Consider the following 61,304-nt stretch of genomic DNA (forward strand, 5'->3'; position numbering starts at 1 on the left):
CCGTCAGGAATGGCTCCTGTGATCCCAATCCCATCAGGAATGGTTCTGTGATCCCAATCCCATGGGAATGGTTCCTGTGATCCAATCCCACTGGGAATGGCTCCTGTGATCCCAATCCATCAGGAATGGCTCCTGTGATCCCAATCCCATCAGGAATGGCTCCTGTGATCCCAATCCCATCAGGAATGGTTCCTGTGATCCCAATCCCACTGGAATGGCTCCTGTGATCCCAATCCCATCAGGAATGGTTCCTGTGATCCCAATCCCATCAGGAAGGTTCCTGTGATCCCAATCCCATCAGGAATGGCTCCTGTGATCCCAATCCCATGGGAATGGCTCCTGTGATCCCAATCCCATCAGGAATGGTTCCTGTGATCCCATCCCATCAGGAATGGTTCCTGTGATCCCAATCCCGTCAGGAATGGCTCCTGTGATCCAATCCCACTGGGAATGGCTCCTGTGATCCCAATCCCATCAGGAATGGCTCCTGTGATCCCAATCCCATCAGGAATGGTTCCTGTGATCCCAATCCCATCAGGAATGGTTCCTGTGATCCCAATCCCATCAGGAATGGCTCCTGTGATCCCAATCCCATCAGGAATGGTTCCTGTGATCCCAATCCCGTCAGGAATGGCTCCTGTGATCCCAATCCCACTGGGAATGGCTCCTGTGATCCCAATCCTATCAGGAATGGCTCCTGTGATCCCAATCCCACTGGGAATGGTTCCTGTGATCCCAATCCCATCAGGAATGGTTCCTGTGATCCCAATCCCATCAGGAATGGCTCCTGTGATCCCAATCCCACTGGGAATGGCTCCTGTGATCCCAATCCTATCAGGAATGGCTCCTGTGATCCCAATCCCACTGGGAATGGTTCCTGTGATCCCAATCCCATCAGGAATGGCTCCTGTGATCCCAATCCCATCAGGAATGGCTCCTGTGATCCCAATCCCGTCAGGAATGGCTCCTGTGATCCCAATCCCATCAGGAATGGTTCCTGTGATCCCAATCCAATCAGGAATGGTTCCTGTGATCCCAATCCCATCAGGAATGGCTCCTGTGATCCCAATCCCATCGGGAATGGCTCCTGTGATCCCAATCCCGTCAGGAATGGTTCCTGTGATCCCAATCCCATCAGGAATGGCTCCTGTGATCCCAATCCCATCAGGAATGGTTCCTGTGATCCCAATCCCATCAGGAATGGCTCCTGTGATCCCAATCCCACTGGGAATGGCTTCCTGTGATCCCAATCCCATCAGGAATGGCTCCTGTGATCCCAATCCCACTGGGAATGGCTCCTGTGATCCCAATCCCACTGGGAATGGCTCCTGTGATCCCAATCCCATCAGGAATGGCTCCTGTGATCCCAATCCCATCAGGAATGGCTCCTGTGATCCCAATCCCACTGGGAATGGTTCCTGTGATCCCAATCCCACTGGGAATGGCTCCTGTGATCCCAATCCCATCAGGAATGGCTCCTGTGATCCCAATCCCGTCAGGAATGGCTCCTGTGATCCCAATCCCATCAGGAATGGCTTCCTGTGATCCCAATCCCATCAGGAATGGTTCCTGTGATCCCAATCCCATCAGGAATGGCTCCTGTGATCCCAATCCCATCAGGAATGGCTCCTGTGATCCCAATCCCGTCAGGAATGGCTCCTGTGATCCCAATCCCATCAGGAATGGTTCCTGTGATCCCAATCCCATCAGGAATGGCTCCTGTGATCCCAATCCCATCAGGAATGGCTCCTGTGATCCCAATCCCATCAGGAATGGTTCCTGTGATCCCAATCCTATCAGGAATGGCTCCTGTGATCCCAATCCCATCAGGAATGGTTCCTGTGATCCCAATCCCATCAGGAATGGCTCCTGTGATCCCAATCCCGTCAGGAATGGCTCCTGTGATCCCAATCCCATCAGGAATGGCTCCTGTGATCCCAATCCCGTCAGGAATGGCTCCTGTGATCCCAATCCCATCAGGAATGGCTCCTGTGATCCCAATCCCACTGGGAATGGCTCCTGTGATCCCAATCCCACTGGGAATGGCTCCTGTGATCCCAATCCCATCAGGAATGGTTCCTGTGATCCCAATCCCATCAGGAATGGTTCCTGTGATCCCAATCCCATCAGGAATGGCTCCTGTGATCCCAATCCCACTGGGAATGGCTCCTGTGATCCCAATCCCATCAGGAATGGTTCCTGTGATCCCAATCCCACCGGGAATGGTTCCTGTGATCCCAATCCCATCAGGAATGGTTCCTATGATCCCAATCCCATCAGGAATGGCTCCTGTGATCCCAATCCCATCAGGAATGGTTCCTGTGATCCCAATCCCATCAGGAATGGCTCCTGTGATCCCAATCCCATCAGGAATGGTTCCTGTGATCCCAATCCCATCAGGAATGGCTCCTGTGATCCCAATCCCACTGGGAATGGTTCCTGTGATCCCAATCCCGTCAGGAATGGCTCCTGTGATCCCAATCCCACTGGGAATGGTTCCTGTGATCCCAATCCCATCAGGAATGGTTCCTGTGATCCCAATCCCGTCAGGAATGGCTCCTGTGATCCCAATCCCGTCAGGAATGGCTCCTGTGATCCCAATCCCACTGGGAATGGTTCCTGTGATCCCAATCCCACTGGGAATGGCTCCTGTGATCCCAATCCCATCAGGAATGGTTCCTGTGATCCCAATCCCATCAGGAATGGCTCCTGTGATCCCAATCCCATCAGAAATGGTTCCTGTGATCCCAATCCCATCAGGAATGGTTCCTGTGATCCCAATCCCATCAGGAATGGTTCCTGTGATCCCAATCCCATCAGGAATGGCTCCTGTGATCCCAATCCCGTCAGGAATGGCTCCTGTGATCCCAATCCCACTGGGAATGGTTCCTGTGATCCCAATCCTGTCAGGAATGGTTCCTGTGATCCCAATCCCACTGGGAATGGTTCCTGTGATCCCAATCCCACTGGGAATGGTTCCTGTGATCCCAATCCCGTCAGGAATGGTTCCTGTGATCCCAATCCCATCAGGAATGGCTCCTGTGATCCCAATCCCACTGGGAATGGTTCCTGTGATCCCAATCCCGTCAGGAATGGTTCCTGTGATCCCAATCCCATCAGGAATGGCTCCTGTGATCCCAATCCCATCAGGAATGGTTCCTGTGATCCCAATCCCGTCAGGAATGGCTCCTGTGATCCCAATCCCACTGGGAATGGCTCCTGTGATCCCAATCCCATCAGGAATGGCTCCTGTGATCCCAATCCCGTCAGGAATGGCTCCTGTGATCCCAATCCCACTGGGAATGGCTCCTGTGATCCCAATCCCATCAGGAATGGTTCCTGTGATCCCAATCCCATCAGGAATGGCTCCTGTGATCCCAATCCCATCAGGAATGGTTCCTGTGATCCCAATCCCACTGGGAATGGCTCCTGTGATCCCAATCCCGTCAGGAATGGCTCCTGTGATCCCAATCCCATCAGGAATGGTTCCTGTGATCCCAATCCCACTGGGAATGGTTCCTGTGATCCCAATCCCATCAGGAATGGCTCCTGTGATCCCAATCCCATCAGGAATGGCTCCTGTGATCCCAATTCCGTCAGGAATGGCTCCTGTGATCCCAATCCCACTGGGAATGGTTCCTGTGATCCCAATCCCACTGGGAATGGCTCCTGTGATCCCAATCCCATCAGGAATGGCTCCTGTGATCCCAATCCCACTGGGAATGGCTCCTGTGATCCCAATCCCATCAGGAATGGTTCCTGTGATCCCAATCCCATCAGGAATGGCTCCTGTGATCCCAATCCCATCAGGAATGGTTCCTGTGATCCCAATCCCATCAGGAATGGCTCCTGTGATCCCAATCCCACTGGGAATGGCTCCTGTGATCCCAATCCCGTCAGGAATGGCTCCTGTGATCCCAATCCCATCAGGAATGGTTCCTGTGATCCCAATCCCACTGGGAATGGCTCCTGTGATCCCAATCCCATCAGGAATGGCTCCTGTGATCCCAATCCCACTGGGAATGGTTCCTGTGATCCCAATCCCACTGGGAATGGTTCCTGTGATCCCAATCCCATCAGGAATGGCTCCTGTGATCCCAATCCCACTGGGAATGGCTCCTGTGATCCCAATCCCACTGGGAATGGCTCCTGTGATCCCAATCCCATCAGGAATGGTTCCTGTGATCCCAATCCCACTGGGAATGGTTCCTGTGATCCCAATCCCGTCAGGAATGGCTCCTGTGATCCCAATCCCATCAGGAATGGTTCCTGTGATCCCAATCCCACTGGGAATGGCTCCTGTGATCCCAATCCCATCAGGAATGGTTCCTGTGATCCCAATCCCGTCAGGAATGGTTCCTGTGATCCCAATCCCACTGGGAATGGCTCCTGTGATCCCAATCCCATCAGGAATGGCTCCTGTGATCCCAATCCCACTGGGAATGGCTCCTGTGATCCCAATCCCATCAGGAATGGTTCCTGTGATCCCAATCCCATCAGGAATGGTTCCTGTGATCCCAATCCCGTCAGGAATGGTTCCTGTGATCCCAATCCCACTGGGAATGGCTCCTGTGATCCCAATCCCACTGGGAATGGCTCCTGTGATCCCAATCCTGTCAGGAATGGTTCCTGTGATCCCAATCCCATCAGGAATGGCTCCTGTGATCCCAATCCCATCAGGAATGGCTCCTGTGATCCCAATCCCATCAGGAATGGCTCCTGTGATCCCAATCCCACTGGGAATGGCTCCTGTGATCCCAATCCCACTGGGAATGGTTCCTGTGATCCCAATCCCATCAGGAATGGTTCCTGTGATCCCAATCCCACTGGGAATGGTTCCTGTGATCCCAATCCCGTCAGGAATGGTTCCTGTGATCCCAATCCCATCAGGAATGGCTCCTGTGATCCCAATCCCATCAGGAATGGTTCCTGTGATCCCAATCCCACTGGGAATGGTTCCTGTGATCCCAATCCCATCAGGAATGGTTCCTGTGATCCCAATCCCGTCAGGAATGGCTCCTGTGATCCCAATCCCATCAGGAATGGTTCCTGTGATCCCAATCCCACTGGGAATGGCTCCTGTGATCCCAATCCCACTGGGAATGGCTCCTGTGATCCCAATCCCATCAGGAATGGCTCCTGTGATCCCAATCCCGTCAGGAATGGCTCCTGTGATCCCAATCCCATCAGGAATGGTTCCTGTGATCCCAATCCCACTGGGAATGGCTCCTGTGATTCCAATCCCATCAGGAATGGTTCCTGTGATCCCAATCCCATCAGGAATGGTTCCTGTGATCCCAATCCCGTCAGGAATGGCTCCTGTGATCCCAATCCCACTGGGAATGGCTCCTGTGATCCCAATCCCATCAGGAATGGTTCCTGTGATCCCAATCCCATCAGGAATGGTTCCTGTGATCCCAATCCCGTCAGGAATGGCTCCTGTGATCCCAATCCCACTGGGAATGGCTCCTGTGATCCCAATCCCATCAGGAATGGCTCCTGTGATCCCAATCCCATCAGGAATGGTTCCTGTGATCCCAATCCCATCAGGAATGGTTCCTGTGATCCCAATCCCATCAGGAATGGCTCCTGTGATCCCAATCCCATCAGGAATGGTTCCTGTGATCCCAATCCTGTCAGGAATGGCTCCTGTGATCCCAATCCCACTGGGAATGGCTCCTGTGATCCCAATCCTATCAGGAATGGCTCCTGTGATCCCAATCCCACTGGGAATGGTTCCTGTGATCCCAATCCCATCAGGAATGGTTCCTGTGATCCCAATCCCATCAGGAATGGCTCCTGTGATCCCAATCCCACTGGGAATGGCTCCTGTGATCCCAATCCTATCAGGAATGGCTCCTGTGATCCCAATCCCACTGGGAATGGTTCCTGTGATCCCAATCCCATCAGGAATGGCTCCTGTGATCCCAATCCCATCAGGAATGGCTCCTGTGATCCCAATCCCGTCAGGAATGGCTCCTGTGATCCCAATCCCATCAGGAATGGTTCCTGTGATCCCAATCCAATCAGGAATGGTTCCTGTGATCCCAATCCCATCAGGAATGGCTCCTGTGATCCCAATCCCATCGGGAATGGCTCCTGTGATCCCAATCCCGTCAGGAATGGTTCCTGTGATCCCAATCCCATCAGGAATGGCTCCTGTGATCCCAATCCCATCAGGAATGGTTCCTGTGATCCCAATCCCATCAGGAATGGTTCCTGTGATCCCAATCCCACTGGGAATGGCTCCTGTGATCCCAATCCCATCAGGAATGGCTCCTGTGATCCCAATCCCACTGGGAATGGCTCCTGTGATCCCAATCCCACTGGGAATGGCTCCTGTGATCCCAATCCCATCAGGAATGGCTCCTGTGATCCCAATCCCATCAGGAATGGCTCCTGTGATCCCAATCCCACTGGGAATGGTTCCTGTGATCCCAATCCCACTGGGAATGGCTCCTGTGATCCCAATCCCATCAGGAATGGCTCCTGTGATCCCAATCCCGTCAGGAATGGCTCCTGTGATCCCAATCCCATCAGGAATGGCTCCTGTGATCCCAATCCCATCAGGAATGGTTCCTGTGATCCCAATCCCATCAGGAATGGCTCCTGTGATCCCAATCCCATCAGGAATGGCTCCTGTGATCCCAATCCCGTCAGAAATGGTTCCTGTGATCCCAATCCCATCAGGAATGGCTCCTGTGATCCCAATCCCATCAGGAATGGTTCCTGTGATCCCAATCCCATCAGGAATGGCTCCTGTGATCCCAATCCCATCAGGAATGGTTCCTGTGATCCCAATCCCATCAGGAATGGCTCCTGTGATCCCAATCCCGTCAGGAATGGCTCCTGTGATCCCAATCCCATCAGGAATGGCTCCTGTGATCCCAATCCCGTCAGGAATGGCTCCTGTGATCCCAATCCCATCAGGAATGGCTCCTGTGATCCCAATCCCACTGGGAATGGCTCCTGTGATCCCAATCCCACTGGGAATGGCTCCTGTGATCCCAATCCCATCAGGAATGGTTCCTGTGATCCCAATCCCATCAGGAATGGTTCCTGTGATCCCAATCCCATCAGGAATGGCTCCTGTGATCCCAATCCCACTGGGAATGGCTCCTGTGATCCCAATCCCATCAGGAATGGTTCCTGTGATCCCAATCCCACCGGGAATGGTTCCTGTGATCCCAATCCCATCAGGAATGGTTCCTATGATCCCAATCCCATCAGGAATGGCTCCTGTGATCCCAATCCCATCAGGAATGGTTCCTGTGATCCCAATCCCATCAGGAATGGCTCCTGTGATCCCAATCCCATCAGGAATGGTTCCTGTGATCCCAATCCCATCAGGAATGGCTCCTGTGATCCCAATCCCACTGGGAATGGTTCCTGTGATCCCAATCCCGTCAGGAATGGCTCCTGTGATCCCAATCCCACTGGGAATGGTTCCTGTGATCCCAATCCCATCAGGAATGGTTCCTGTGATCCCAATCCCGTCAGGAATGGCTCCTGTGATCCCAATCCCGTCAGGAATGGCTCCTGTGATCCCAATCCCACTGGGAATGGTTCCTGTGATCCCAATCCCACTGGGAATGGCTCCTGTGATCCCAATCCCATCAGGAATGGTTCCTGTGATCCCAATCCCATCAGGAATGGCTCCTGTGATCCCAATCCCATCAGAAATGGTTTCTGTGATCCCAATCCCATCAGGAATGGTTCCTGTGATCCCAATCCCATCAGGAATGGCTCCTGTGATCCCAATCCCGTCAGGAATGGCTCCTGTGATCCCAATCCCACTGGGAATGGTTCCTGTGATCCCAATCCTGTCAGGAATGGTTCCTGTGATCCCAATCCCACTGGGAATGGTTCCTGTGATCCCAATCCCACTGGGAATGGTTCCTGTGATCCCAATCCCGTCAGGAATGGTTCCTGTGATCCCAATCCCATCAGGAATGGCTCCTGTGATCCCAATCCCACTGGGAATGGTTCCTGTGATCCCAATCCCGTCAGGAATGGTTCCTGTGATCCCAATCCCATCAGGAATGGCTCCTGTGATCCCAATCCCATCAGGAATGGTTCCTGTGATCCCAATCCCACTGGGAATGGTTCCTGTGATCCCAATCCCATCAGGAATGGTTCCTGTGATCCCAATCCCGTCAGGAATGGCTCCTGTGATCCCAATCCCGTCAGGAATGGTTCCTGTGATCCCAATCCCATCAGGAATGGCTCCTGTGATCCCAATCCCATCAGGAATGGCTCCTGTGATCCCAATCCCATCAGGAATGGTTCCTGTGATCCCAATCCCATCAGGAATGGTTCCTGTGATCCCAATCCCGTCAGGAATGGCTCCTGTGATCCCAATCCCATCAGGAATGGTTCCTGTGATCCCAATCCCATCAGGAATGGTTCCTGTGATCCCAATCCCATCAGGAATGGTTCCTGTGATCCCAATCCCACTGGGAATGGTTCCTGTGATCCCAATCCCATCAGGAATGGCTCCTGTGATCCCAATCCCATCAGGAATGGTTCCTGTGATCCCAATCCCACTGGGAATGGCTCCTGTGATCCCAATCCCACTGGGAATGGCTCCTGTGATCCCAATCCCATCAGGAATGGTTCCTGTGATCCCAATCCCACCGGGAATGGTTCCTGTGATCCCAATCCCATCAGGAATGGTTCCTGTGATCCCAATCCCATCAGGAATGGCTCCTGTGATCCCAATCCCATCAGGAATGGTTCCTGTGATCCCAATCCCATCAGGAATGGCTCCTGTGATCCCAATCCCATCAGGAATGGTTCCTGTGATCCCAATCCCGTCAGGAATGGCTCCTGTGATCCCAATCCCACTGGGAATGGTTCCTGTGATCCCAATCCCGTCAGGAATGGCTCCTGTGATCCCAATCCCACTGGGAATGGTTCCTGTGATCCCAATCCCATCAGGAATGGTTCCTGTGATCCCAATCCCGTCAGGAATGGCTCCTGTGATCCCAATCCCATCAGGAATGGTTCCTGTGATCCCAATCCCATCAGGAATGGTTCCTGTGATCCCAATCCCATCAGGAATGGTTCCTGTGATCCCAATCCCACTGGGAATGGTTCCTGTGATCCCAATCCCGTCAGGAATGGTTCCTGTGATCCCAATCCCATCAGGAATGGCTCCTGTGATCCCAATCCCACTGGGAATGGTTCCTGTGATCCCAATCCCATCAGGAATGGTTCCTGTGATCCCAATCCCGTCAGGAATGGCTCCTGTGATCCCAATCCCACTGGGAATGGTTCCTGTGATCCCAATCCCGTCAGGAATGGCTCCTGTGATCCCAATCCCACTGGGAATGGTTCCTGTGATCCCAATCCCATCAGGAATGGCTCCTGTGATCCCAATCCCATCAGGAATGGCTCCTGTGATCCCAATCCCACTGGGAATGGTTCCTGTGATCCCAATCCCGTCAGGAATGGCTCCTGTGATCCCAATCCCACCGGGAATGGTTCCTGTGATCCCAATCCCACTGGGAATGGCTCCTGTGATCCCAATCCCATCAGGAATGGTTCCTGTGATCCCAATCCCATCAGGAATGGCTCCTGTGATCCCAATCCCATCAGGAATGGCTCCTGTGATCCCAATCCCTTCAGGAATGGTTCCTGTGATCCCAATCCCACTGGGAATGGTTCCTGTGATCCCAATCCCGTCAGGAATGGTTCCTGTGATCCCAATCCCATCAGGAATGGCTCATGTGATCCCAATCCCACTGGGAATGGTTCCTGTGATCCCAATCCCGTCAGGAATGGTTCCTGTGATCCCAATCCCATCAGGAATGGCTCCTGTGATCCCAATCCCACTGGGAATGGCTCCTGTGATCCCAATCCCATCAGGAATGGTTCCTGTGATCCCAATCCCGTCAGGAATGGCTCCTGTGATCCCAATCCCATCAGGAATGGTTCCTGTGATCCCAATCCCATCAGGAATGGCTCCTGTGATCCCAATCCCACTGGGAATGGCTCCTGTGATCCCAATCCCATCAGGAATGGTTCCTGTGATCCCAATCCCATCAGGAATGGTTCCTGTGATCCCAATCCCATCAGGAATGGCTCCTGTGATCCCAATCCCACTGGGAATGGCTCCTGTGATCCTGTTATCCCGGTTATCCCATGATTGATTGATTTATCCTATGATTTATTGATTTATGGTTTATAATCCTGTGTTTTATCCCATGATTGATTGATCCTTGATTTTTTTTTTCCCCTGATTGATTTATCCATTGATTGACTGATCCGATGATTGATTTTTCCCATGATTGATTAATCCCATGATTGATTTATCCCATGTTTATTTACCGCATTATTGATTGATTGGTCTCATGATTTTTTGATTCCATGATTGATTGATTTATGATTAATTTTTCCCATTAATTATTCACCTCATGACTGATTAATCCCCTGATTTATTTATCCATCCCATGATTTATCCATCCTATGATTGATTAATCCCATGGTTTATTTATCCTGTGATTGATTTATCCCATGATTTATTTAACCCATGATTTATTTATCCCAATATTTATTAACCCCGTGATTTATTTATCCCATGATTTATCCATCACATGATTGATTAATCCTGTGATTGATTTATCCCGTGATTTATCCATCCCATGATTTATTTACGCCGTGATTGATTAATCCCATGATTGATTAAGCCTTTTGATTGATCAATCTGGTGATTAATTTATCCCATTATTTATTTACTCCATGATTGATTTATCCCATAGTTTGTCTACCCCATGATTGATTATTCCCGTGATTGATTGATTGATTCCATGGTTGATTGATCCCATGATTGGTTTATCTTGTGATTGATTTATCCCATGATTTATTTACCCCATGATTGATTGATCCCATGGTTTATTTATCACATGACTGATTTATTCAATGATTGATTAATCCCATGATTGATTAATCCCCTAATTTATCTATCCCATGATTGATTTACCCCATGATCAATGTATCCCGTGATTTATCCATCCCTTGATTGATTAATTTACCCCATGATCGATTTATCCCCTGATTTATCCATCCCGTGATTTATTTATCCTGTGATTGATTAATCCCGTGATTGATTTATCCATCCCATGATTAATTTACCCCATGGTTGATTTATCCCCCGATTTATCCATCCCGTGATTTATTAATTCCATGATTGATTAACCCTGTGATTGATTGATTGATTGATTGATCCATTATTTATCCACCCCGTGATTGATTTACCCCGTGATTTATTAATTCCTTGATTGATTAACCCTGTGACTGATTGATTGATCCATTATTTATCCACCCCGTGATTTCTCCATCCCGTGATTTATTAATTCCATGATTGATTAACCCTTTGATTGATTGATTGATCCATTATTTATCCACCCCATGATTGATTTACCCCGTGATTTATTAATTCCATTATTAATTAACCCTGTGACTGATTGATTGATTGATTGATCCATTATTTATCCACCCCGTGATTGATTTACCCCGTGATTTATTAATTCCATGATTGATTAACCCTGTGACTGATTGATTGATTGATTGATCCATTATTTATCCACCCCGTGATTTCTCCATCCCGTGATTTATTAATTCCATGATTGATTAACCCTGTGATTGATTGATTGATCCATTATTTATCCACCCCGTGATTGATTTACCCCGTGATTTATTAATTCCATGATTGATTAACCCTTGATTGATTGATTGATTGATTGATGCATTATTTATCCACCCCGTGATTTATCCACCCCGTGATTTATTAATTCCATGATTGATTAACCCTGTGATTGATTGATTGATTGATTGATCCATTATTTATCCACCCATGATTGATTTACCCCGTGATTGATTTACCCCGTGATTTATTAATTCCATGATTGATTAACCCTTTGATTGATTGATTGATCCATTATTTATCCACCCCGTGATTGATTTACCCCGTGATTTATTAATTCCATGATTGATTAACCCTGTGACTGATTGATTGATTGATTGATCCATTATTTATCCACCCCGTGATTTATCCACCCCGTGATTTATTAATTCCTTGATTGATTAACCCTGTGACTGATTGATTGATTGATTGATTGATCCATTATTTATCCACTCCGTGATTGATTTATCCCGTTTTCCCCTCCCCCCTCTCCCTCCGGAGCTTTTTCCCGTTTTTTTTATTTTTCCACCATAATTTAACGAGCGGCGGCTCTGGGGGAGGGGCGGGAATTCCGCGGGTTCCTCCGGAAACTGCGCCCAGAATTCCCAAATCCCGGATCCCTCCCGCCCAAAATGCCCCGGGAATGGGCGGGGAGAGGGAATCCAATCCTGGAATTCCCAGTTTTGGAGTTTTTTGGGAGAGATCTGGACAGGGATTTGAGATGGCTTCCAATGGAATATTGGGATTTCAGGCTGGAATTCCCAAAGAATTTCCAAAAAATCCCCAGAGAATTCCTAAAAAATCCGCGCTCCTCCCGTGCCTGGTGGGAATGAGCGGGGAGAGAGAATTCCAGCAAATCCTGGAATTCCCAGTTTTTGGGGTTTGTTATTTTGGGAGATCTGGATTTGAGATGGCAAACAGAGAATGCATTCCAATGGAATATTGGGATTTCAGGCTGGAATTCCCAAAGAATTCCCAAAAAATCCCCAGAGAATTCCTAAAAAATCCGCGCTTCTCTTGTTCTGGTGGGAATGAGTGGGGAGGGAGGATTCCAGCAGATCCTGGAATTTCCAGTTTTTGGGATTTTTGGGATTTTTTGGGGAGATCTGGACAGGGATTTGAGATGCCTTCCAATGGAATATTGGAATTTCGGGCTGGAATTCCCAAAGAATTCCCAAAAAATCCCCAAAAAATCTGCACTTCTCCCGTGCCTGGTGGGAATGAGTGGGGAGGGAGGATTCCAGCAAACCCTGGAATTTCCAGTTTTTGGGATTTTTGGGATTTTTTGGGGAGATCTGGACAGGGATTTGAGATGGCTTCCAATGGAATATTGGGATTTCGGGCTGGAATTCCCAAAAAAATTCCCAAAAATTCCGTGCTTCTCCTGTTCTGGTGGGAATGAGCGGGGAGAGGCAATCCTGGAATTCCCAGTTTTTTGGGGTTTTTTTGGGGAGATCTGGACAGGGATTTGAGATGCCTTCCAATGGAATATTGGGATTTCAGGCTGGAATTCCCAAAAAATTCCCCAAAAATTCCCAAAGAATTCCCAAAAAATCCGCGCTTCTCCCGTGCCTGGTGGGAATGAGCGAAGAAAAAGGATTCCAGCAAATCCTGGAATTCCCAGTTTCTGATTTTTTTTTTTATTTTTTGGGGGGAGATCTGGACAGGGATTTAAATGGAAAATTAGGATTTCAGGCTGGAATTCCCAAAGAACTCCCAAAAAATTCCCCAAAATATTCCCGAAAAATCCGCGCTCCTCCCGTGCCTGGCATTTTTTTAGGGGGATTTTGGGAAGCAGCTGCAGGTTCCTGCTCAGGCAGAATTCCAAGGGGAAAAAAAAAAAAAAAATTAAAAAAAATAAAAAGAAAATGTGAAAGGAGGGAATGGAAAAGTCTCAGCGAGAGGAGAAGGATTTGCCAAAATCGCCGCCGGAATCTTGGACGGGAACAGGGAAAACTTTTTTTTATTATTTTATTTTATTTTATTTTTATTTTTTTTCCACGGGCAGGAAAAAGCAGCACGGAAAGATGTGGGGAGGGAAGGTTGGAAATAAAAATATCCGAATTTATCCCGGGATATTCCCTGAGAGGGGAGGGGGAGGGGCCGGGCTGGGCTCGGAGCCAGACGGGGGGGGCGGGGCTGAGGGCCTGGGGGAGCTCCAGGGGATTTTTGGGAATTTTAAAGGGATTTTTGGGAATTTTAAAGGGATTTTTGGGAATTTTAAAGGGGATTTTTTAGGGAGTTTTAAAGGGATTTTTAGGGAATTTTAAAGGGGATTTTTTAGGAATTTTAAAGGGGATTTTTATGGAATTCTAAAGGGGTTTTTAGGGAATTTTTAGGTGTTTTTAGGGAATTTTAAAGGGGTTTTAGGGAATTTTAAAGGGTTTTTTGGGAATTTTAAAGGTTTTTTTGGGAATTTTAAAGGGGATTTTTTAGGGAGTTTTAAAGGGTTTTTTGGGAATTTTAAAGGGTTTTTTGGGAATTTTAAAGGGGATTTTTTTGGGAATTTTAAAGGGTTTTTTGGGAATTTTGAGGTGTTTTTAGGGAATTTCAAAGGGTTTTTTAGGGAATTTTAAAGGGTTTTTAGGAGACTTTGAGGGGTTTTTTTAGGGGATTTTGAGTTATTTTTTGGGAATTTTGGGGGGGTTTTTTTGGGAATTTTGAGGGGTGTTTATGGGAATTTTGAGGGATTTTTTAGGGAATTTGGAGGGATTTTATAAGAGAATTTCAGGTGTTTTTAGGGGATTTTGAGGATTTTTAAAAGGGAAGTTCGAGGGGTTTTTTAGGGGGGATTTGTGGTGGGTTTTTAGGGGACTTTGAGGGTTTTTAGGGAATTTTGGGGTTTTTTTAGGGGGGATTTGCATTTTTTAGGGGATTTTGAGAGGTTTCTTAGGGAATTTTATGGTGTTTTTTATGGGGATCTTGAAGGGTTTTTTTGGGGATTTTGTGGTTTTTTAGGGGACTTTGAGGATTGTTTTGGGATTTCGAGGGTTTTTTGGGAATTTGAGGGGATTTTTTGGGAAATTCGAGGGGACTTTTTGGGAATTTTAAGAGGTTTTAAGGGGATTTAGAGGTTTTTTTTTTATTTTTGGGGGGCTTTTTTAGGGAATTTTGAGGAGGTTTTTTTTTTTAATTTTGAGGAGTTTTTTAGAAGGGATTGATGGTGTTTTTTAGGAGACTTTGAGGGTTTTTTGGGAAATTTTGTGGGTTTTTTAGGGAATTTTGAGTTTGTTTTTTTTTTTTAATTTTGAGGGGATTTTAGGGAATTTAGAGGAGTTTTTTAGAGGGGATTTGTGGTGTTTTTTTAGGGGATTTTGAAGGGTTTTTTGGGAATTTTGTGGTGTTTTTTTAGGGGATTTTGAGGATTTTTTTGGGAATTTTGAGGGGCTTTTAGGGAGGATTTGTGGTGGGTTTTTTGGGAATTTTGAGGGGGTTTTATGGCAATTTTGAAGGGTTTTTAGGGAATTTTGTCTGGTTTTTTTAGGGGGGATTTGTGATTTTTTTTTAGGGGACTTTGATGTATTTTTAAAGGAATTTTGAGGAGTTTTATAAGATAATTTTAAGGTCTTTTAAGGACATTTTGAGGGGTTTTTTTGGAAGTTTTGAGGGAGTTTTTAAATGGAAATTTGACGTCTTCATTTAGGAGATTTTGAGGGGTTTTGTAGGGGAATTTAAAGGGGTTTTTTAGGGTGATTTTGAGATTTTTTTGGGAATTTTGAGGGGTTTTTAAAAGGGAATTTTGAGGGGTTTTGTAAGATAATTTTGAGGATTTTTCAGAGACTTCTGAGGTGGTTTTGGGAATTTTTGAGGAGATTTTTAAAGGGAAGTTTGAGATCTTTATTGAGGAAATTTTGAGGGGGTTTTTTTTTTGGAATTTTGAGGTTTTTTAGGAAATTTCGAGGCCTTTTTTTGGAAGTTTTGAGGGTTTTTTAAAGAGAATTTCGAGGTGTTTTTAAAGGGAACTTTAAGGTCTTTTTAAGGGAATTTTGAAGTATTTATTTAGGGGATTTTGGGGTCATTTTTGGGGAATTTTGAGGTAGTTTTTTCGGGAATTTGAGCGGTTGTTTAAAGGAATTTTGAGGGTTTTTATTTTTTTTTTGGAATGAAGGATGAACATCCAGCCTGTCCCAAATCCCAGAATTCAGGGGTGGGGGAAAATCTTGGAATTTTCCAAGGGATGAAAACTCCATCCCAAACCTCCTGGGAAAAAGGGATATTCCCAGAAAAAAATGAGTATTCCCAGAAAAAAAAACTAGTATTTCCAGGAAAAAATGGATATTTCCAGGAAAAAAAGTATTCCTAGAAAAAATGGAATATTTGGGGGGAAAAATGGGAATATTTTTTCCCAGGAAAAACTGATACTCCTAGAAAAAGTGAATATTCCCAGGAGAAAGGGATATTCCCAGAAAAAAAAAATTTGTATTACCAAAAAAAAGTGGATATTCTCAGGAAAAAATGGATATTCCCAGAAAAAAAAAAATAGATATTCCTAAGAAAGATGAGTATTCCCGGGAGAAATGAAAAATTAATATTCCCAGAAAAAAAAATGGAATATTTATGGGGGAAAAAATGGGAGTATATTTCCCCAGGAAATGTTATATTCCCAGAAAAAAATGGATATTCCCAGAAAAAAAAAAGTGGCTCTTCCTAGGAAAAATAGATCCTGGAGTGTTTGAGATCCAAGAAATCCTGGAATGTTTGGGATCCAGAATCTGGATCCTGGAATATTTGGAATTCAGGGGATCCTGGAATATTTGGGATCCAAGGGCTGGAGGAGAATTTGGGATGCAGGACCCAGGAATGGCTTCCAATGGAATTTTGGGATTTTGGGGATGGAATTCCCAAAGAATCCGCGGCTGCTCCATCCTTGGAACATTATGGGATAGCAGGAGCTGCCCTGTGGGATTGGGATCATCCCAAAGATCCCAAACCAGTCTGGGATCATCCCAAAGATCCCAAAGATCCCAAACCAGTCTGGGATCACCCCAAAGATCCCAAACCAGTCTGGGATCATCCCAAAGATCCCATCCCAAACCAGTCTGGGATCATCCCAAAGATCCCAAACCAGCCTGGGATCATCCCAAAGATCCCATCCCATCCCAAACCAGCCTGGGATCATCCCAAAGATCCCACCCCATCCCAAACCAGTCTGGGATTCCCTGGAATCCCTGGAAGTGTCCCAGGCTGGGATAACGGGAATTTTCCCAGTTTCCCAGTTCCCATATCCCAGTTCCTGTATCCCATATCCCAGTTCCCCGTTTCCCGTATCCCAGTTCCCATTTCCCCATTTTCCAGTTCCCCACACCCCATTTCCCAGTCCCCACATCCCAGTTCATCCTTTCCCATTTCCCAGTCCCCATTTTCCAATCCCCAGTTCCCAGTTCCCCACATCCCATTTCCCAGTCCCCATTTTCCACATCCCATATCCCAGTTCCCCATCCCATTCCCATCCTCCCCATTCCCCCTTTTCCCGATTTCTCTGGGGTGCTCAGGGAAACACGGGACCGATCCCAAACCCCTGATCCCAAACCCCAGAACCGATCCCAAACCCAGGAATGATCCCAACCCCAGAACCGATCCCAAACCCAGGAATGATCCCAAACCGCTGATCCCAATCCCAAAGCCCTGATCCCAATCCCAGGAATGATCCCAAACCCAGAACCGATCCCAAACCCCTGATCCCAAACCCAGAACCGATCCCAAACCCCAGGAATGATCCCAAACCGCTGATCCCAATCCCAAAGCCATGATCCCAATCCCAGACCCGATCCCAATCCCAGAACCGATCCCACTCTCATACCCGATCCCAATCCCAGACCCGATCCCAAGCCCCTGATCCCGGTCCCAGACTCGATCCCATCCCCGTCTCTCTCGACCCCGAGCCCGACCGGACCCGCACCGTTCCCCGCTCCCGTTCCCCGTTCCTGCTCCCCATTCCCGGTTCCCCTCTCCCCATTCCCCGTTCCCCATTCCCAGTTCCCCGCTCCCCGTTCCCGGTTCCCCGCTCCCCATTCCCGGTTCCCCTCTCCCCGTTCCCGATTCCCCTCTCCCATTCCCGGTTCCCCTCTCCCCGTTCCCATTCCCCTTTCCCCATTCCCGCTCCCCGCTCCCATTCCCGGTTCCCCTCTCCCATTCCCGGTTCCCCTCTCCCATTCCCCTTTCCCCATTCCCCTCCCCATTCCCCGCTCCCATTCCCGGTTCCCCATTCCCGGTTCCCCATTCCCCGCTCCCCGTTCCCGTTCCCCGCTCCCCGCTGTAACCCGAGCCGCTGCCGGCGGCGCGGGGATCCTGACCCCGCGTCCCGCGGGAGCCGCCAACGAGGAGCGAGTGAAGAATTCCAGAGGCGGATTTGGCTTCCTGCTGCCGCCGCAGACGGACACGGGGGAGGCGGCGCCGCTTCCAGCGCTCCCGGCCTTCCCTCCGCACCTGGAGCGGGGAGCGGGGAGCGGGAAAACCGGGAAACGCGGCGGGGAGAGCGGCGGGGGGGCGGTGCCGCCGCGGGGGATTCGCTTTAATTTTTTGGGACGTGCTCCCTGGATTTTGGGATGCCGTGGGGGGCCGCTCCCAGCTGGCAGCCATTTCCCGGGAAGGGGGGAGAGGCTGGCAGGGAATAAATCAGGGATCACAGGAGGGGTCACATGTGGTTCCCGGCAGGAATTGCAGGTGCGGGGCCGGGAGCAGCTGCTGATGGATCAGGTGGGAGGCTGGCAGCTCGTTCCAGAGGCTGGGAATGGGGGCTGGGATTCGCTGGGAATGGGGGCTGGGATTCACCGGGAATGGGGGCTGGGATTGGGAATGGGGGCTGGGATTCACTGGGAATGGGGGCTGGGATTCATTGGGAATGGGGGCTGGGATTGGGAATGGGGGCTGGGATTCATTGGGAATGGGGGCTGGGGCTCACTGGGAATGGGGGCTGGGATTGGGAATGGGGGCTGGGATTCACTGGGAATGGGGGCTGGGATTCACTGGGAATGGGGGCTGGGATTCACCGGGAATGGGGGCTGGGATTGGGAATGGGGGCTGGGATTCACCGGGAATGGGGGCTGGGATTCGGAATGGGGGCTGGGATTCACTGGGAATGGGGGCTGGGATTGGGAATGGGGGCTGGGATTCGCTGGGAATGGGGGCTGGGATTCACTGGGAATGGGGGCTGGGATTGGGAATGGGGGCTGGGATTCACCGGGAATGGGGGCTGGGATTGGGAATGGGGGCTGGGATTCGGAATGGGGGCTGGGATTCACTGGGAATGGGGGCTGGGATTGGGAATGGGGGCTGGGATTCACCGGGAATGGGGGCTGGGATTGGGAATGGGGGCTGGGGTTCATTGGGAATGGCCAGGAATGGGAATGGGGGCTGGGATTGGGAATGGGGGCTGGGATTCACTGGGAATGGGGGCTGGGATTCATTGGGAATGGCCAGGAATGGGAATGGGGGCTGGGATTGGGAATGGGGGCTGGGATTCACTGGGAATGGGGGCTGGGATTCATTGGGAATGGCCAGGAATGGGAATGGGGGCTGGGGTTCACTGGGAATGGGGGCTGGGATTCATTGGGAATGGGGGCTGGGATTCACTGGGAATGGGGGCTGGGATTCATTGGGAATGGGGGCTGGGATTCATTGGGAATGGGGGCTGGGATTCATTGGGAATAGCCAGAATTTGGGAATGTGGGCTGGGGTTAATTTGGAATAGCCAGGAATTGGGAATGGGGATTTGGATTCCCTGGGACTGGCCAGGAATTGGGAATGGGGACTGGAATTCATTAGGAATTGGGACTGGGATTCAGAATCCTTGGGAATGGGGGCTGGGAACACTCCAGGGACTCCTGGAATGGTTTGGGACAGACAGGATTTTAGGATTTTTGGGAATTGTCCCATTCCATGGGCAGGGACGGCTCCGCTCTCCTGGGAATTCCAGGGCTGGATCAGCCCTGGGTTCTCTGGGAATTCCATCCCAAAATCCCAATATTCCATTGGAAGCCATTCCTGAGTCCTGTCCAGCCTGTATCCTGAATTTCTGTCCAGCTCTCCTGGAGCAAGGAAGGGATTTTTGGGAATTCTGGCTTCCCAAATTCCCCTCTCTGAGCATGGAAGGGATTTTTGGGAATTCTGGCTTCCCAAATCCCTCTCCTGGAGCAAGGAAGGGATTTTTGGGAATTCTGGCATCCCAAATTCCTCTCCTGGAGCAAGGAAGGGATTTTTGGGAATTTTGGCATCCCAAATTCCTCTCCTGGAATATAGAAGGGATTTATGGGAATTCTGGCATCCCAAATCCCCCTCCTGGAGTATTTTTAGGAATTCTGGCTCCAGGGGTTTTTTTTCCAACCCCGGGAATTCCCATATTCCCTGGATCTCTCTCCATGGGGCCATTCCAGAGGCAGGATCTGAGTTGGGAATCTCCTCCCAAAAAAAATCTCCAAAATTTGGGTCTCCCGGGCCCGCAGGGAAATCGGGAGCAGCTCGCATCCCGAAATTCCTCCCCCTCCGCGGGCCCGGATTCCTGCGCTGCTGAATTCCAGGAGCCGCCGGGGCTGGCAGCGCCTCGGGATCGGGATCGGGGCCAGGAGCGCGGGAGCCAAGGGACGTGCGGAGCCGGGAGCGCGCGGAGCGCTGAGTTCATGGAGCAAAAATGTCCCGGGGAGAAAAAAACAACAGATCCCTCCCGGGCCGGGAATGAGCCGGGAATGAGCCGGGAATGAGCCGGGATAAAGGGAAATGGAGCAAAAATGTCCCGGGGAGAAAAAACAACAGATCCCTCCCGGGCCGGGAATGAGCCGGGAATGAGCCGGGAATGAGCCGGGAATGAGCCGGGATAAAGGGGATGAGAGCCGGGAATGAGCCGGGATAAAGGGAAATGGAGCAAAAATGTCCCGGGGAGAGAAAACAACAGATCCCTCCCGGGCCGGGAATGAGCCGGGAATGAGCCGGGAATGAGCCGGGAATGAGCCGGGATAAAGGGAAATGGAGCCGGGAATGAGCCGGGATAAAGGGAAATGGAGCCGGGAATGAGCCGGGAATGAGCCAGGAAAAGGGAACAGGAGCTGGGAATGAGCCGGGATAAAGGGACAGGAGCCGGGAATGAGCCGGGATAAGGGACAGGAGCCGGGATAAAGGACCAGGAGCTGGGAAAAGGGGACATGGAGCAAAAATGTCCCGGAGAGAAAAAAACAACAGATCCCTCCCGGGCCAGGATCCGGCGGGGGCCGGGAATGAGCCGGGAAAAGGGACAGGAGCTTGGAATGAGCCGGAAATGAGCCGGGATAAAGGGGATGAGAGCTGGGAATGAGCCGGGAAAAGGGGACATGGAGCAAAAATGTCCCGGAAAAAAAAATCCCTCCCGGGCCAGGAGCCAGCGGGGGCCGAGAATGAACCGGGATAAAGGGACAAGAGCTGGGAATGAGCCGGGATAAAGGGCCGGGAGCCGGGAAAAGGCAGATGGAGCAAAAATGTCCTGGAAAAAACCAAATCCTTCCCGGGCCAGGATCCGGCGGGGGCCGGGATGGAGCCGGGAATGAGCCGGGATAAAGGGAAATGGAGCCGGGAATGAGCCGGGAAAAGGGGACATGGAGCAAAAATGTCCCGGAAAAAAAAATCCCTCCCGGGCCAGGATCCGGCGGGGGCCGGGAATGAGCCGGGATAAAGGGACAGGAGCTGGGAATGAGCCGGGAATGAGCCGGGAAAAGGGAACAGGATCCCCTCGGGCTATGTGGGATCAGGGAATGCTGCACCTCCCATGGAATTCCCTGGGAATATTCCGGGATGGGTGTGGAGAATTTTCCCTTTTTCCTGCTGTGCTGGGAAGGGGCTGAGCCAGTGGGGAGCAGCTGGAAAATGCTGGAAAATATTGGGAAAGGTTGGAAATGGATGGGAAAGGTTGGGAAAGGGTGGGAAAGGTTGGAAATGGATGGGAAAGGCTGGGAAAGGTTGGAAAAGGGTGGGAAACGATGGGAAAGGCTGGGAGCAGAGACAGGAGTAGAGGGGACTGCCTCAGGTTAGAATTTTTGGGAATATTCGCCTGGAAAGGGTTGGAATTCTGGGCTGGAATCCCCATTCCCAGCTGGAATTCCCATCCCTATGGATATGGGATGGGCTGGAATCCCCATTCCCAGGAATTCTGGCTGGATTTGAGGGGCTCCAGGGTTTTTCCAGCCTCAGCAATTCCCTGATTCCCTTCCCATGGACCCGATGTCTTTTTCCTGGGAATTCTCTTCCCTTTCCAGCTCTCCCCACATTCCCAGCCCCGCCTCGGTGCCGGCGCCTTCGGACAATCCGTGGGAATCTCTCGGGATCTTCAGGGAATCCCATGGGAATCACTCGGGGAAAAGGGAAAGGAAAAGGGAAAAGGGAGAAGGGAAAGAGAAAAGAAGGGAAAAGGGAAAAGGGGAAAAGGAAAATTTGAAGGGTCAGTGGGAAAAGGGAAAAGGAGAATGAAAAGGGAGAATGAGAAGAAAAAGGGAAAAGAAAAAAGGAAAATGAAAAGAGAAAATGAGAAGGAAAGGGGAAAAGAAGGGAAAAGGAAAGGGAAAGAAGAGAAAAGGGGAAGGGGAAAGGAGAAGGGAAAAGGAAAAGGGGGAAGAGGGAAGGGAAAGTGAAAAGGGACAAGGAAAATTTAAAAGGGAAAAGAAAAGAGAAAGCTGAAAGGGAAAGGAAAAGGAAAAAAGGAAAAGGAGAATGAAAAGGGGAAATGGAAAATGAGAAGGAAAGGGGAAAGGGAAACAGGAAAAGGGAAAAGGAGAAGGGAAAGGGAAAAGGAAAGGGAAAGAAGAGAAAGGGAAAAGCAGAAGGAAAGGGAAAAGAAAAAAGGAGAAGGAAAAGGGAAAATGAGAAAGGAAGTGGAAAAGGAAAGGGGAAAAGGAGAAAGGAATGGGAAAGGGAAATGAAGGAATTCCCTCAAGGGTCATGACCCACATTCCCAATTAATGACACAAATTCCCGATTTAATTAATTCCCACATCAACAACATGAAATTCCAGCATGTGATTGATTATTCCCAAAAAATGCAGCCCACCCCCCACCCCACCCCGCGCTCCGGGAAATCTGTTCAGAGAAATCAGTTCTGGGATCAGTTCTGGGATCAGTTCTGGGAAATCAGCTCTATTATCAGTTCCGGGATTGGGTTTGGGATCAATTCCAAAATCAGTTCTGGGATCAAGCGATTCCAAGCAGGAAGTGGATCCTGGAAATGGCTCTGGGAGAGCCAAAAGTTCCATGAGCATCCACGGATCCCAGGGCAGGAATTCCCAGGGATTTTTGGAGTGGATCCAGGAGATCCAAGTTTTCCATGAGCAGAAATCCTGGGACAGGGATTCCCAGGAATTCCCAAGTGTTCCATGAGGGGCAGGAATCCTGGGACAGGGATTCCCAAGGATTCCCAAGTAGATCTGGGAGATCCGAGTGTTCCATCATCCAGAATCCTGGGACAAAAAATTCCCGAGGATTCCCAGAAAGATCCGAGTCCATGAGGGGCAGGAATTCCCAAGAATTCCCAGAGGAGATCTGAGAGATCCAAGAGTTCCATGATCCAGAATCCTGGGGCAGGAATTCCTGAGAAATCCTGGGTGGATCCAAGAGTTCCGTGAGGAGCAGGAATTCCCAGAAATTCCCGGAGCGGATCGCAGAGATCCAAGTGTTCCACAGGCAGGAATTCCCAGAGGAGATCCAAGTGTTCAGTGGTCTGGAATCCCAGGGCAGGAAATCCCAGGGATTTCTGGAGTGGATCCAAGAGATCCAGGTGTTCCATGAAGGGCAGGAATTCCCGAGGATTCCCAGAGCAGATCTAAGAGTTCCACAGGCAGGGATTCTGGGACAGGAATTCCCGGAGCAGATCCAAGAGATCCAATTGTTCCGTGATCAGGAATTCCCAGAGTGGCTCCTCTGTCCCTGGATATCCCGGAATTCCTGGGATCCTCTGGAATGTCTGTGCTGCTCCTCCCAATGGGATCGGGTAGGAAAAGGTCCCTGGATCCGGGAATCCGCCGGTGGCGCTTTCCCCTGGAATTCCCGGCTGGAATTCCCGTTCTAGCTCCGGAGCTGTCCCGTCTTCCTGTCCCGGTCTTTGCTCTGTGCCAGGGAAAAGAGATTGGATTGGACCTGGAATTCCCAGGGAATTCTGCTGGAATTCCATTCCCAGTGCCACCAGTACAACCAGTGCCACTCCGAATTCCCATCCCCGTTTTCTGGGATCCAATCCCACCCCATCCCCATCCCAAACCTCTCCTAATTCCCATCCCTGTTTTTTGGGACCCAATTCCACCCCCATTCCCATTTTTTGGGATCCAGTTCCATTTCCATCCCTGTTTTATGGATCCAGTCCCACCCCCGTCCCCATTCCAGACCTCTCTCCAGTTTTCCTTCCCCGTTTTTTGGGATCCATCCCATCCCAGACTTCTCCCAATTCCCATTCCCATTTTTGGGATCCAATTCCTACTCTAACCCTGATTTTTGGGATCCAATTCCTGCTCCATCCCTGTTTTTTGGGATCCATTCCCATCCCAAACCTTTCCCATTTTTCATCCCATTTTTCATCCCGTTTTTCAGGATTCAGCTCCATTCCCATCCTCGTTTTTTGGGATCCAATCCCACCTCAGCCCCATCCCAAACCTTTCCCATTTTCCATCCCCATTTTTTGGGATCCAATTCCTGCTCCATCCCTGGTTTTTTGGATCAAATTCCCACCCCCATCCCCGTTTTTTGGGATCCAATCCCACCCCTCTCCCCAGCCCCTCTCCTGTTTCCCATCCTGATTTTTTGGGATCTAATTCCTGCTCCATCCCTGTTTTTTGGGACTCAATTCCTGCTCCATTCCAATTTTTTGGGATCCGATTCCCACCCCAATCCCAGTTTTCTGGGATCTGATTCCCACCCCAATCCCAGTTTTTTGGGATCCCGCCCCACCCCCGCCCCAGCCCCTCTGCCGTTTCCCATCCTGGTTTTTTGGCATCTAATTCCTGCTCCATCCCTGTTTTTTGGGATTCAATTCCCGCTCCATTCCAATTTTCTGGGATCCGATTCCCACCCCAATCCCAGTTTTTTGGGATGCGATTCCCGCTCCATCCCCGTTTTTTGGGATCCAATCCCAGCCCCTCCCCGGCCCCTCTCCCATTTCCCATCCTGGTTTTTGGGATCTAATTCCTGCTCCATCCCTGTTTTTTGGGATTCAATTCCTGCTCCATTCCAATTTTTTGGGATCCGATTCCCACCCCAATCCCAGTTTTCTGGGATCCGATTCCCACCCCCATCCCAGTTTTTGGGACTCAATTCCAGCCCCATCCCAGTTTTTTGGGATCCGATTCCCAGCCCCATCCCAGTTTTCTGGGATCCGATTCCCGTCCCCATCCCAGTTTTTCGGGATCCGATTCCCGCCCCAATCCCAGTTTTTCGGGATCCGATTCCCAGCCCAATCCCCGGTTTTTGGGACTCAATTCCTGCTCCATTCCAATTTTCTGGGATCCGATTCCCGCTCCATCCCCATTTTTCGGGATCCGATTCCCACCCCAATCCCAGTTTTTTGGGATCCGATTCCCAGCCCCATCCCAGTTTTTGGGACTCAATTCCCGCTCCATTCCAATTTTTTGGGATCCGATTCCCAGCCCCAATCCCAGTTTTCTGGGATCCGATTCCCACCCCATCCCAGTTTTCCGGGATCCCGCCCCGGCCCCTCTCCCGTTTCCCACCCCGCGCGGCTCCGCTCTCCCTCCCTTTGTTCCCGGGGGTGGGAGGGAGGGAAAAGGGGGAATTCTGCTCCGATTTCCCAGATGTTCAACCCCCGGGAGCTCGGGGCCGTCTGGAGCGGAAACGGGGATTGGGAAAATCCCGCCGAGCTTTTCCCGCTCACCTGGCAGCTGGAATTCGGGATCGGGGCGGGGGAGGGGGAAAGGGCTCGGGGAGACTCCGGGATTTGGGAATCTCGGGGGATTCCTGCTCCCCTGCGCCTGGATTTGGGGTTTTTCCATGAAAAACCTGGATGTGGGAAGGGGAAAAGTGGGGATGGTGCAGGGAATTATTTGGGAATTTCAGGGAATTCCTGTTCTCTGTGCCTGAATTTGGGGTTTTTCCATTAAAAACCTGGATGTGGGAAGGGGGAAAAGTGGGAACGGTGCAGGGAATTATTTGGGAATTTCAGGGAATTCCTGCTCCCCTGCGCCTGGATTTGGGATTTTTCCATTAAAAATCTGGATGTGGGAAGGGGGAAAAGTGGGAATGGCTCAAAGAAATTCGTGGATTTGGGAATTTCAGGGAATTCCTGTTCCTCTGAGCCTAAATCCGGGATTTTTCCATGAAAAACCTGGATCTGGGAAGGGGGAAAAGTGGGAATGGCTCAAGGAAATTCGTGGATTTAGGAATTCCAGGGAATTCCTGGTCCCTGTGCTTAAATCCGGGATTTTTCCATGAAAATCCTGGACTGGGGGTGATCCTGCCCTGGGAAAAACAGGAAAAGTGGGAATGGCTGAGGGAAATTCCTGGAGTTGGGAATCTCATGGAATTCCTGCTCCCCTGTGCCTGAATTTGGGACTTTTCCGTTAAAAACTTGGATGTGGGAAGGGGGAAAAGTGGGAATGGCTCAAAGAAATTCGTGGATTTGGGAATTTCAGGGAATTCCTGTTCCTCTGAGCCTAAATCCGGGATTTTTCCATGAAAAACCTGGATGTGGGAAGGGGGAAAGCAGGAATGGTTGAGGGAATTATTTGGGAATTTCATGGAATTCCTGCACCTAAATCTGGGATTTTTCCATGGAAAACTTGGATTGGGTCTGATCCCTGAAAGGGGAAAAGCAGGAATGGCTCAGGGAAACTCCTGGAGTTGGGAATTTCATGGAATTCCTGCTCCCCTGCGCCTGGATCTGGGACTTTTCCATGAAAAACCTGGATGTGGGAAGGGGGAAAAGTGGGGATGGCTGAAGGAAATTCGTGGATTTGGGAATCTCGGGGAATTCCTGTTCCTCTGAGCTTAAATCTGAGATTTTTCCATGAAAAACCTGGATGTGGGAAGGGGGAAAAGCTGGAATGGCTGGGGGAATTATTTGGGAATTTCAGGGAATTCCTGTTCCTCTGAGCTTAAATCTGGGATTTTTCCATTAAAAACCTGGATGTGGGAAGGGGGAAAAGTGGGGATGGCTCAAGGGAATTCGTGGATTTGGGAATTCCAGGGAATTCCTGGTCCCTGTGCTTAAATCCGGGATTTTTCCATGAAAATCCTGGACTGGGGGTGATCCTGCCCTGGGAAAAACAGGAAAAGTGGGAATGGCTGAAAGAAATTCCTGGATTTGGGAATCTCATGGAATTCCTGCTCCCCTGTGCCTGAATTTGGGACTTTTCCGTTAAAAACTTGGATGTGGGAAGGGGGAAAAGAAGGAATTGCTGTGGGAATTATTTGGGAATCTCAGGGAATTCCTGCTCCCCTGTGCTTGAATTTGGGATTTTTCCATGGAAAACCTGGATGTGGGGAGGGGAAAAGTGGGAATGGCTCAAGGAAATTCCTGCATTTGGGAATCTCAGGGAATTCCTGCTTCCTGCACTTAAATCCAGGATTTTTCCATGGAAAACCTGGATGGGGGCTGATCCCTGGAGGGGGGAAATTGGGAATGGCTTCGGGAAATTCCTGGATTTGGGAATTTCAGGGAATTCCTGCTCCCTGTGCCTGAATCTGGGATTTTTTCCATGGAAAACCTGGATGTCAGAAGCAGAAAAGTGGGAATGGCTGAGGGAATTAATTATTTGGGAATCTCGTGGAATTCCTGCTCCCTGCACCTAAATCCAGGATTTTTCCCCTCTCCTTTCCTGATTCCCTGGATTTTGAGATTCCCTCTCCTCTCCCGTTTCCCTTTATCCCAAATTCACTCCTGATCCCAATTCCCGTGGGGAATTCCTTTATCCCAAATCCAGGATGATTCCAAATTATCCCAAATGATCCCAAATGATTTTTCAGGATCATTGGGATGGGAAGAGGATTTGAGGGAGGATTTGAGGGATTTTTGGGGCAGGATAAGGATTTTAGGGAGAGTTTTTCCGTCCCTAATTCCAGTTCTAATTCCAGCCCCAATTCTGTTTCTAATTCCAGTTTTAGTTCCAGTTCTAATCCCAGCTTCAATTCCAGCTCTAATTCCAGTTTTAATTCCAGCTCTGATTCCAGCCCCAACTCCAACCTTAATTCCAGTTTTAATTCCAGTCCCAATTCCAGTTCTAATTCCTAATTCCAGCCCCAGTTCCAGCTGTGGTTGGATTTTATAGGATTTGATTCCATATTAAGGATGGGAATTGATTTGGATTGATGGAAAATTAACACTGGGAATTTATAGGAAGGATGAGGATTTATTGGGATTGACCCAAAATTGGTAATGGGATTTTTTTTATAGGGATTGATCCAGAAGCCGGGATGGGAATTATTGGGATGGATGGGAAATTAAGGATGAGGATTTATAGGAATTGATGTGAAACTGGTGATGGGAATTTATTGATGGAAAAATAAGGATGGGATTTTATAGGAATCGATCAAAATTGAGGATGGGATTTATTGGGATTGACCCAGAATGAAGGATGGGAATTTAGTGGGATTGATCCAAGACTTGTAATGGGAATTTTTTTGATTGATGGGAAATTAAGGATGGGATTACTGGGAATACTGGGATCAGAGCCACTGGGAGCACTGGGATCAGAGTTCCCATGGAATTTTCCATGAATTTCCCCTGGATTCCCCATGGATTTCCCCTGGAATTCCCCATGGAATTTCCTGTGGAATTCCCCATGGAATTCCCCCTGGATTCCCCATGGATTTCCTATGGAATTCCTCATGGAGTTCCCATTAATTTGCTGTGGAATTCCCCGGGATTCCCCATGGAATTTCCATGGATTTTGGAGCCGGCTCTGGAGGACTCTGCTTCCCTTGGAATTCCCTTGGAATTCCCGCTCATCCCAGTGATCCCCGGGGTGGATTAACACCGGGATAAACCTGGGAATAACCGGGATAAACCCGGGAATAAATGGGATAAACTGGGAATCGCCGTTTTTTTTGGGAAGCATTCCCAAATTCCTGGGATGGAATTCCCTGTATTCCTCTGGCATTCACAATTCCCTGCATCCCTGTGGGATTCATCCCCAAATCCTGGCACACAATTCCCTTCATCCCTATGACATTCCTGAATTCCTGGCACACAATTCCCTGCATCCCTACAAAATTCCCAAATTCCCAGGACACAGTTCCCTGGCTCCTGCTGCCCCTCAGGGTGGATAAACAGTTTTCCCTGGGATTTTGGGAAATCCCAGCCCAGATCCCAAATCTTGGGACACAATTCCCTTCATCCCCACGGCATTCCCAAATCCCAGGACACAATTCCTCACATCCCCGTGGGATTCATTCCCGAATTCTGGTGCCCCATTCCCCTCATCCCCACGACATTCCCAAATCCCAGTCCCCATTCCCTTCACCTTCATGACATTCCTGATATCCAAATCCCCATTCCCAAATCCCGGTCCCCGTTCCCGTTATCCCGTTATCCCAATCCCCATTCCCAGTATCCCAATCCCCATTCCCTTCACTCCCAGGACATTCCCCATATCTCAGTCCCCATTCCCAAATCCCAGTCCCCATTCCCTTCACCTTCATGACATTCCTGATATCCAAATCCCCATTCCCAAATCCCGGTCCCCGTTCCCGTTATCCTGTTATCCCAATCCCCATTCCCAGTATCCCAGTCCCCATTCCCAAATCCCAGTCCCCCTTCCCAATATCCCAGTCCCCATTCCCTAAACCTCCATGACATTCCTGGTATCCCAGTCCCCATTTCCTTCACGAAATTCCCGGTATCCCAGTCCCCATTCCCGTTTCCTCAGACCCCAGTTCTGGATCCCTGTCCCCATTTCTTTCACTTTCATGAAATTCCTGGTATCCCAATCCTCATTCCCATATCCCAGTCCTCATTCCCTTCACCTCCACGACATTCCCAGTATCCCAGTCCCCGTTCCCAGTATCCCAGTCCCTATTCCCAGTATCTCAGTCTCTATTCACAAATCCCAGTTCCTACTCCCTTCACTCCCACGCCATTCCTGGTATCCCAGTCCCCATTCCCATATCCCAGTCCTCATTCCCTTCACCGCCATGAGATTCCCAGTGTCCCAGTGTCTATTCCCGATATCCTGGACTCCATTCCCGTTATCCCAGTCCCCATTCCCGTTATCCCGGTCCCCATTCCCGTTATCCCGGTCCCCATTCCCAGTCGCTCTCACCATCCTGCGCTGGTTGCTGAGGCAGAAGGTGCAGATCTGCCGCGGCTGAGCACCCCGGGACCCCCCAATCCCAAACCCCAATCCCCATTCCCGATATCCCAGTCCCCATTCCCTTCACTCTGACGGCATTCCCGATATCCCGGTCCCCATTCCCGATATCCCAGTCCCCATTCCCGATATCCCAGTCCCCATTCCCGATATCCCAGTCCCCATTCCCGATATCCCGGTCCCCATTCCCGTTATCCCGGTCCCCATTCCCAGTCCCACTCACCATCCTGTGCTGGTTGCTGAGGCAGAAGGTGCAGATCTGCCGCGGCTGAGCACCCCGGGACCCCCCATTCCCGATATCCCAGTCCCCATTCCCGTTATCCCAGTCCCCATTCCCGATATCCCAGTCCCCATTCCCGTTATCCCGGTCCCCATTCCCGTTATCCCAGGCTCACCATCCTGCGCTGGTTGCTGAGGCAGAAGGTGCAGATCTGCCGCGGCTGAGCACCCCGGGATCTCCCAGTCCCCATTCCCGTTATCCCAGTCCCCACTCCCGTTATCCCAGGCTCACCATCCTGCGCTGGTTGCTGAGGCAGAAGGTGCAGATCTGCCGGGGCTGAGCACCCCGGGACCCCCCATTCCCCATTCCCGTTATCCCGTTATCCCAATCCCCATTCCCGTTATCCCGTTATCCCAGTCCCCATTCCCAGTCGCTCTCACCATCCTGCGCTGGTTGCTGAGGCAGAAGGTGCAGATCTGCCGCGGCTGAGCACCCCGGGACCCCCCAATCCCAGTATCCCAATCCCCATTCCCGATATCCCAGTCCCCATTCCCGTTATCCCAGGCTCACCATCCTGCGCTGGTTGCTGAGGCAGAAGGTGCAGATCTGCCGCGGCTGCTGCCCGCTCTCCCCGTCCCTCCCGGGGGGCGAGGCGGCCGCCGCGGTGCAGAAGGCGTTGGCGGCGGCGCTCCCGGTGCCGGTGCCCGCTCCGTGGCACGGCTGCCCGCCGCCCGCCGCCTCCCCGAGCAGCAGCACGTTGCCCAGGTGCGAGATGTAGCTGGAGGCGAGGCGCAGCGTCTCGATCTTGGAGAGCTTCCTGTCGGCCGGCTCGGTGGGGATGAGCGTGCGCAGCGCCGTGAACGCCGTGTTCACCGAGTTGGTGCGGTCCCGCTCGCGGGCGTTGGCCGTGTGCCGCTGCCGCGGCTCCCGGGACGTCCTCCCGCGGCTCTTCCCGCTGCGCCGCTTCCCGCCGCGCATCCCGAACGCCGCCGCCTCCATGTGGAACGGCTTCTCCTCCGAGCCCGAGCTCTCGCTGTTCTCCTCGTCCTCGGACAGCGCGCTGATGTCCGGGTACAGGAACCGGCCCGGCGCCGAGCGCAGCATGGCGAACGACATGCTGGGGGAGCGGGGGTGCCGCTGGAAAACACCGGGAATGCCGCTGGAAAACACCGGGAATGCCGCTGGAAAACACCGGGAATGCCGCTGGAAAACACCGGGAATGCCGCTGGAAAACACCGGGAATGCCGCTGGAAAATACCGGGAGTGCCGCTGGAAGAACCGGGAATGCAGCTGGAAGAACCGGGAATGCAGCTGGAGAAACGGGAATGCCGCTGGAAAAGCCGGGAGTGCCGCTGGAAGAACCGGGAGTGCCGCTGGAAGAAGCGGGAGTGCCGCTGGAAAATACCGGGAATGCCGCTGGAAGAACCGGGAGTGCCGCTGGAAGAAGCGGGAATGCCGCTGGAGAAACGGGAATGCCGCTGGAAAAGCCGGGAATGCCGCTGGAAAAGCCGGGAATGCCGCTGGAGAAACCGGGAATGAAGCTGGAAGAACCGGGAATGCCGCTGGAGAAACGGGAGTGCCGCTGGAGAAACCGGGAGTGCCGCTGGAAAAGCCGGGAATTACCGCTGGAAAAGCCGGGAATTGCCGCTGGAAAAGCCGTGAATTGCCGCTGGAAAAAACCTGGGAATTGCCGCTGGAAAAACGGGAATGCCGCTGGAAAAAAACCTGGGAATTGCCGCTGGAAAATACCAGGAATTGCCGCTGGAAAAGCGGGGATGCTCAGCTCATGGCTCTCATGATTCCATCCCGCTGTTATCCCGGCGTTTGGAGCTGCGATCCCGATTTTTTTATAGGGTTGGAGATCTGTTCCCGGTTTTACGCCGGTGTTTTGATGGCGGGTTTAGCTCGGTTTTTGGAGTTGGTTTTTTGTTCTTTTTTTTTGGGGGGGTTGATGCCGGTTTTGGGAGCTTTGGTCCCGGTTTATTTCCCGGTTTATTCCCGGTTTATTCCCGGTTTATTCCCGGTTTTCGGGCTCGCCGGCGCTCCCGGCGCACGTGCGCGTCCTGCGGGAGCCGCGGGCTGGAATTTTGGGATTTTTATAGCGGCGGGAATGGGCGGCGCGGCCCCTCCCCCGGAGCCCTCGGAAAGGGGAGCCCCAGGCCCGGCCTACCTGAGCTCACCCTGCAGCCAGCCCGGCCTTAACCCCTTCCCCGCTTTTCCTTTCGCCCCCGACCTGTTTTCCTCATAAATTCCCTTTTTCCGATCCCAAAGCTCAGCGGAGCTGCCGCGGGGGAGGGCGGGGATTTTGGGATCCCTCTGGAATTTTTCCCCCCCCCCCGCTCAGGACCCGCCGCTGCTTTCCCCAAAAATTCCTTTATCCCGATCCCAAAAATCAGCGGGGGTGGGGCGGGGGGGGGAATTCTGGGATCCCTCTGGAATTTCCATTCCCGGTGTCCCGCTGGATCCCGTCCCGAAATCCCCGAGGATTCCCGGAGGATTTTCCGTGCTGGCGTTATCCCCGTCCCCCCTCCTCTGGCATTCCCGCGGGATTCCGGCTGGGAATTGGGATTCATCCCAAAATCCCGGGGGCGGGAGGGAATCGGGAATTAACCCTTGAGGAGCCGCCGCTGGGGTTTGCTGGAATTCCAGGGGGAGCCGGGATGGAACTGGGGAATTCCAGAGGGTGTCAGGTGTCCCGTTCCATGGGGCAGCTCCTGGGATTCTTCGGGAATTCTCTGCCGGGCAGGAATTTTTTCCCAAAATCCCGTAAAACCTTTCCCTGGGTGCTGCACCCCAAACCCCCAGCAACTCTCCCACAAAAAAAAAAAAAAAAACTTGGAAAAAAAAGTTCTGGGGTCTCCTGGGATTCCCAGCATCCATCCCATGAAATCCCGAGTATCCCGAGCCATCCCTAAACCCCAAAAAACCGGGAATTCCCTCATCTCCTCGCTTACCCCACCCCCCAAACTCCACGGGGATTATCCCACACCCCCCCCACCCATGTGGAAAAACATTTCCACCTGGAGAAAAAAAACAAAACCAAAACCCCAAAAATCCCAGCACCGCCGTTTCTCCCGAGCCCTTTTTTCCCCGTTTTCCCGAGTTTTTCCTGAGCTCCCCCCGCTTCTCCAGCGGCGCCTCCCAGGAGCTCCTCGCGGGAGGTTCATTCCCGGCCGGAGCGCGGCACCTTCCGTGCGCTCCCGCACTTAATCCCCGTCTCGGCAGCTTCCGAAATCCAACCTCTGTCATCCCCTCTGGAAGCTCCCGGGCCCATCTGCTTTCGCTTAGCGCCGGGAGCGATCCCGCAGAACCGCCGGCAGAATTCCCGGGAAACGCGGCGCGGGCTGGGAGCGATCCCGGCCCGGGGATGGGGGGGGGGGCACTGGGGGGGTCCGGACCGGGGGGCTGCGGGGAGGGGGGGAAATGTGGTTAAAAGTTTGGGGGTTGTGGTTAAAATGTGTGGGATGGCGGCCAGGATCGGTGGGATCGCGGCCAGGATTGATGGAATCGCAGCCAGGGACGCGGAGATGGTCGGGGGCACAGGGAGTCTCAAAATCCATGGAATTGCAGCCAAAATCCATGGAATTGCAGGCAGGGATACGGAGATGATCCTGGTCAGAGTTTGGGGGCACAGGGAGTCCCAAAATTCATGGGATCACAGCCAAAATCTGTGGGATTGTGGCCAAAATTTGTGGAATCGGAGCCAGGGACACAGAGATGGTCGGGGGCACAGGGAGTCTCAAAATCCATGGAATTGCAGCCAAAATCCCTGGAATTGCAGGCAGGGACACGGAGATGATCCTGGTCAGAGTCTGGGGGCTCAGGGAGTCCCAAAATCTGTGGGATCACAGCCAAAATCTGTGGGATCACAGCCAGGATTGATGGAATCGCAGCCAGGGACGCGGAGATGGTCGGGGGCACAGGGAGTCTCAAAATCCCTGGAATTGCAGCCGAAATCCATGGAATTGCAGCCAGGGACACGGAGATGATCCTGGTCAGAGTCTGGGGGTGCAGGGAGTCCCAAAATCTGTGGGATCACAGCCAAAATCTGTGGGATCGTGGCCAAAATTTGTGGAATTGCAGCCAGGGACACGGAGATGGTCGGGGGCACAGGGAGTCTCAAAATCCATGGAATTGCAGCCAAAATCCATGGAATTGCAGCCAGGGATGTGGAGATGATCCTGGTCAGAGTTTGGGGGCTCAGGGAGTCCCAAAATCTGTGGGATCACAGCCAAAATCTGTGGGATTGTGGCCAAAATCTGTGGGATTGTGGCCAGGATCTGTGGGATCATGGTCAAAATCCATGGAATTACAGCCAAAATCCATGGAATTGCAGGCAGGGATGTGGAGATGATCCTGGTCAGAGTTTGGGGGCTCAGGGAGTCCCAAAATTTGTGGGATCACAGCCAAAATCTGTGGGATTGTGGCCAAAATCTGTGGGATTGTGTTCAGAATTTATGGAATCGGAGCCAGGGACACGGAGATGGTCGGGGGCACAGGGAGTCTCAAAATCCCTGGAACTGCAGCCAAAATCCATGGAATTGCAGCCAGGGACACAGAGATGATCCTGGTCAGAGTTTGGGGGTGCAGGAGTCCCAAAATCTTTGGGATCACAGCCAAAATCTGTGGATCCTTTGGATCCCTGGGATTCCTCCCCTTCCCACTTTTGGATTCCCTGGAATTCCCTCACCCTTTCCCCCAGTAATTCCCAGGAATTCCCTGACCATTTTTTCCTGGAATTCCCAGGAATTCCCTCACCTTTTCCCCAAGGATTCCCTAGAATTTCTCCAGGGATTCCCCGGAACTCCCTGACCCTTTTCCCTGGGGATTCCCTGGAATTCCCTTAATCTTTTCCCTGGAATTCCCTGTCCCTTTTCCCCAGGGATTCTCAGGAATTCCTTTACCCTTTTCCCCTGGAATTCCCAGAAATTCCCTCACCCTTTTCCCGAAGGATTTCCTGGAATTTCTCCAGGGATTTCTCTGGAATTATCTTACCTTTTTCCCCAGGAATTCCCCACCCTGCCCTATCCCTTTTCCTCAGGAATTCCCTGGAATTTCCTCACCCTTTTCCCGTGGAATTCCTTCACCCTTTTGTCCAAGATTTCCCTGGAATTCCCTGACCCTTTTCCCCATGATTTCCCAGGAATTCCCTCACTCTTTTTCCCTGGAATTCCTTGCCCTGCCCTGACCCTTTTCCCCAGGAATTCCCAGGGACTCCTTGGAATTCCCTGACCCTTTTCCCCAGGGATTCCCTGGAATTCCCTGACCCTTTCCCCCAGGAATTCCCAGGGATTCCCAGGAACTCCCTGACCCTTTTTCCCAGGAATTCCCAGGAACTCCCTGACCCTTTTCCCCGGGATTTCCCAGGAATTCCTGCACCCTTTTCCCCTGGAATTCCCAGGAACTCCCTGACCCTTTTCCCCAGGAATTCCCAGGGATTCCCAGGAGCTCCCTGACCCTTTTCCCCAGGAATTCCCAGGGATTCCCAGGAACTCCCTGACCCTTTTCCCCAGGAATTCCCTGGAACCCCCTGACCCTTTTCCCCAGGAATTCCCTGTAATCCCCTGACCCTTTTCCCCAGGAATTCCCAGGGATTCCCAGGAGCTCCCTGACCCTCCTCCCGCTGTTCTTTCCCCAGGACATCCGGAACACGGTGGGGAACATTCCCATGGAATGGTACCAGGATTTCCCGCACGTCGGCTACGACCTGGACGGGAGGAGGATCTACAAACCCCTGCGGAGCAAGGACGAGCTGGACCTGTTCCTGGAGAAGATGGAAAACCCGGAATACTGGTGAGGAATTCCTGGAAAAACCCGGGGTGGCAGGAGCCGCCCCCTGAGCCCGCAGATCCCAGAGCATTCCGGGATTTCCTGGGTTTTGTGGGATTTTTGTGGGCTTGGAGTTGCTCAGATTCCCGGGATTTGGGGTTCTGGAGCTTTCCTGAGGGTGATTCCCGAAAATCCTTCTGCATCCCTGTCCCCATCCCGAAAACCCCTCTGCATCCCTGTCCCATATCCCAAAAATCCCTGATTCCAAAAATCCCTCTGCATCCCTGTCCCCATCCCGAAAATCCTTCTGCATCCCTGTCCCCATCCCGAAAATCCCTGATTCCCAAAAATCCCTCTGCATCCCTGTCCCCATCCCAAAAATCCTTCTGAATCCCTGTCCCATATCCCAAAAATCCCTGATTCCAAAAATCCCTCTGCATCCCTGTCCCCATCCCAAAAATCCTTCTGAATCCCAACAATTCCTGTGTCCGTTTGTCCATCCGTGTGTCCATCTGTCCAGGTGGACTGGGGCCAATGTCCGTCTGTCCCTGTGTCCGTCTGTCTATCTGTCCCTGTGTCCATCCCTGTGTCCATCTGTCCAGGTGGACGGTGCAGGACAGACCGACTGGGGCTGATGTCCCTGTGTCCATCCCTGTGTCTGTCTGTCCATCCCCGTGTCCGTCTGTCCATGTGTCCGTGTGTCCGTGTGTCCATCCCTGTGTCCCTGTGTCCGTCTGTCCCTGTGTGTCCCCGTGTCCGTGTGTCCGTCCCCGTGTCCGTGTGTCCATCCCCGTGTCCGTGTGTCCCTGCAGGCGGACAGTTCAGGACAGACAGACGGGCGCCGATGTCCGTCTGTCCGTGTGTCCATCCCTGTGTCCATCTGTCCATCTGTCCGTGTGTCCCTGTGTCCATCCCCGTGTCCATCTGTCCGTCTGTCCGTGTGTCCGTGTGTCCCTGCAGGCGCACGGTGCAGGACAGACAGACGGGCGCCGATGTCCGTCTGTCCGAGGAGCAGCTGCAGCTGGTGCAGCGCCTGCAGCGGGGACAGTTCGGGGACGTCGCCTTCGACCCCTACGAGGTGACGGCGACTCCCGAGCGGAACGGGGCGGAATTCCCAGCGGGAATGTGGGAGGGAGAGACTCTAGGGATGGAATTCCCACTGGGAATGTGGGAGGGAATGGTCCCAGGAGCAGAATTCCTACTGGGAATGTAGGGGATGAGGGCCTGGGGATGGAATTCCTGCTGGGAATGCCTGGGAGAAGGTCCCAGGGGAGGAATTCCCACCAGGAATGTGGGAGGGGACACCTTGGAGTGGAATTCCCAACGGGAATGGCCCCGGGGAGGGCCCACGTGTGGAATTCCTGTTGGGAATGTGGGAGGGAATGGTCCCAGGGACAGAATTCCCACTGGGAATGTGCAAGGGACACCCTGGGGGCGGAATTCCCAGCGGGAATGGCCCAGGGGAAGCCCCAGGGATGGAATTCCCATCAGGAATGTGGGAGGGAAAGGTCCCAGGGACAGAATTCCTTCTGGGAATGTTGGAGGGGACACCTTGGGGTAGAATTCCCAACGGGAATGGCCCAGGGGAGGGCCCAGGGATGGAATTCCCGTCAGGAATGTGGGAGGGACAGGTCCCAGGGACAGAATTCCCGCTGGGAATGCTGGAAGGGGAGGCTCCAGGGATGGAATTCCCACTGGGAATGCCCCAGGGGAGGCTCCAGGGCTGGAATTCCCACTGGGAATGTCCCAGGGGAGGCTCCTGGGATGTAAATCACACCAGAAATGCCCAAGGGGAGGTTCCAGGGATGGAATTCCCACTGGGAATGTGGGAAAGGAGGCTCCAGGGATGAAATTCCTCCTGCGAGGAATGCAGGTGGAATTCCATTGGGAATGTCCCAGGGGAGGACCCAGGGCTGGAATTTCCACTGGGAATGCACAAGGGGAGGCTCCAGGGATGGAATTCCCATTGGGAATGTGGGAGGGGAGGTCCCAGGGATGGAATTCCCTCCAGGAATGCAGGAGAGGAAGGTCCCAGGGATGGAATTCCCATTGGGAATGTTGGAAGGGGAAGCCCCAGGGACGGAATTCCCGTGGGAACGGGGCTGAGCATTCCCGGTTTTCCAGCCGTCCGTGGATTTCTTCAGCCACGAGGTGCGGATCCACCCGGTGACCAACCGGCCCCAGGACAAACGGAGCTTCATCCCCTCCCTGGTGGAGAAGGAGAAGGTGACGGGAGGGAGAGATCCATGGGAATTCCAGGGGGAGGGGGGGAAAGATCCCAGTGGATTGAGGGGATTGGAAAAAAATCCAGGTGGGATGGGGAGGATGGAAAAAATCCAGGTGGGATGGGGAGGATGGAAAATCTGAGGAGGATTAGAAAGATCCAGGTGGGATGGGGAGGATGGAAAAAAAATCCAGATGGGATGGGGAGAATGGAATGATCCAGGTGGGATGGGGAGGATGGAATGATCCAGGTGGGACAGGGAGGATGGAAAAGGATCCAGATGGGATGGGAAGGATGGAAAAATCCAGATGGGATGAGGAGGATGGAAAAAGATCCAGGTGGGATGGGGAGGATAGAAAAAAATCCAGATGGGATGGGAAGGATGGAAAAAGATCCAGGTGGGATGGGGAGGTTGGAAAAAAATCCAGATGGGATGGGGAGGATGGAAAAAGATCCAGGTGGGTTTGAGAGGATGAAAAAAATTCAGATGGGATGGGGAGAATGGAATGATCCAGGTGGGATGGGGAGGATGGACAATCTGAAGAGGGTTGGAAAGATCCCAGTGGATTGAGGGGATTGGAGAAAAATCCAGGTGGGATGGGGAGGATGGAAAAGGATCCAGGTGGGATGGGGAGGATGGAAAAATCCAGATGGGATGGGGAGGATGGAAAATCTGAGGAGGATTAGAAAGATCCAGATGGGATGGGGAGGATGGAAAAAAAATCCAGATGGGATGGGGAGGATGGAAAAAATCCAGATGGGATGGAGAGAATGGAAATATCCAGATGGGATGGGGAGGTTGAAAAAAATCCAGGTGGGTTTGGGAGGGTGGAAAAAATTCAGATGGAATGGGGAGGATGGAAAAAAAATCCAGGTGGGATGGGGAGGTTGGAATGATCCAGGTGGGATGGGGAGAATAGAAAAAATCCAGGTGGGATGGGGAGGATGGAAAAAATCCAGGTGGGATGGGGAGAGTGGAAAAAATCCAGGTGGGATGGGGAGGATGGAGAGATCTGGAGGGGATTGGAAAGATCCTGGTGGGATGAGAAGGAAGGAAGAACTGAAGAAGGTGGAAAAATCCAAATGGATTGAGAGGATTGGAAAGATTCAGGTGGGATGGGAAGGTTGGAAAAGCTGAGGAGGGTGGGAAGATCCCAGTGGGATGAGGAGAACAAGAAAATCCTGGTGGGATGAGGTTGGAAAGATCCTGGGGGGATGGAAAGATCCCAATGGATTGAGGGGAAAGATCCCAGTGGAATGGGGAGGATGGAAATATCCAGGTGGGATGAGGAGACTGAAAAATTGAGGATTGGAAAGATCCCAATGGATTGAGGGGATTGGAAAGATGTTGATGGGATGAAGGTGGAAAAGCTGAGGAGAATTGGAAAAAACGAGGTGGGATGAGGAGGGTGGGAAGATCCAGGTGGGATGAAGGATGGAAAATCTGAGGAGTTGGAAAAACTCCTCCCCTTCCCAAATCCCAAAACCTCCCGTCCCGAATCGCGGGAATTCCCCGCAGGTGTCCAAGCTGGTCCACGCCATCAAGATGGGCTGGATCCAGCCCCGCAAGCCCAAGGAGAACGTTCCCACCTTTTACGACCTGTGGGCCCAGGAGGATCCCAACTCCATCCTGGGGAGGCACAAGATGCACGTCCCCGCTCCCAAAATCCCGCTGCCGGGCCACGAGGAATCCTACAACCCGCCCCCGGAGTTCCTGCCCAGCCCCGAGGAGGTGGGAGCGCCGGGAACGCCGGGGGGAGGCTCCAGGGAGGGGTCTGGGGATCAGGCGGAGTCTGGAAGGGGTTTTCCAGGGAATCTGGGGGATGGTTCGTCCCTGGGAGAAAGGGAATTGTCAGTGCCTGTGGGATGAAGGGAGATTCGGGATGGGGGGATGGAGAGATCCCAGTGGGATGGGGATGGAGAGATCCCAACGGGATGGGGATGGAAAGATCCCATTCAGATGAGGATGGAAAGATCCCCATTTCTCATTCCCATTCTCATTCCCATTCCCCCTTCCACATATTCTCATCCCCATTATTCTATTCCCATTATCCCAATCCCATTCCCCCATCCCATCTCCCATTCCCCCCACTTCCATTCCCATTTTTCCCATTCCCATTCCCTCTTCCCCATATTCTCATTCCCATTATCCCATTCCCATTGTCCCATTTCCCCCTTTATCCCATTTTTTCCCATTCCCATTTCCCCATCCCCATTTTTCCCATTCCCCTTCCCCATATTCTCATTCCCGTTATCCCATTCCCATTCTTCCCATTCCCATTATCCCATTTTCCCCTTTATCCCATTTTTCCCATTCCCATTCTTCCCATTCTCCCATTCCCATTTTCCCCTTTATCCCATTTTTCCAATTCCCATCCCCATTATCCCATTCCCATTCTTCCCATTCTCATATTCCCATTATCCCATTCCCATTGTCCCGTTTTCCCCTTTATCCCGTTTTTCCCATTTTTCCCATTCCCATTTTTTCCATCCCCATTTTTCCCATTCCCTTTCCCATTCCCATATTCTCATTCCCCTTATCCCATTCCCATTCTTCCCATTCCCATATTCCCATTATCCCATTTTCCCCTTTATCCCATTTTCCCCATTCCCATTCTCATTCCCATTCCCATTATCCCATTCCCATTCTTCCCATTCCCATATTCCCATTATCCCGTTTTCCCCTTTATCCCATTTTCCCCATTCCCATTCCCATCCCCATTATCCCATTCCCATTATCCCATTTTCCCCTTTATCCCATTTTCCCCATTCCCATTCTTCCCATTCCCATATTCCCATTATCCCATTTTCCCCTTTATCCTATTTTCCCCATCCCCATTCCCATTCCCATCCCCATTATCCCATTCCCATTATCCCATTTTCCCCTTTATCCCATTTTCCCCTTTATCCCATTTTCCCCATTCCCATTCCCATCCCCATTATCCCATTCCCATTCTTCCCATTCTCAAATTCCTATTATCCCGTTTTCCCCTTTATCCCATTTTCCCATTCCCATTTCCATCCCCATTATCACATTCCCATTCTTCCCATTCTCCCATTCCCGATTATCCCGTTTTCCCCTTTATCCCATTTTCCCCATTCCCGTTATCCCATTCCCATTCTTCCCATTCTCCCATTCCCATATTCCCGTTTCCCCCTTTGCCCCGTTCCCGTTTTTCCCGCCCCACATTCCCGGAATTCCCGCAGAAGCTGGCCTGGGAGCAGCAGGATCCGGCCGAGCGCCGCCGGAACTTCCTCCCGCAGAAATTCCGGAGCCTCCGCGCCGTCCCCGCCTATTCCCGCTTCATCCACGAGCGCTTCGAGCGCTGCCTCGACCTCTACCTGTGCCCCCGCCAGCGCAGGATGCGGGTGGGGACCCCAAAATCCCGGGAAAACACCGGGAATGCCGCTGGGAATTCCCGACTGGAGCTGGGAGGGATTTTCTGGGGGATTTTGGGAACGGTTTGGATTTGGGATCTAATCCTGGATTTCCTGATCCCCAGGGATGAGCAGCTGCTCCTGGGAGGAATTCCCTGATCCCAGATTTCCCCTGATCCCAGATTTCCCTGATCCCAGATTTCACGATCCCCAGGGATGAGCAGCTGCTCCTGGGAATCTGATCCCAGATTCCCCCTGATCCCAGATTCCCTTGATCCCAGAGAATTCCCTGATCCCAGATTCCCCCTGATCCCAGATTCCCCTGATCCCAGAGAATCCCCTGATCCCAGAATGTTCCCTGATCCCAGATTCCCCGATTCCCGACCAGAACTGGGAGTGGTTTTCCCAGGAAGTTTTGGGAACAGTTTGGATTTGGGATCGTCTCTGGGATCAGATCCCGGGTTTCCCAATCCCTAGGGATGAGCAGCTGCTCCAAGGAGGAATTCTCTGATCCCAGAGGGTTCCCTGATCCCAGATTCCCCCAGATTCCTGGAACTGGGGGTGGTTTTCCTGGGAAATTTTGGGATCAGTTTGGATTTGGGGTCGTTTCCATCCCGCAGGTCAACGTGGATCCCGAGGATCTCATTCCCAAACTTCCCCGGCCGCGGGATCTGCAGCCCTTCCCGACCACACAGGCCCTGGTGAGGGATTTTTGGGAATATTCAACTGGAGTTGGTGGAATTCCGGGATTTTGGGGGAGCAGGGAAGGGGGATGAGGCCGAGGATTCCCGGGAGAAGCTGGGAAAAGGGGCCGATCCCAGCTGGAATTAATGGGAAATTTTTCCAGATTTCACTGGAAAAAGGGGGCTGAGGAGAATCCAGAAAAGCTCCAGAATTCCTGGGATTCCTGGGAATGGCTCCAGAGAATTCCTGGGAGTGGCTGAGGGAGCTGGGAGGGCTCATCCCGGAGAAAACTGGGATTGGAGGGATCCAGGGTGGGAATTTGGGATCTGCTCCCAAGGAACAGGGACATGAGCAGAGGGAACGGCCTGGGATTGGGATTTTTGGGAATATTCCTCTGGAAATGGCTGGAATTCCCAGCTGGAATCGTCATTCCCAGGAATTCCCATCCCTGTGGATGTGGGATGGGCTGGAATTCCCATTCCCAGGAATCCCCATTCCCAGCTGGAATTCTGGGCTGGAATCCCCATTCCCAGCTGGAATCCCCATTCCCATTCCCAGTTCCTCCATTCCCGAGGATTCCCATCAGGGATGGATTCGGGGTTGTCCCTGATTCCCGGATTTTTGGGATTTTTCCCAGGTTTACCGCGGCCATTCCGGGCTGGTGCGGACCCTGAGCGTGGCCCCCAGCGGGCAGTGGCTGGTGTCAGGTACGGATCCGGAATTCCCGGGATAAATCCCACGGAGCTGCTCCGGGGAAATCCCACCCCCCGGCTCCGGGGCGGGATCCTGGGATCGGCTCCATCCTGGAAAACTCCGGAGCTCTTCCTGGAAAACTTCTGGAGCTCCGGGGTCCCAACCCCATTCCCATTATCCCTTTCCCAGAATCCAATCCCGTTATCCCAATCCCATTATCCCATTCCTCAGTATCCCGCTGTTATCCCGCTGTTATCCCATCATCCCATTTTTTCCCATTACCCCATTCCCATATTCCATCCCCATTCCCATCCCCATCCCTATCCCATTATCCCATTCTCCTTATCCTATTATCCCATTATCCCGTTTTTCCCATTATCCCATTTTTCCCATTCCCATTTTTCCCATTCGCATCCTCATCCCATTATTCCATTCCCATATCCCATTCTCACCTCATCCCCATTTTTCCCCTTCCCATTCCCCCATTCCCATTTCCCCATTCCCATTCCCATTGCCATTCCCATTATCCCATCCCCATTATCCCATTATCCCGTTCCCACATCCTATTCCCATCCCTATCCCATTTTTCCCATTCCCGTTATTTCCATTCCCATATCCCATATCGCATTCCCATTTCCCCATTATCCCACTATCCCATTATCACATTATTCCATTATCCCAGTATCCCATTCCCATATTCCATCCCCATTTTTCCCATTCCCATCTCTATCCCATCATCCCGCTGTTATCCCATGTTATCCTGCATTATCCCATTGTTATCCCGCTGTTTTCCCGCTGTTTGTTCTCCCACTGTTTGTTTTCCCGCTGTTCTCCCGCTGTTTGTTATCCCGCTGTTTTCCCGCTGTTGTCCCGCTGTTCTCCCGCTGTTTGTTTTCCCGCTGTTCTCCCGCTGTTCTCCCGCTGTTCTCCCGCTGTTTGTTATCCCGCTGTTTGTTATCCCGCTGTTCTCCCGCTGTTCTCCCGCTGTTCTCCCGCTGTTCTCCCGCTGTTTGTTATCCCGCTGTTATCCTGCTGTTATCCCGCTGTTATCCCGCTGTTATCCCGCTGTTCTCCCGCTGTTTTCCCGCTGTTCTTCCGCTGTTTGTTCTCCCGCTGTTTTCCCGCTGTTCTCCCGCTGTTTATTTGTACTCCCGCTGTTCTCCCACTATTCTCCCGCTGTTCTCCCGCTGTTTGTTATCCCGCCGTTCTCCCGCCGTTCTCCCGCTGTTCTCCCGCCGTTCTCCCGCTGTTCGTTATCCCGCTGTTATCCCGCGTTATCCCATTGTTTTCCCGCCGTTCTCCGTCCCTCCCAGGCTCCGACGACGGCTCGCTGCGGTTCTGGGAGGTGAGCACCGCGCGCTGCCTCCGCTCCGTTCCCGTCGGCTCCGTGGTCAAGAGCGTGGCCTGGAACCCCAACCCCAGCATCTGCCTGGTGGCCGTGGCCGTGTGAGTCACCGGGATCCACGGATCGTTCCCGCTTTTCCGGCAGATCCCGGATCCCTGGCGGGGTTCATTGCGTGCCTGGAGATCGCAGTGATCCCTGATCCTGATCCTGATCCCCTTGCCCATCCCGGTCCTGATCCTGATCCCCATCCCAATCCTGATCCCAGTCCTGATCCTGATCCCCAGTCCTAATCCTGATCCCGTTCACAATCCTGACCCTGATCCCAATCCCAATCCTGATCCAAATCCTGATCCCCATCCCGATCCTGATCCCAATCCTAGAGGATTCTCTGATACCAGATCTCCCCTGGTCCCCATTTTCCAATCCTCAAGGATGAGCAGCTGCTCCTGGGGGGAATTCCCTGATCCCAGAGGATTCCCTGATCCCAGATTTCCTGATCCCCAGGGATGATCAGTGCTCCTGGGGGGATTTTGCTGATCCCAGAGTATTCCCTGATCCCTGATCCCGGATTTCCCGGTCCCCAGGGACGAGCAGCTGCTCCTGGGATGAATTCCGTGATCCCAGAGTATTCCCTGATCCCTGATCCCGGATTTCCCAATCCCCAGGGACGAGCAGGTGCTCCTGGGGGGAATTCCCTGATCCCGGATTTACCAATCCCCAGGGACGAGCAGGTGCTCCTGGGGGGAATTCCCTGATCCCAGGGGATTCCCTGATCCCAGATTTCCCAATCCCCAGGGACGAGCAGGTGCTCCTGGGGGGAATTCCCTCATCCCAGATTCCCCCTGATCCCGGATTTCCCAATCCCCAGGGACGAGCAGCTGCTCCTGGGGGGAATTCCCTGATCCCAGAGTATTCCCTGATCCCGGATTTACCAATCCCCAGGGATGATCAGTGCTCCTGGGGGGATTTTGCTAATCCCAGAGTATTCCCTGATCCCTGATCCCAGATTTCCTGATCCCCAGGGATAAGCAGATGCTCCTGGGGGGAATTCCGTGATCCCAGAGTATTCCCTGATCCCAGATTTCCCGGTCCCCAGGGATGAGCAGGTGCTCCTGGGGGGAATTCCGTGATCCCAGATTCCCCCTGATCCCAGATTTACCAATCCCCAGGGACGAGCAGGTGCTCCTGGGGGGAATTCCCTGATCCCAGAGGATTCCCTGATCCCAGATTCCTCCTGATCCCGGATTTCCCAATCCCCAGGGATGAGCAGGTGCTCCTGGGGGGAATTCCCTGATCCCAGAGTATTCCCTGATCCCGGATTTCCCGGTCCCCAGGGACGAGCAGGTGCTCCTGGTGAACCCGGGCCTCGGGGACCGGCTGCTGGTGGCAGCCACGGACCAGCTGCTGGATTCCTGGGAGGCTCCGGAGGAGGAGCGGGTCCAGCCGGCGCGCTGGGTCCCGGCCGGGCCCGAGGAGCGCGGCAAGGGGATCCGGCTGCGGGTGGAGCACGGCAAGGTGGGGCCGGAATTCCCGGGATTTGGGTGGGGTCGGCATTCCCGGGATTTGGGTGGGGTCGGCATTCCCGGGATTTGTATAGGGTCGGCATTCCTGGGATTTGAGTGGGATTGGCATTCCTGGGATTTGGGTGGGATTGACATTCCCAGGATCTGGGTGGGATTGACATTCCCAGGATCTGGGTGGGATCAGCGTTCCCAGGATTTGGGTGGGATCGACATTCCCAGTATTTGAGTGGGATTGGCATTCCTGGGATTTGGGTGGGATTGGAATTCCTGGGATTTGGGTGGGATTGACATTCCCAGGATCTGGGTGGGATTGGCATTCCCAGGATTTGAGTGGAATTGGAATTCCCGGGATTTGGGTGGGATCAGAATTCCCGGGATTTGGGTGGGGTCGGCATTCCTGGGATTTGGGTGGGATCAGCATTCCCAGCATTTGGGCAGGATCAGCATTTCCAGGATTTGGGTGGGCTCACAGTTCCCGGGATTTGGATGTGGTCAGCATTCCCAGGATTTGGGTGGGATCAGGAATTCCTAGGATTTGGGTGGGATCAGAATTCCCTGAATCCCAGATTTCCTAATCCCCAGGGATGAGCAGGAGCTCCTGGGGGGAATTCTCTGATCCCAGAGGATTCCCTGATCCCATATTTCCCTTAATTCCATATTTCCTGGTCCCTAGGGATGAGCAGCTGCTCTGGGATGATCCAGAGGGTTGGGATCCAGAGGATTGGGATCTTGGAATCTCATCTGGATCCCATTCCTCTTCCCATTCCCACCCTGAGGAGCTCTGGCATGATCCAGTGGATCAGAATCTCAGGGTGTCACCTGAATCCCATTCCCAATCCTGTTCCCATTCCCACCCCAAGGAGCTCTGGGATGATCCAGAGGGTCGGGATCTTGGGATTTCACCCAGATCCCAATCCTGATCCCATTCCCAGTCCCGTTTCCATCCCAGCCGGTGACCCAGGTGCCGTGGCACAGCAAGGGCGATTACTGTGGTGATCCAGAGGGTCGGGATCTCAGGATCTCACCCGGATCCCAATCCCATTCCCTGTTCCCAATCCCATCCCAAGGAGCTCTGGGATGGTCTGGAGGGTTGGGATCTCAGGATCTCATCTCGATCCCATTCCTGATCCCTATCCCATTCCCATCCCAAGGAGCTCTGGGATGATCCAGGGGATTGGGATCTTGGGATCTCACCCTGATCCCATTCCCAATCCCAATCCAGTTCCCATCCCAGCCGGTGACCCAGGTGCCGTGGCACGGCAAGGGCGATTACTGTGGTGATCCAGAGGGTCGGGATCTCAGGATCTCAACCAGATCCTATTCCCAATCCCAATCCCATTCCCATTCCCGATCCCATCCCAAAGAGCTCTGGGATAATCCAGAGGGTTGGGATCTCGGAATCTCATCTGGATCCCATTTCCGATCCCATTCCCACCCCGAGGAGCTCTGAAACAATCCAGAGGATCGGGATCTCAGGATCTCATCTGGATCCTATTCCTGATCCCAATCCCATTCCCAATCCCGTTCCCGTTCCGTTCCCAGCCGGTGACCCAGGTGACGTGGCACGGCAAGGGCGATTACTCAGTGGTGATCCAGAGGGTCGGGATCTCGGGATCCCATTCCTGATCCCATTCCTGATCCCAACCTAAGGAGCTCTGGGATGATCCAGAGGGTCGGGATCTCAGGATCTCACCTGGATCCCAATCCCAATCCCAATCCCATTCCCATTCCCATTCCAGCTGGTGACGCAGGTGACGTGGCACGGCAAGGGCGACTACTGTCGTGATCCAGAGGGTTGGGATCTCAGCATCTCACCCAGATCCCATTCCCAATCCCATTCCCATTCCGTTCCCAGCCGGTGATGCAGGTGACCTGGCACGGCAAGGGCGATTACTCAGTGGTGATCCAGAGGGTTGGGATCTCGGGATCCCATTCCTGATCCCATTCCTGATCCCAACCTAAGGAGCTCTGGGATGATCCAGAGGGTCGGGATCTCGGGATCCCATTCCTCATCCCAACCTAAGGAGCTCTGGGATGATCCAGAGGGTCGGGATCTCAGGATCTCACCCAGATCCCAATCCCAATCCCATTCCCATTCCCATTCCAGCCGGTGACGCAGGTGACGTGGCACGGCAAGGGCGATTACTGTGGTGATCCAGAGGGTCGGGATCTCGGGATCTCACCTCGATCCCAACCCCAATCCCATTCCCCAATCCCATTCCCGTTCCCATTCCAGCCAGTGACGCAGGTGACGTGGCACGGCAAGGGCGACTACTGGGCGTCGGTGGTGCGGAACCCCGGCAGCCGGCAGGTGCTGATCCACCAGAGCAGCCGGCGCTGGAGCCAGGATCCGTTCCGGAAGAGCCCCGGGATGATCCAGTGCGTGCAGTTCCACCCGCTCCGGCCCTACTTCCTGGTGGCCTCGCAGCGCTCGGTGCGCATCTACAACCTGCTGCGCCAGGAGCTCACCAAGAAGCTGCAGAGCAACTGCCAGTGGATCTCCAGCATGGCCGTGCACCCCGGAGGTGCGGGGGGGTCGCCGGGATTCCCGCCGGATTCCCGGGATCTGCCGCCGTCCCGCTGATCCCGGTGGGTTTTTTTTTGGTTTTTTTTTTTCCCTAGGGGATAACGTGATCTGCGGGAGCTACGACAGCAAACTGGCCTGGTTTGACCTGGACCTGTCCACGCGGCCCTACCGGCTGCTCCGGTGAGTCCTGGCATTCCTGGGATTCCTGGTGGGATCTGTTTTCCCGGGAGAATTCCTCAGAATTCCCGGCTTGTCGTAGGAGCTGCCAATCCCAGCGTGTCCCAGGTTTCTGTGGGGGGTGGGAGACCCGTGTTCCTTCGTTATCCCGGGTCATTAACCCAAATTATCCTGGTTGTTTACCCAAATTATTCCAGGCTGTTATCCCAAATTATCCCAGGTTGTTATCCCAAATTATTGTGGACTGTTAACCTAAACCATCCCGGGTCCTTGTCCCAGATTATCCTATGTCTTTATCCCAGTTTATCCCGGGCTGTTATCCCAGTTTTTCTCAGGTTGTTGTCCCAGTGTTCCCTGGGGTTGTTGTCCCAAATTATCCCAGGCCATGGTCCCAGTTTTTCCCAGGTTGTTATCCCACATTATCCCAGGCTGTTATCCCAAATTATCCTGAGTTGTTATCCCAGTTTTTCCTGGCCTGTTATCCCAAATTTTCCTGGGCTGTTACCCCACATTTTCCCTTGTTATCCCACGTTCTCCCAAGTTGTTATCCCAGTTTTTCCTGGGTTGTGTCCCCAAATTATCCTGGGTTGTTAACCCACATTATCCTGGGTTGTTATCCCAAATTATCCTGGGTTGTTATCCAAGTTTTTCCCAGGTTGTTATCCCAGTTTTTCCTGGGCTGTTATCCTACATTTTCTCTTGTTATCCCTCATTATCCCGGGTTGTTATCCCAGATTTTCCTGGGCTGTTGCCCCAGATTATCTCAGGCTATTCTCACATTTTCCCTCATTCTCCTGGGTCATTATCCCAGTTTTTCCAGGCTCTTATCTCCCATATCCCAGGTTGTTATCCCACATTTTCCCTTGTTATCTCAAGCTGTTATCCTGGTTTTTCCTGGGCCGTTACCCCTGTTATCCTGTGTCACTATCCCACATTTTCCCTCTTCTCCTGGGTCATTATCCCGTTTTTTTCCTGGGTTGTTATCTCCCATTATCCCGGGTTATTATCAGACATTTTCCCTGGTTATCCCTGTTTTTCCCCTGTCGTTATCCCTGTTTTCCCCACGACCATATCCCCATTTTTCCCTGGCAATTATCCTGGGTTTTGCCTGATGGTTATCCTCTGTTATCCCAGATGATATCCCTGTTATTCCGTATCATTATCCCAGTTTTTCCCATGTTCTCCCCCATTATCCCGGTTTTACCCTGGTAGTTATCCTGGTTTCCCTGTGTCATTATCCCGGATTTTCCCATGTCATTATCCCGTTATCCTGTGTCATTATCCCAATTTCCTGGTGTTACTATCCCAGTTATTCCATTATCCTGGTTTCCCATGTCCTATCCTGGTTTTTCCCGTTGCCAATTCCCGGTTATTCCCGTTTATCCCAGTTTTTCCCATTGCTGATTCCCCGGCAGTTATCCCATTATCCTGTGTTGTTATCCCGGTTTTCCTGGGCATTTATCCCAGTTTTTCCTCTGTCGCTATCCCGGTTATTCCATTATCCCGGTGTTCCCGTTGCCAATTCCCGGTTATCCCGTGTTGCTATCCTGGTTTTCCTGTGCCGATTCCCAGTTATCCCAGTTACTTCATTATCCCATTTCTCCCATTGCCAATTCCCGGTTATCCTGGTGTTCCCGTTGCTAATTCCCGGTTTATCCCATATCCTATCTTGGTTTTTCTGTTGCCAATTCCCAGTTTTTCCCGTTGCCGATTCCCGGTTATCCCGGTTTTTCCATTATCCTGGTGTTCCCGTCGTCAATTCCCGATTATTCCATTATCCCATTTTTCCCATTGCTGATTCTCAGTTATCCCATTATCCCAGTTTTCCTGTTGCTGATTCCCAGTATCATTATCCTGGTTTATCCCATCTGCCATACCGGTTTTTCCTGATTATTCCCTGTTATTCCCGGTTATCCTGGTTTTCCGCATGGCTGATTGACAGTTATCCCGGTTTATCCCATGTCCTATTCTGGTTTTCCCTGTTGCTGATTCCCGGTTATTCCTGGTTTATCTTGGTGTTATTCCTGGTGTTATTCCCGATTTTTCTCAGTGTCATTTTCCCAGTGTTATTCCCAGTGTTATTCCCACTTTATCCTGATTATTCCCGGTTATTCCCAGTGTTATTCCTGGTTTATCCTGGTATTATTCCCGGTGTTATTCCCAGTTATTCCTGGTTATTCCCAGTTTATCCTGGTGTTATTCCCGCCAACACCGCCATGCCCTGAACTCCGTGGTGTTCCACCACCAGTACCCATCACCAATTCCCAGTTTATCCCAGTTTTTCCCATTGCTGATTCCTGTTTTATCCCAGCGTCATTCCCAGTGTTATTTCCAGTTTATCCCAATGTCATTTTCCCAGTTTATCCCAGTGTTATTCTCAGTTCCCAATTATTCCCGGTTATTCCCAGTTATTCCCGGTTATTTCCAGTGTTATTCCCAGTGTTATTCCCAGTTTATCCCAGTGTTATTGCCAGTATTGTTCCTGGTTTATCCCAGTGTTATTCCCAGTGTTATTCCCGGTGTTATTCCTGGTTTTTCCCAGTGTCATTTTCCCAGTTTATCCCAGTGTTATTCCCAGTTTATCCCGGTTATCCCAGTTTATCCCAGTGTTATTCCCGGTGTTATCCCTGATTATTCCCAGTGTTATTCCTGGTTATTCCCGGTTGTTCCCGCAGTCACCACCGCCGTGCCCTGTGCTCCGTGGCGTTCCACCGCCGGTACCCATCACCAATTCCCCGTTATTCCCAGTTTATCCTGGTGTTATCCCTGGTTATTCCCAGTGTTATCCCTGGTTATTCCCGGTGTTATTCCCGGTTCATCCCAGTTATTCCCGGTGTTATTCCCAGTTTATCCCTGTTATTCCCGGTTATTCCCAGTGTTATTCCCGGTGTTATTCCTGGTTATGTTGTTCCTGCAGTCACCACCGCCGTGCCCTGCGCTCCGTGGCGTTCCACCGCCGGTACCCATCACCAATTCCCCGTTATTCCCAGTTTATCCCGGCGTTATCCCTGATTATTCCCAGTGTTATCCCTGGTTATTCCCGGTGTTATTCCCGGTGTTATCCCTGGTTATTCCCGGTTGTTCCCGCAGTCACCACCGCCGTGCCCTGCGCTCCGTGGCGTTCCACCACCGGTACCCATCACCAATTCCCTGCTATTCCCAGTTTATCCCGGTGTTATCCCTGTTATCCCTGGTGTTATTCCCGGTGTTATTCCCGGTTATTCCCGGTTGTTCCCGCAGTCACCACCGCCGTGCCCTGCGCTCCGTGGCGTTCCACCGCCGGTGCCCATCACCAATTCCCCGTTATTCCCAGTTTATCCCGGTGTTATCCCTGGTATTCCCGGTGTTATTCCCGGTGTTATTCCCGGTTATTCCCGCAGTCACCACCGCCGTGCCCTGCGCTCCGTGGCGTTCCACCGCCGGTACCCGCTGTTCGCGTCCGGTTCCGACGACGGCACCGTCATCGTCTGCCACGGGATGGTGTACAGGTACCGGGGCTGATCAAATCCCTGGGATCTGCTCATATGGGATTTATTCAGGGGATTGATGGGGTTTATTTATTTATTCATGGGATTTATTGATGGGGTTCATTGATGGGATTGATGGGAGGGATGGGATTTATTGATGGGATTTGTCGGCGTGGGATTTGTTGATGGGATTTGGTTGGGATTTGTTCATGTGGGATTTGCTTATGGGATATATTGATGGGATTGATTTATGGGATTTGCAGTATTCCTTGATGGGATTTATTTATGGGATTTGTTAAAGGGATTTTTGGGGTTTATTGATGGGATATATTGGTGGGATTTATTTATGTGGGATTTGTTTATATGGGATTTATTTGTAGTATTTATTTATGGGATTTATTGATGGGATTTATTTATGGGATTTGTTTATGGGATATATTGATGTGATTTATTGGTGGCATTTGTAGGATTCATTTATGGGATTTATGGGATTTATTTATGGGATTTACGGCATTTAGTGATGGGATTTACGGGATTTGTTCTTGAAATTCCCATGAATTCCCATTCCCACTTTCAGAATTCCCATTCCCTGTCAGAATTGCCATTCCCACTGTCAGAATTCCCAATCCCACTGTCACAATTCCTGTTCCCAGTCAGAATTCCCATTCCCGCTGTCGGAATTCCCATTCCTACTGTCGGAATTCCCATTCCCTGTCAGAATTCCAATTCTCTGCTGGAATTCCCATTCCCACTGTCAGAATTCCCATTCTTGCTGTTGGAATTCCCACTCCCAGTCAGAATAACCGTTCCTTGTCAGAATTCCCATTCCCAGTCAGAATTCCCATTCCCGCTGTCAGAATTCCCGTTCCCAGTCAGAATTCCTGTTCCCAGTGGGAATTCCTGTTCCCAGTCAGAATTCCCATTTCCCCGTCAGAATTCCTGTTCCCAGTCTGAATTCCCGTCCCCGCTGTCAGAATTCCCGTTCCCAGTCGGTATTCCCATTCCCAGTCAGAATTCCCGTTCCAGTCAGAATTCCCATTTCCCTGCTGTCACAATTCCCATTCCCAGTCAGAATTCCCGTTCCCAGTCACAATTCCCATTCCCGCTGTCACAATTCCCGTTCCCAGTCAGAATTCCCGTTCCCAGTCAGAATTCCCGTTCCCGCTGTCGGAATTCCCGTCCCAGCTGTCACAATTCCGGTTCCCAGTGGGAATTCCTGTTCCCACTGTTGGAATTCCCTCCTTCCCGCAGTGACCTGCTGCAGAACCCGCTGCTGGTGCCGCTCAAGGTGCTCAAGGGCCACGCGCCCGCGCTCGACCTGGGCGTGCTCGACGTCGCCTTCCACCCGCAGCAGCCCTGGCTCTTCTCCTCGGGCGCCGACGGCACCGTGCGCCTCTACACCTGATCAACGGGCCAGGATCCAATGGATCCAACGGGATCCAACCGGGATCCAACCAGATCCAACCAGATCCAACCTGATCCAACCCCATCCAAAGGGATCCTTCCACCCGCAGCAGCCCTGGCTCTTCTCCTCAGGCGCCGACGGCACCGTGCGCCTCTACACCTGATCAACGGGCCAGGATCCACCGGGATCCAACGGGATCCAACGGGATCCAACCCAACCCAACCCGATCCAACCCGATCCAACCCTATCCAAAGGGATCCTTCCACCCGCAGCAGCCCTGGCTCTTCTCCTCGGGCGCCGACGGCACCGTGCGCCTCTACACCTGATCAACGGGCCGGGATCCGGCTGGATCCAACAGGATCCAACGGGATCCAACCAGGATCCAACCCGATCCAACCCGATCCAACCCGATCCAAAGGGATCCTTCCACCCGCAGCAGCCCTGGCTCTTCTCCTCGGGCGCCGACGGCACCGTGCGCCTCTACACCTGATCAACGCCCGGGATCCAATGGATCCAACGGGATCCAACGGGATCCAACCAGATCCAACCCAATCCAACCCAACCCAACCCGATCCAACCCAATCCAAAGGGATCCTTCCACCCGCAGCAGCCCTGGCTCTTCTCCTCGGGCGCCGACGGCACCGTGCGCCTCTACACCTGATCAACACCCGGGATCCAATGGATCCAATGGATCCAGCCGGGATCCAACGGGATCCAACCAGATCCAACCCAATCCAACCCAATCCAAAGGGATCCTTCCACCCGCAGCAGCCCTGGCTCTTCTCCTCGGGCGCCGACGGCACCGTGCGCCTCTACACCTGACCAACACCCGGGATCCAACCGGGATCCAACCGGGATCCAACGGGATCCAACCAGATCCAACCCGATCCAACCCAACCCAACCCGATCCAAAGGGATCCTTCCACCCGCAGCAGCCCTGGCTCTTCTCCTCGGGCACTGACGGCACCGTGCGCCTCTACACCTGATCAACACCCGGGATCCAAACGGATCCAGCCGGATCCAACCGGGATCCAAATGGATCCAACGCCATGGGAACTCACAGCCCTTAATAAAGGATTGTTTTGGATACAGTACCGGGCTCTTGGTGTCCTGAATTCCCCAATATTCCCATTCCCTACACCTGACACTCCCGCCGGGATCCAACGGGATCCGGCCAGATCCAAATGGATCCAAAGGGATCCAACACCGTGGGAATTCACGGCCCTCAATAAAGGATTGTTTTGGATATGGTCCTGGGCTCTTGGTGTCCTGAATTCCCCAATATTCCCATTCCCTACACCTGACACTCCCGCCGGGATCCAACCGGATCCAACGGGATCCAGCAGGATCCAACACCGTGGGAATTCACGGCCCTCAATAAAAGATTGTTTTGGATACGGTCCCAGGCTCTTTGTTCCCGAATTTCCCAATATTCCCATTCCCTACACCTGACATTCCCGCTGGGAATGTGCGGACATCCAGAGGGATCCAACCAGATCCAAAGGGATCCAACGGGATCCACCGCCATCGGAATTCCCAGTGTTCAATAAAGGCTTTTTTTGGATACGATTCTTGGTGTCCCGAATTCCCCAATATTCCCATTCCCTACACCTGACCTTCCTGCCAGGAATGCGCTGGGATCCAAACGGATCCAATGGGATCCAACACCATCAGAATTCACAGCGCTCAATAAAGGATTGTTTTGGATACGTTTCCATGCTCTTTGTTCCCGAATTCCCCAATATTCCCGTTCCTTACACCTGATGCTCCTGCCGGGAATGCGCTGGGATCCAACCGGATCCAACAGGATCCAACTGGATCCAAAGGGATCCCCTGCTGTCGGAATCACAGTGCTCAATGAAGGATTGTTTTGAATACAGTACCGGGCTGTTGGTGTCCCCAATTCCCCAATATTCCCATTCCCTACACCTGACATTCCCATAGGAATCCAATGGGATCCAACCAGATCCAAAGAGATCCAAATGGATCCAAAGGGATCTGCCGCCATCAGAACTCACAGCGCTCAATAAAGGATTTTTTAATATACGTTCCCAGGCTCTTTGTTCCCGAATTCCCCAATATTCCCATTCCCTACACCTGACATTCCCATAGGAATCCAACGGGATCCAACCAGATCCAACGGGATCCAAAGGGATCTGCCGCCGTCAGAACTCACAGCGCTCAATAAAGGATTTTTTTTCCAGATTCTTGGTGTCCTGAATTCTCCAATATTCCCATTCCCACATCCCTCAAAATCCCTAATCCCATTCCCACATTCCCACATCTACTCAATGTCCCCATCCCCATTCCCACATTCTGGAATATCCCAATCCCATCCCCACATTCTCAGATTCCCAGATTTTCCAGCCGGGAAGAATCCCTGGATCATCCCCATGGAGACACAGGTGGGGTCACCCCTTCCCACCCCCCAAATCCCAAGGAATCCCTGAATTCCAGGAGGCAAAAGCTTTATTTAAAAACAGGTCTCTGTACAGGGGAGGAATTTTGGGAATGGATCCCGGATCCTTTGGGAAGCAGCCGGAGGGGCAGGATCGGATCCCATCCCAAATTCCGGCCCTTTTCCTACTTTTTTTGCCCCTGTGTCCAGGAAGAAGGTGCAGGAAGACTTTTCCCATGGATTGGGATAACCTGGGGTATTGCTGAGCAAATCCAGGAATTCTCAGGAATTCCAGGAATTCAGAGGAGGCGTCCCTGGGTCTCAGAGCTGGGAATTCCCAGGAATTCTGAGAATTCTGGGATTCAGAGGAGGCGGACGAGGCGTCCCAGGGTCTCAGAATTGGGAATTCCTGGGAATTCTGGGATTCAGAGGAGGCGGACGAGGCGTCCCAGGGTCTCGGCCACCTTGATCCGCACGGCCGGAACGGGATCCTTGAGGAGCAGCTTCAGGGCTGGAATGGCAGAGCAGGGATTAGGATCAGGATTAAGATCAGGATCAAGATCAGGGATTAGGATCAGATCAAGATCAGGATCGGGATCAGGGATTAGGATCAGAATTGGGATCAGGGTGAGGATTGGGATCACGATCAAGGGAAGAGTGGGATTGGGATTAGGATCAGGATCAGAATTGGGATTAGGTTTGGGATTTGGATCAGGATCGGGATCAGAGGAAGAGTGGGATTGTGTCAGAATTGGATCAGGATCAGGATCAGGATTGGGAGCAGAACCGAGATTGGGATCAGAATTGGGACTGGGATCAAGGATTAAGATCAGGATCAAGATTAGGATCAGGATTGGGATTGGGATCAGATTTAAGACTGGGATCAGGGTTGGGATTGGGATCAGAATCAGAATCAAGACTGGGATCAGGATCAGGATTGGGATCAAGATCAGGATCAGGGGAAGAGTGGGATTGGGATCAGGATCAGAATTGGGATTAGATTTGGGATTTGGATCAGGATTGGGAGCAGAACCAAGACTGGGATCAGAACTGGGATCAGGATCAAGGATTAGGATCAGGATCAGGATTGGGATCAGGATTGGGATTAGGATCAGAATCAGAATCAAGACTGGGATTGGGATTGGGATCAGGGGAGGAGTGGGAATGTGATCAGAATCAGGTCAGGATCAAGATCAGGATTGGGATCAGAACCGAGACTGGGATCAGAATTGGGATCAGAGTTAGGATCAGGATTGGGATTAGGATCAGAATCAGAATCAAGACTGGGATTGGGATTGGGATCAGGGGAGGAGTGGGAATGTGATCAGAATCAGGTCAGGATCAAGATCAGGATTGGGATCAGAACCGAGACTGGGATCAGAATTGGGATCAGAGTTAGGATCAGGATCAGGGTTGGAATCAGGATCAGAATTGAGATCAGAACTGAGACTGAGATCAGAATTGGGATCAGAGTTAGGGTCGGGATCAGGGTTGGAATCAGGATCAGAATTGGGATCAGAATTGAGATCAGGATCAGGATTGGGATCAGGATCAGAGGATGAGTGGAATTTCTATCAGAATCGGGATCAGGACCAGGATCAGGATCAGAATCAGAATTGAGATTGGGATAAGAATTGGGATCAGGATTCAGATCAGGGGAAGAGTCGGATTGATGGTCAGAATCAGGATTGGGATCAGAATCAGGATTGGGATCAGAATCAGGATTTGGATCAGGATCGGGTTCAGGATCAGGATTTGGAATCAGGATCGGGTTCAGGGTCAGAATTGGGATTGGGATCAGGATAAGGACCAGGATCAGGGGTCAGGATTTTTGGGATCATCCTGAGCCTTTCCTGTGAATATAATTATTTTTGGATCATCCTAAACATTTACTTAAATTTTTTGTAATTACTATATTTTATATATTATACTAACTTATTTATTTATATATTAAAATATTTATATTATACATTAATTTTTTATAATTTTATTTTCTTTAATTTCTTGAGATCATTCTATGCCTTTGCTTTTATCTTTTAGGATCACCCCCAAAATTTTTTGGGAGGGGATTTTCCCAAATTTCTACCCCTCCCCCCCACCCTGGAACTTTTCCCTGTCAATCACCAAATCCTGGCTAACAATGAGAACAAAATCCTCATTTTTTTTAGGAAAACAATCCACAAAAATTCCTGAGGATCCTGGAAATCTGGGATTTTTGGGATGGGGGACTGGAATCTCCCAGGGACCCCTTTGATCCCAGGAATTTGGGTCTGGAATGGGAATAAATCCCATTTTAAAAATCAGGATTTTCCCTCTCCCAGCCCCCAATCCCAAATCCTGGAGCAGCTCCCAGGAGCCGGAATCGCATCCAGGATTTTTTTCCAATTTTTTTTTCCTTGTTTATCCCAAATCCCTCAAGGATTTTCCCTCATTCTCAGGGAAATCAGAGCAACCCCCCAGATCCCAAAAATTCCCGGAATTCCGAGCAAATCCCAGCCCTCCCCTTTTTTTTCTCCTCAGAGCTGAAGGAAAAGCGACTTTTTCCCTTTTTTAGAGTTTTTGGTGGTTTTTTTTGGAAAGCTCGGGAATTTTCCGGGCTCGGCTCCACGGGATGAGGTCAGAGAGGGAAAAAATCCCCGAAATCCAGGAGTGAGCTCATCCCATCCCCTGCAGGGATCCAGGAGGGCCCTGCCCGGGAGGTTCGGGTCCCTCCGGAGGCCAAAATCCCAACATTCAAAAAAAACCGGATTTCTCCCTAAAAATGGGATTTTTTTCCTTTAAAACTGTTTTTTTTTTTCCTTTAAAATGGAATTTTTTCCCCTAAAAATGGGATTTTTTCCTTTAAAATTGGATTTTTTTTTTCCTTTAAAATGGAATTTTTCCCCCTAAAAATGAGATTTTTTTTTCTGCTAAAAATGGGATTTTTTTCCCCTAAAAATTGGAGATTTTCTTTTAAAAATGGGAGATTTTATGCCTAAAAATAGGAGGTTTTTCCTCTAAAAATGAGGGGTTTGACTCAAAATATGGGAATTCTTTTCCCTAAAATTTGGGGTTTTTCCTTTAAAAATGGGGGTTTTTCCCTAAAAATGAGAATTTTTTTCCTTAAAAATGTGATGTTTGCCCCCAAAAATGAAGGATTTGGCCCTAAAATGTAGGAATTTTTTTCCCTAAAAATGGGATTTTTTTTCCCCTAAAAATGAGGAATTTGGCCCTAAAAATGGAAGTTTTTTCCCCTAAAAATGGGAATTTTTCCCCTAAAAATGGGGGTTTTTCCACCTAAAAATTTGACTTTTTTTCTCCTGAAAATGGGATTATTTTTTCGACTAAAATGGGATTTTTTTAATGAGATTTTTTTTTTCCCTAAAAATTGATTGTTTTCCCCTAAAAATGAGGGGTTTGGCCCTAAAAATGAGATATTTTTTCCCCTAAAAAATTGTTTTTTTCCCTAAAAATGGGATTATTTTGCCCCGAAAATTGATTTTTTTTCCCCTAAAAATGAGGAATTTGGCCTAAAAATGTGGGATTTTCCCCACAAATGAAAGTTTAGACTGTAAAAATGGGGGGTTTTGCTAAAAATTGTTTTTTCCCTAAAAATAGGATTTTTTCCCCTAAAACTTGGAATTTTTTTTCCTTTAAAACAGATTTTTTTTTCCCCCAAAATGAGGAATTTGACCCCAAAAATGGGAATTTTTTGTCCTAAAAATGGGATTTTCCCCCTAAAAATGAAGCACTTGGCCCTAAAAATGTGGAATTTTTGCCCAAAAATGAAAATTAAATACTAAAAATTATGGTTTTTTCCTTATAAATGAGCTTATTTTTTCCCTAAAAATGGGAATTTTTTTCTCCTTTAAAATGGGACTTTTTTTCCTCTAAAAATGGGATTTTTTTCCTTAAATATGGGATTCTTTTTCCCCTAAAAACAAGATTTTTTTCCACTAAAAATGGGGGATTTGGCCCTAAAAATATGGGATTTTTTTCCCTAAGAATTAGATTTTTTTTTTCCCATAAAAATGTGGACTTTTTTCTCCCTAAAAATGACAGATTTGGCCCTAAAAATGTGGCAAATTTTTTTTACTCTAAAAATAGAGATTTTAACAAAATGGTGTTTTTCCCTTAAAATGGCATTTTTCCATAAAATGGGATTTTTTTCCCCCTAAAAATGGGATTTTTTCCCCTAAAAATGAAGGATTTGGCCCTAAAAAATGTGGAATTCCATCTAAAAATGAATGTTCAGATCCTAAAAATGTGGAATTTTTCCCTAAAAGTTGGGGTTGGATGCTAAAAATGGGGATTTTGCCTCAGAATTGCAGGATTTCTCCCCAAAAAATGACATTTTAGATCCTAATTTTTTTTTTCTTCCTAAAAATGAGAGATTGGCCCTAAAAATGTGGAATTTTCCCCAAAATTGAAGTTTAGATCCTACAAAACGCAGATTTTTTTTTTTTCCCCTTAAAAATCAGGAATTTCGGGAATTTTCAGAATTTTCAGAATCCGGGGAATTTTGGGAATTTGGGAATTTCGGGGATTTGTGGAATTTTGGGAATTTTCACTCACCAGAGATGAGCTCATCCAGGTCCACCTGCTGTCCCTGCTCCTCGTCCATGTGCAGCACCAGGAATCCTGCAGGGAATTCCAGGGAATTGGGATGGGAATATTCCCCAAAAATTCCCAAATGATCCCAAAAAACCCCATCCAAAGATCCCTAAAAACGAACAGAAACAGCTCAAAATGTCCCAGGGTTGATGTCACCTCCTGGGGACAAAAGCCACCACTGTGACCCCAAGGGGTGACAGGACCAGGGGGCAGGGTTGGGGTCACCAGAGACCCCAAAAACTCCAAATTATCCCAAAAAATCCCCATCAAAACCACCCAAAAACCCCTTGGGGATCTACAGGAATGATGTCACCTCCTGGGGACAAAAGCCACCACTGTGACCACAAGAGGTGACAGGACCCAAATCCAACTGGGGACAAGTTTGGGGTCACCTGAGACCCCAAAACCTTCAGAATTAGCCCAAATTTGTCCAAAATCAGCCAAAAAAAAACCCCAAAACCACCCAAAAACCCCTTGGGGATCTACAGCAGTGATGTCACCCCTTGGGTGACAAAAGCCACCACTGTGACCCCATGAGGTGACAGGATCAGGGACCAGCTGGGGACAAATTTGGGGTCACCAGAGGCCCCAGAACCACCCCAAACCTCCTGGGGATTCCCATGGTCAATGCTACTCCTGGTGACAAAGGCCACCATGGTGTCCCTGTCCCTGTCCCTGTCCCTGTCCCTGTCCCTCACCGATGAACATGGCCGCCCCTGCTGTCCCCAGTGTCCCCAGTGTCCCCAGTGTCCCCAGTGTCCCTGTCCCCAGTGTCCCCTGTCCCTGTCTCCAGTATCCCCTGTCCCCTCCCCTGTCCCTCACCAACGACCATGGCCACCGCTGCTGTCCCCAGTGTCCCCAGTGTCCCCTCCCCTGTCCCCAGTGTCCCTGTCCCCAGTGTCCCCAGTGTCCCCATCCCTGTCCCCTCCCCTGTCCCTCACCGATGAACATG

The 61,304-nt window shown here is 51.2% G+C and overlaps 2 protein-coding genes and 1 long non-coding RNA gene across 3 annotated transcripts; 1 reads left to right on the plus strand and 2 right to left on the minus strand.

Annotated features, from left to right (window-relative positions):
- Nucleotides 1-23,701: 23,701 nt before the first annotated feature.
- On the minus strand, nucleotides 23,702-31,285 carry SCX (scleraxis bHLH transcription factor). Its single transcript, XM_056515784.1, has 2 exons — nucleotides 30,740-31,285; nucleotides 23,702-23,743 (listed from the first exon to the last, which is right to left on the minus strand). Exons 1-2 carry the CDS (start codon nucleotides 31,283-31,285, stop codon nucleotides 23,702-23,704), a joined length of 588 nt encoding a protein of 195 aa, XP_056371759.1.
- A 440-nt stretch (nucleotides 31,286-31,725) lies between these two features.
- Nucleotides 31,726-54,612, plus strand: BOP1 (BOP1 ribosomal biogenesis factor). Its single transcript, XM_056515785.1, has 14 exons — nucleotides 31,726-31,827; nucleotides 35,745-35,962; nucleotides 36,899-37,016; nucleotides 38,063-38,164; nucleotides 39,682-39,894; nucleotides 41,370-41,531; nucleotides 42,161-42,241; nucleotides 42,862-42,931; nucleotides 44,231-44,363; nucleotides 45,597-45,777; nucleotides 48,022-48,310; nucleotides 48,408-48,492; nucleotides 51,870-51,977; nucleotides 53,208-54,612. Exons 1-14 carry the CDS (start codon nucleotides 31,726-31,728, stop codon nucleotides 53,359-53,361), a joined length of 2,016 nt encoding a protein of 671 aa, XP_056371760.1. The 3' UTR covers nucleotides 53,362-54,612.
- A 1,200-nt stretch (nucleotides 54,613-55,812) lies between these two features.
- On the minus strand, nucleotides 55,813-60,731 carry LOC130266533 (uncharacterized). The gene is made up of 2 exons (XR_008842912.1): nucleotides 60,314-60,731; nucleotides 55,813-56,270 (listed from the first exon to the last, which is right to left on the minus strand). It is a non-coding gene; the product is annotated as an uncharacterized LOC130266533 (long non-coding RNA).
- Between the last annotated feature and the right edge of the window lie 573 nt (nucleotides 60,732-61,304).

The sequence above is a fragment of the Oenanthe melanoleuca genome, unplaced genomic scaffold (genome assembly GCF_029582105.1).
Source record: "Oenanthe melanoleuca isolate GR-GAL-2019-014 unplaced genomic scaffold, OMel1.0 S078, whole genome shotgun sequence".
NCBI lineage: Eukaryota > Metazoa > Chordata > Aves > Passeriformes > Muscicapidae > Oenanthe > Oenanthe melanoleuca.

Bases quoted from the DNA above. Each gene is read 5' to 3' on its own strand.
- SCX (XM_056515784.1), bottom strand. From the start codon at position 31,285: ATGTCGTTCGCCATGCTGCGCTCGGCGCCGGGCCGGTTCCTGTACCCG. The intron at 23,744-30,739 runs GTGAGCCTGGGA...TCCCTGGCACAG, and splicing joins TCAGCAACCAGCGCAGGATG to AGCAAAGACCGGGACAGGAA.
- BOP1 (XM_056515785.1), top strand. From the start codon at position 31,726: ATGCCGCTGGAGAAACGGGAGTGCCGCTGGAGAAACCGGGAGTGCCGC. The intron at 31,828-35,744 runs GTGAATTGCCGC...CCTGACCCTTTT, and splicing joins GAATTGCCGCTGGAAAAGCC to CCCCAGGAATTCCCAGGGAT. The intron at 44,364-45,596 runs GTGAGTCACCGG...CCCGGTCCCCAG, and splicing joins TGCCTGGTGGCCGTGGCCGT to GGACGAGCAGGTGCTCCTGG.